Source organism: Lygodium microphyllum, chromosome 23 (genome assembly GCF_053477565.2).
Source record: "Lygodium microphyllum isolate KBCC chromosome 23, Lygodium_microphyllum_v1.1.10, whole genome shotgun sequence".
NCBI classification, from domain to species: Eukaryota; Viridiplantae; Streptophyta; class Polypodiopsida; order Schizaeales; family Lygodiaceae; genus Lygodium; species Lygodium microphyllum.
Window position 1 is genome coordinate 64,708,210 of NC_141157.1, and position 72,089 is coordinate 64,780,298.

Consider the following 72,089-nt stretch of genomic DNA (forward strand, 5'->3'; position numbering starts at 1 on the left):
GGTCTGATAGGCAAATTTCATTGTGCATACTTGGTGATGTACATTTTGAGGCCTTTCTCATTCACCACAAGGCCAGAGAGTTAATACTCGATGTAGTACGATTGCATTGTATTTTCATTCTTTAATAGTTCACTCTTAGATTTTAACATTACTTGTTGTAATAATGTATTGAAGAAGAAACATATAGTTTGGTGGCTCAAATGGAAATCGCTTAATTGTACTAGTCTTCTACATTGTTGGACGATATTCCCATAAGCATCTTTCCATAAAGTGGCTTCGAGATCAAATCTAGATGTGGCTTTGGTGGTGTTATTTCATTTATGTGTGGACTCCCAAAGAGTAGTAATGTTGGGTGATAGGGCATACAGAACAGTAATAGATGCATTGTTGGGTGATAGGGCATACAGAACAATAATAGATGCATTGTTGGGTTTCAAGGACTCTTGTTAGTTCTAGGACTCTTGTTAGTTCTAGATTGTTAGTTTCTAGGACAGTAATAGATGCATTGTTGGGTTTCAAGGACTCTTGTTAGTTCTAGATTGTTATATGCAACAAATGAAAATTCATACTTCTATTTTCTATGGTCACTGATATTGGTCATATGGCAAGCGTAACGACATGTATTGCCAAGACAAAGGCTCTTGGTTTTTGGATCAAACTACATATCTCATCATTGGATAGAATATGTGTGTAGATCTCATTTGCCATATTTTTTATATCCACCTCATGCAGCCATAAGATGGCATATGCTTGTAATGAGCCCCTATGTTGAATCTTGTACCTAATCACATGATATTGGATGTGTCCTATGTGAATTTCCCAACGATTAACTAATTAAAGAAGAGGTAAAACCTAGTGTGACAGAGGCTTGTGCACTTAATAAGACAATATTTTGATGAGAATTCTCAATTGAACTCCTTTGCAATAGCTTCTAGCATATAGATCTTGAACAACCTTGTACTAGTCACCTCATCTACAATGAATAAAAGAATTGAGGCATGTCTCACATGTCGACCATTGTGATAAGGTCCTTCAAGTTACAACAATGCTACGATGGGGAGCCCTGCATTGATACAAGTACATTGTATTGAAGTGTATACCTGTCCATTTTCTCATTTGAACTATTCTTGTTTGCTCACTTGTAGGTATCGATATCTCTTTGCAAAAAGTTGTGCTCGTATTGTTCACCATCAAAACAACTTGCTTTAGTTAATATAAAATTAGGATGTAAGCCTTGTACATGTTGTAAATAGGTAATAAGATTGACTTGCATATCTTGATATATTCATTGAGATACATAATGTCCTCATATGCACCATGACCAAGTGGAAAGTGAAATAGGAAACAATACAATCTCCAAGGTGATATCTGAACAAGATGAGACTGGTTTGCAAGCAAGCCGTTTTTTGTCGACATTGTTGTCCTTTCTAGAAGCTAATTACTATTCCACAAGATGATACATGCATGCAAATTCTTGATTAGTTATTTGGAATGCCTATCTTCAAGGCTAGACTTGGCTCTACATTGTCAAGCTAACTACAACCTACTTCATTTTCTACTTCAAGCGTTGTGTTGAACTAGAAGCTTTTACCATAGACTTCTAGAATTCTTTCAATTGATTTCTTACCAAGGACACAAAGACCTATCTTTAGATGTGGATGTTCTACTATTGTATTGTATGTTTGTATCATTGGATTATGCAACACGTTAAAAGCAAACACATCAACAATGTATTGAGGTATTGTTAAGCAAACACATCAACAATGTACTGAGGTATTGTTGAGCAAACAATGCATTATTCCACGATACAAAGGGATTATCAAGAATCAATCATCAGTCCAATGTTCTATTTCTGATCGTTGTTGTTTTGGACACCAATTGTTGTTTTGGACACCAAGATCGATATATTGATGATACTCAAAAGTTGTAACTATAGTGGATTAGCATGGAGAATCCTTTTTGTATAATCTAGAAACAAGGTGACTGCATGCTTGTTCTAGTCTTTGTTTGCATGATACAATCCATATTTTGTTGTTATAATATTGATCTTATGCTATTGGCATGTAAGGATAAGAATTGCACTTGACTTAAAACTTACATTTCTTCCATGCATCAATCACTCATTTGTGAGACAATAATCTAATACTACATGATGATTACCTCATAAGATATGCATGTTACACATTCGATTACCCAAGATATTTCAAACTTGTACATATTATGCCAACTCACGATATATAATTTTTTTGTTTTTCTCTAAAGTCATAGTTTTCCTTTTCCTAGAAGACCTTAACAAAACCCTGCAATTTAACATCCACATAAAGCACATTGTTGTGTAGTTTCTGAGTATTATATATATATATATATATATATATATATATATATATATATATATATATATATATATATATATATATATATATATATTTGTAATACAATTCTATTATTTAATGTATTTTTATATTTTAATCTCTATATTTTTAAAACCTACAATGCATTTTTAACCATATCTAAGCAAAATGAAACATCTCTTTTAAACTATGCTAAATGAAAAATGCTTGCAAGATTTTGTAGCTAATTAGATTTATGCTTCGCCTAAGTCGTTGAAGATGTATCTTTCACATTTCACTTGTTTTTTTGGTTAACATGAACTTACAACTTCGTAAAAACATAACAATAACACAATTAAACACACAAACATGCTTCAAAAGCAACATATCTAAGAGTCAATACATGTCTTTTCATTGTTTTATCATTATGAAAAAGCGTGTCGTTCCCCCATCTTTCAAAAAGATATACATTTTGTTTTGCTTTCCTTTACTTTTGATTATGAGAAAAAGAAAAAAATGTAAATTCTAACCTAGAATAGATTGTATATACAAACATTGTAGTTGCCTTTGCTAAGGTGAAGGTTGCAATGAGAAGACAAAACCAAATAAATTAAAAATACAACAATTATTAGATTCATATCAAAGATAACAAAAACTAATAATGAATTATTTAATGATAAATAGTTAATGAAATAATTACATATCTATCACTTTGACTCACATACACACACACACACACAGTGCAATAGGTTGTGCAAGCATCTCAAGCTGGAGAGGGAAATGGTCCGACGAGGCATATTGCTGCAAGACTTTCATTTCCAGCATCTCGGGAAGAAAATCATCCCCCTGCATGATATACATTCGGTCCAACCGCGACCAGGTAGTTGCATATTGTGCGGAATGAAAAGTAAACCCTGAAGAAGAAGGGTGGAGCCACGACCAGAGATCTTGCTTAAGTATGTGAAGAGCAAAGGCATTCCACACCCGACTTTCCGAAGCATCCATTACCGAATGCCTTGAAGTGGACTGAGAAAATCCCCCATCAAAAAACCCCTTCTGCCAAGTGACATGGAGCTCTGCAAAGTCTTCTAAAGATCCCGTCGGGATGCAGGGTCATTCGGAGCATAGAGGCCCAGCAACCATAAAATCTCTCCTTCAAATAAAACTTCGATTACCACAAAGCGGCCCTGTACATCATTTTTAATAAGAACAGGCTGGTATTTCTCATGGACAATCATAAGCGCGCCCGAATAGTGCATAACATGTGTCCCTGCATAAAACAGACGAAACCCATGGCAATCCACAACTTTTCCTGCTTCACCGTGACTCTTGTGCTCAACCGCACACAAGACATCCCACTGGTTCTCATGCAAGACAGTCCACATGGCATGTTGCTTATGACGAGAACAAATGCCTCGCACATTCCATGTGGCTATCTTCGTATATCTTCAAGAAAAGAGAATCAGGAACGAGGCACCTGTTGCCTCGATTTCACCTTTTCCGCGAGAGCATCCAGGACACCTTCATCCAGAAAATCAGCTAACACTGCAAAAGAATTCTGGCGGCCCAATTTAGAGGTAGATGGAATATCCACTGCCTTGGGAGTGGAACGGGGATAACGACGATCCCAGGGTGTAATCACATTACCTCTAATATCAAACACCAGCTTAGCAGGTGGGCCCCTTGGACCATCTGTATAGACTTTCCTTGTAGATTGATTACGGGGGGCAGAAGGAACCATATACGTGCGCACGGAATCCTGTGAAACATTAGGCCCAAAATCTGCCAAGCCTGCATCCAACTTTTTACCTTTTTTGGGACGTGCCTCGAGCTAGTCATTGCTACGAGAATCCAAACCCAGGACCTGTTGTTTACCTTTATCCACAACATTAGGTGGCTAGGGGGCCTCCTGTGCCGGAGCATCAAGCACCATGTCATCCTTAGGCAGCACAACATGCGCATCATCTAAAGACGGTTCTCTCTCTGGGCATTCGGCCATACCCCAATTTTCCACACGAAAAGCAATGTCCTGCAAAGTTGCCCCATTTCAAACGAAAGTGCAAAGGATGCATGCCAGAGCAATTGAGGCGAAGCCACGCAGGCCTTTTCTTGGCCGTGTCCCATAACATGCATAAACGATTTCGATTCATAGCCCTTAGGCTTGGGGAAACCAGCGTCGTTCCCACAACTGCCATCGCATCCTTTAACAATGGCCAATAGACCGCCGGACAATTTTCCACTTCAACCCACACCGGGCATTCACGTTGAAGCAGGCGCTGAAAGTCTGCCATAGGGCGCCATGGCACAACATGGACCAAGCGGCGATCAAAGAACAATGGTAACTTGGACAGGAGCTCAGCCTGATGTGTCTCTGATTTCAGCAGCACCTCATAAAAGCCGCGGGGTCCAAGAAAGATCTCCTCAACACACTCCCCTTGTAATAAATGGTACAGCCACTGGCGTATATGGGAAAGCACTGGGATCCTGCCAGTGAAGAAGAGTATAACTGCACCGTCATAAAACACCGAAAAAGACCGCAAGACTGATTTCGAGTCCACCATGGCTTCCAACACTTCATCAGTTCCCGAGTCAGAAAAAGCTTCATGATTATGCTGGACATAATCGCCAAGCAGAGTATTGGCAAATTCCAGCAAATGCTCCCAATCAATCTCCTGGGAATCCACAGAATCAGAGGCAACCTGCGCATAGGAACGTTCCTGAGGACCCATTATCTCGTCGGAAGTATGCTTGGAGCGTTTGCCCGCAGGCGGCAGGTCAGAACCAGAAGGCATCTCCTCCGTGCAAGGAACCATATCCTCCGGCTCCTCTGTATCAAAATCAAAACCAAGGGCTGCCACCGTCTGGTCGATAAAGCCATATCCGAGCCAGCCATACTACTGTCCTCTCTCTGTCAGGGCACGCAGCAAAGGGCGACGTCGCAGGTCCGCGGGGCAGGTCAGCCAGGTCACAAGTCAGCCGACGTCACAGGTCAGCCGACGTCTCAAGTCCGCATGGCAGGTCCGCAGGGCAGGTCAATCAACGTCACAGGGTCAGCAGGGCAGGTTCAGCAGGGCGGGTCAGACGAGGGGCCAGGCGGGCACACCGAGACAGGGAATCGCGGGGCAGGTCGTCGTGCAGACGCAAGGACCACTGGACAGGGAAAACGGCACAGTCATGCGCGCGGGGGCTTGCAGATGGTCAAGTCGACGTCGAGCAGGGTTCAGACGGGGCGCGAACCAGGGCGAACGGGCGCGAACAGGCGTGAACGGTCGCGGACCAGGGCAGACAAAAAAGACGCAAACCAGGGCAGACCGGTCCAAACGGGCACGGACGGGTCAGGCGACGGAGGCAACGGGCCAGACGGGCCAGACGACCAATGACAGGTCGTGCGACGGGCGCAGAAACGACGGGCCGACAGTAGGGTTCAGAGCTCTCTCCCCGCCATCGCTTTCTCTCTCTCTCTCTCTCTCTCTCTCTCTCTCTCTCTCTCTCTCTCTCTCTCTCTCTCTTTCGTAAAAGGTAATTGTATTAATTACGAAAAAAATACAAGATTACTTGATTACAAGATACATGACAACAATGCAAGTCATCATGCGACGAGGTGCTAAGTACTACAAGTTACAATTTCATGGCAAGGATGCGGAGGAAATTGCCATATGCCAAGGACGGAAGTCCTCCGTAGAGAGCAAATCAGAACGATGGAGAAGAGCTAACTGCCAATACAAGAGGCCCTTAAGCCTCGCAATATATCGCGGAACATTATGGGCTGAGTCAAACAGAAAAGCATTCCGAATGGTCCAGTTATGCCAACAGCCCCAGTATCGAAGAAAGTGATACATGAGCTTCATATGTGGCTGTGCGGGAGAAGGGTATTTGGGCTGGCCCAAAACCCAATCAAAGGGGCGCAGTGTGATACCAACCACCCCTCGCCACACGGCCGACAAAAATAACCAGACCTTCTTAGCAACGGGGCAGGAAATAAATCGGTGGCGAGCGGTTTCCATAGTAGTGGTGCAAAAGAAACAGGTGCCATTGGAGATTCGTCGCTTGGAAATAGCCGAAGCAAGCGGAAGACCCCCAATGATCACTCTCCAAAGAAAGACTTTATATTTAAAGGGTGTCTTGTTGACCCAGCCCTCCATCACAGTGACCCTCCACCAGGAGCGGGATTTACGCAATCCCCATAAAGCATTCGCTTTAGTAACCAGCCATTGATTATCTTTAATCAGGAGATGATACACTTGATTAGCAGAAGCTTTGCTCAAAGGCAGCCGGCCTTGTAGGTCTCAATCCTGCCAGGGATGATCCAAAGCAAGAGCAGGAAAGGGTCGTCTGTTCTGGAGCACCGTCACGAGCTGTTTCCATAAAGGCCTATACCCACGAGGGATCCGGAAAATCCTCCTGGCAGTACAAAAGGAGATAAGCACATTGCGACTGGCAAGGGTGGCATCCGCAACTGAAGACAAGCCCAACCGTGCCATCCGGTTGAATTGTGGTCTAAGCTCATGTTTACCTTCCCACGAAAGTAGACGCGAGACTGCCAGTAATTCCAATTGAAAAGAGTTAGTAGCCAGGCGATCCTCCGTTGGGTGCCACTGAGCCTTTCGAAGGACGTGTTTCCAGGAACACACCATATGAGTAAGCAGCGATGAAGAAGAACTGGAAAACCGCGAATCCGCATTAAGAACGTGCCACCAAGAACTCCGGAGTCGGGTATTGCCATGCCGAAGCCCATGATCCTCAAGGAAAGAACGGGCGATAGCGACCCACGGATGATGATCATCCGAGCACATGGCGCGGAAAAGGGACCAATGGAGTGCCTGCATGTGAGTTTGGGCATCTAAAATAGCTCCGCCACCCATGCTTTTGGGGGTGCACGCATGCGACCACGAGATCCAGGAAATACCTGCCTTCAATGAGTCCTTCTTCCAGAGCATGAAGCGAATAGACTGAGTGAGAGCATTCAGGGTCGTAGGAGTCCAGGGCAACAATGGCAAGAAATATGTGATCATTGGCAACATAATTATCTAGGCTACTTTGAGGCGGACATGAAAAGGCCAGGCCTGAGACTTCCAGTACATAAACTTGGCCATCATCTTCTGAGAAATCCACTGCAGAAGCTGCTTTGGGGGAACATCAACCCCCAATGGGTATCCAAGATGCCTGACAATGGAACCTCGAGGAACAACCAGACCTTGCCAGTCCAAGGACTGCAAGTCCGACTCCGTGCAGCTTAGAATGGCTGATTTGAGCGGATTGATACGAAGGCCTGACGCCTGGCCAAAGAGACCCCAAACATCCAATGCTTTTCGAAGGTTATCCTTGTCCGCACGCAAAATCATAAAAGTATCATCTGCCAGGGATTGGCTAATGAAATGTTGCCCTGTAGAAAGCGACAGTCCGGCCAACTGGGAAGAGGCGGCCATATGTGATAACATGGAAAGAACTGGATGTGTCGCAAGGGCAAAGAATAAAGGGCTCAAAGGGCACCCCTGTCTGACAGAACGGGCAAGGACAAATGGCTCAGTAACACCTCCGTTCAGCATGACTCGCGAAGACGCCGCAGCACTAATGGTGTAGATCAGACGAGACATCCGAGCACCAAAGCCCATAGCAGACATAAGGTCAGCAACAAAAGACCAATCCAGATAGTCAAAAGCCTTTTCCAGGTCCAGTTGAATCAACACCACCTCCTGATTAGAATGCCGGGCATAATCAATGGCCAATTGGGCATTCAAAACATTGTGTAGAATATTTCGGCCCTTAATGAAACCGTACTGGAGAGGGTGCACAAGGGCAGGGAGATGCTTATGGAGCCGATTCGCCATTACTTTGGAAAAGATTTTGTACATGGAACCCATCAAAGAAATGGGGCGCCAGTGTGTCAACTTAGACGGCGAAGGAACTTTTGGAAGTAGTTTAATAAGTCCTTGTTTCCATGAGGGAGGCATGATCCCCGTTTCCCACACCTGCTGAAACAGAGCCTGCAATGGTTTCGCCAGTTGGGTAGCGAAAGCTTCAAAGAACTCATTGGTGAGACCATCCCAACCCGGACTTTTATCTTTGGGCAAGTGTAACAAGACATCCATAACCTCTGTTTCACCAATATCTGACTCCAGCGTAGCTTGCATGTCCTGGGGTAACTGATTGCGGACCAGGTCATAAAAGACCGAACGGGCCTGAGTAATTTGGGCTGAAGGAGGAGAAGCGGAACCGAGAAGGTCACGGAAATAATTCCTGCACATATGCACAATAGTCTGTGGATCCAGGATAAGGTGGCCTTGTGCATCCTCGAGTCTGGTCAAATTCTCTCGAGCAGGAGAGGCATGGAGGGCTCGAAAGAACTTGTGGGTCTGACATGCACTATCTTGCATAGTCTCTGTTAGATGTTGCAATTTGGCCTGCTGATACGATTTTAACTGGAATTCTTTAACAAGATCGGCCACCCGCAGGGCCAGTGCAAGCAGAAATGCATCATCCGGAGTGTCCATCAGCAGAGAGCGAACCAAAAGCAGCAGGTCCTCCGCTGCCTGTCGACGGCGCCGACAAAGAGAGGCATGATAGATCCCATATTGCCGAGCAACCCGCTGCACATTAGAGAGCAATCGGTCAAATGAGGCAGTGCCCTGAGAGGAAAAGTCCAAGGAGAATCTGTCAAGCATTTGCTACATATAGCCCTGAAAAATTGTATGCTTTAAGTAGGAGTTGAAACGCAAAGGGAGTCTCTCCAGAAATTGCTTGAAGGGGGCAATGGGTTGTGCAAGCAACTCGAACTGCAGAGGGAAATGGTCCGACAAGACATATTGCTGCAACACTTTTATTTCAAGCATCTCAGGCAGAAAATCATCATTCTGCATGATATATATGCGGTCCAACCGCGACCATGTTGTGGCATACTGGGCCGAATGGAAAGTAAAGCCTGGAGAAGACGGGTGGAGCCAGGACCAAAGATCTTGCTTAAGAACAGCAAGAGCCAAGTCGTGCCACATACGACTTTCTGGCGCATCCATGACCGAGTGCTCCGATGTCGACTGGGAAGAATTAACACACATATTGAAATCCCCCATGAAGAAGCCGCGTCTGCCAAGTGACAAGGAAGTCTGCAAAGTCTGCCAAAACTCCCGGCGAGATAACGAATCATTCGGAGCATAGAGGCCAAGTAACCATAGGATTTCCCCTTCAAATAAGATTTCGACCACCAAAAAGCGGCCATGAACATCATTTTTAATAAGAACCGGCTGATATTTGGCATGTACAATCATGAGCACACCCGAATAATGCATGGCCTGTGTTCCTGCATAGAACAAACGAAAGCCATGGCAATCCACAACTTTACCGGCGTCACTGTGACTCTTGTGCTCAACAGCACACAGGACATCCCACTGATTCTCATACAATGCAGTCCACATGGCATCTATATACACACTAAGTAATTTAAGTACACACTCTCTCGAAGTGATTAGTTAACTACACCAAGGTACAAGAGCTTTGCTTCTCCATTCCTGCTCTGTATATACAAGTGCAAGTTTGGGACTCCGTGCTTTTTTCCAATTTGTTAAGCATCTTTTTGCTTTCTTTACAAAGTTTTTCAAATGTTTGATATTGTGCATTTCAAGAAACAATTGTGTGATTAATGATATTTGCTTGAATAAGATCTCATGCATTGGCAATATGGGCTTCAAATAAATCAGGTAAAATACAGTCCCAGGCTAAGCCAAGTAAAATGGATCTTTTCTTTCTAAGTGTGGCGAGGTAATAAGATTGCCAGGAAAAGCGCTCTCAAAATTCAGAGACATGCCTTGTTCATAGTTTCCACTAAGCTGCATCTCAAACAGACCACTTTTCCATGAGCATGTAATAATTTCGGAGATGAAGTGGACATCAACACTGAAACAAGAATAACCATATTTGGCTCTAGAGCTCATGTATTCATAATTCTGTTGCCGATATTTGTAATCACTTAAAATCAGTTGAATTACAAATATGGTGCTTACATTTTTAGTTGGATGCAATTTGTTGAACATCATGATCAAGGAGAACTTCATGCCTTGTCATGTTATGGATATGAATGCAGTCACAGCTTCCTGTGGAATTCACACACCACCACAGTCCAAAAACAATTCATTTATCTGCAGTGTTCAACCCATCAAAACCTGCTACTCGTGCAAGCTCTGACAGCTCCTGCTCACCAGATAACACCTGGAAAAGGATGCAAATGATATAAGCTGATATGAAACAGTTCCTTGTATCACACATTCAAAAATGAAGCTCTTACTTCTCCTTTAATTATCCATGTTGGAAATCCTTGCACATGCGCTTCATCACAAGCCTTAGCTATTTTCACGCCTCTCCTGTATCCTTCTGGATAGCATTCTACATATTCAATGTATTTCATTGCCTCACGTCCAAACATCTGGAAAAAATGCATGGCGCACATAATCAGAAGTCAAGCAGATCACACACACGTCACCAACTGATCAGATTCCATATCGAAGGATAAACCAAGGCTCAAAGGAGCCCATGTAAAAGCAGCTCCCTAGTCACTCAATGGGATTAAACTGCAATTCTTTGGCGTCATTTGCTGCATAATGTGTGCAATGTTAAGCATTGGTCTTGGACGTAGCATACACATAAGAGCAATTAAAGGTGGGCCGGCAAGGAGGAGCAGAGAGTACTTTGGGTATGTAGCACTACCAGGGTCACAAGTAACAGGGTAAAAAGACTGCTGCAAAAATTAAAAGATCAATAACGACTCACGAGGCTGCTCCTACACAGGGTAATGAGCCACCCACTTTTTCCTCAAAACCCAGTTAAGCCCTACATCTAGCCACCAGCGTATTCTACAGATTCAACCATCCATGTCATTTGGATCATGCCAGGATCAAATCTCAGAGAACTAGTGAATCTGATTCCAGGTGTCTTTTTCTCACATTTCACCTGCTAGTCAACTTAAGTAGAAAAGAAGAGCCCATAAAAACTAATGGCAAGGTCTGTCATAATCCAAGCATACATGAAAGTCAAAAGAGGCACAGGTTCACATGTTCCAGAGTAACAGAAATAGAACCAACCTGCTTCTGCTCATAACAATGAGAACACCAAAATGCGCCATACATCTTGGCTCCTATGGATTGCAGATGCTTTGCGAGAGAGAGAGTTGTGGTAGTTGAACTCATTGTAACCAGTGGTTCCACAGGTGGAAGATCAATATCTGTTGAACTGCTCAGTAAAATAGGCAGCTATTCAACAAAAAGTAAAGGTTGCTTAAATTTAACATTATATATAAGATCACTATGCCTACCCTGTAACAGAACTTTACATATTAGTCATTATACCAGCAGATATCAAGGGCCACAACATGTATCATGCTAAGTTTGGCATTTGAGGTAGTCCACAAACCTAGTCAAAGCAGGAGTATAGCCTGCATATGCAGATGATAAAGCAACTATCACTGATGCCGTTACAGCCAGCTGCAATCCAGCAACTTGTTTGATTTCACTTGAGCTGAAATTCTGCTCATCACAGAAGGTGCACATATGTAAGGAAAAGGTACAAATTAGCTGTCAGAGACACCTACTCAGATCATAAAATCTTCTACCTTTAACATACATTTGCAATCCATGATCCAAGGACCTCGCACCGGTAAAGTAAGAAGAAGCAAGCTGACTGAGAGCAGAGCTGATGCCACACAGTAAGCGCAAGAAGCTCCTTCCAGCTTCGTTGACAGTATGTACATGAAGTAGGCACTTGCGCTTGCCATTGCACCAGTAGTTCCCAACAGACCCCACCGCCCAATATCAATACCAGCAACTTTCAAACGTGTTTTTGTGATGCCAAGCACTCCTAATATGGCCACAGTTCCATATGCTAATAACCCAATTGCAGACAGTGGAAACCCTGCAGAAATTAATGATAACTTAAAAGGCCAGATCAGAATTTTCTACCAGACAGTATGTTTCAAATCTAATGACAGCACTTTTTGGTTTTAAGATTCTCATTTAGAAGAGTGAATTGGAAGTGCTCTAACAGCAAAAACCACTGCAGCAATTTAAGGAAAAAAAGTTGAGTCACATTCAACAGAATTCATCTAGGCTTGCATATGCTTGCAAAGTTGCACCTCTCGGTCCCACTGTCTAGCATTACAAAACTGCAGAAGTTTTGTCACCTGTGACAGCTGCACAAGAGTCTCATTGGAGTGATTGCCCGGCACCAGTGTGCATTCATAAGCTATGTAAACTATTTACCCTTGCTTAGTATGCATTCATGTTCTTTAACCACTGAAAGAGAGGTTTGCAATGGAAGCATTGAGTTGTGCATTAGTTACTCCACCTAAGCACGGGTACCATATTCATGTAGGCATGCTTTTTTTTTAAAATAGGCCTTGTGAGGATGAGAGCTAACAAAATCCACAAAGAATACAACTTCTCGATTAACAATTTGATGCTTACAAAAAAAGAACGAAAATGGGAGAAAAAAGACTACCTCAACGCAAGAAATGTATGAGATACAACAAAGCACGTGGAACAATATGACCGTTGCCAACTGCTAAAGAGGGTAAAAGCAGGGAGAAGGCTCAATGCCGAGAAGCAAAGCAAAAGGGTTCACTCGATGACATGGTCCCAACTCTACAAAGCTGAATGTAGAGCCATAGACCCCATAGACAGCAGGGTTGAAAGAGTGTGTTATTGAACAAGTCCCAGAAGGCTGCATTTTGTAGTAGGACAGCAGTATGGCAGCAAGGACTCCAGTCATGGCACCCTTGCCACTTTAATCCTGCATCAGTGTGAGCTCTCCTACCACTCCTTGTCATCTTTCTCATCATCAGCTCTTTTTCACATCATCACATCATCATCATCACCATCATCATCTCTCTCCTCATTGTGATGTCACCCTGCTGCCCTTGAAACTGGACTTCAGAGACCCAAAGGTCACTAAGCCACATTTTAGTAAAACTTAATTCAGCATAACAGTAAATTCAGCAAGAGAATCCACATACAGCTGGAGTTGGAGGGCTCCTGCACCACACAACACTTGTTGGCCCCAAAGCTTGGTGCCCCTTCTAATACTTCTCAAGATTACCGATATATGCTCGAAACTAGTTACAAATGGTTGTCTTTCAGCAATTTCTCATGGTACAGCTGATCCATTGGTGCACAATGATCTTATCACCTTCAATGTTAGACTCCAAACCAAATCTAGAGTGTTTAAAAATGCATGAGAACTCTTCCACCTATCAAATCCTCAAGATGACAGCCAACATTGAACCCAATTTAGTAAAGTGTTTGCCTTGACAATTGTCACGCATACTTTGCATGCAATCCCACATCATTCCTTCACAAATTAAGGGATAACTCACTATGAAACTCTGAGAATATTAGTTTTGCAACAAAAGTTGTCCAAAAGTTACGCAGTGGCCTTTTCAAAGCGTAACTCAATCACCCTCTTCAAATGCCAAAGATCTATAGTGACGATCGATTGCTTTCTTTTGCTTTGCTTGAGTCTCTTAAAGAGCTATTCCTACTTTAGCATAAGTTTCATCCATACTCTCAACATACTTATCAGCCTCAAAGATATTATCTTCTGTAAAGAAAATGGGTGGGACTTTCTTTTCCCTTCCACAATCACAAACGGTACCTTGCCAGTGGAACTATGCACTATGCCATTATAAGTATATTCCACAATCAGCAAAAGCTATTCTCATTTGATCTTATACTCCAGCACACAGCACTTCAAAAGATGTAAGACAATAGCATTTGCTTCTTCAGGCCACCCATGTGTCTATGGATGAAAGGCAAATGAGAACTTTAGGGTCATACACATGTTCTCAAATATGCCTCCCCAAAACACTCATGCAAGAATCCCAATCAGAGTAGACTATGATATGCAATAATAAGTGAAGACGTTCAATATGAACAACCTTGCCATGTGATCCACATTTATCTTTTTCTTCACTGAAAGGAAATGAGCCTATTTACTAGGCCCACAAATAATCATCCATATACCATAGGTGACCTGAGAAGATCAAAGATGAAGTCTATAGCTATGTTGTCCCCCAGTCTATCACAAATGTCCAGAAGAGGACTAAGAGAAGAGAGAAGACTGTAGGTGAACGAGAGCCTATACAAGGACAGAGAAAGACTAGAAATGGAGGGAGAAAGAGAGAGAATTTAGAAGAGATGAAAGAGACCGTCTTTGTTATTACTGAATGATGAAAATAATGAGACTCTTACATCTTATATCTATCTAGTGTAACTAGTATTTTATTTTTCCCAAATTATTAATATCTTCCTAATCTTTTACAATCCATCCCCAACCAAAGGTTTTTGCTCTCAAAAACAAAATAGAAACTTATTATATTAGCTGGAATGATAGAAATAACAGCACTACTCTGTTTCATCATTACAAAGATACAAAGATTTGGCGAAATCTCCAAAAAAAAAAAAAAACTTTTGAAAACTAAAGAGCGAGTCGCATTTATGTGCAACATCTGGATGTCTTCAAAGTGAGTTCTTACTGCCAAATCTACTTGCAAAGATGCCTACAAGCAGTATACAACTTGTTATCTAATACAGACCCTACTGAACAAAATCTGAAATAACTTTTCATAGGCTGGTCCAAATAAGGCATACTACACATCAAAATGCAGCTCTTTTTGAAGTATTTTCAACCTATGTAGGGTGCACTTTATTGTCATGCAAAGCAAAGTCTGTTTTAAAATAGAATACCATTTGGGGGCTATCTACATGCCTCCAAGAAGCTTTCTCAAATGGTAAATCCTTCCATTTAATCAAATACTCAATGATCGACCGAGATCAAAGCTTCTTTTCTCACTAACCTATGATTTCCTTGGGGATGTATTGTATAATCCCTTCTTCATCTATGGGTGGCAACTCTTCCACATAATCAACTTGGGTGCCAACAAAAGGCTTAAGCTTGCTTACATGGAAGAGATTATGAATCTCCGTGGAGGAAGGAAGTTCAAGACGATAATCTAAGTTTCCTATATGCTTGAGAATCCTATATGGCCCATAAAACCTGTGTGCAAGCTTATTACTTGAGTCATCCTTCAAAGTAGAGTATCGAGACTTCAGCACTTTCAAAAATATAGACTCTCCTTGAAACTCCATGGGACGTCTTTTCTCATCAACGACAAACTTCAATAGTTCCTAGGCTTTCTTAAGATTCAACTTACCATGCTGAAAAAAGACTTGTATGCAATCCAACTCCTCTTTCCCTTGAGGATTAATCTTTTCACTAAATACGACTGTAAAAAGTAGCACCTTATACTCATACAAGGTCTAAAAGAAAAAACCACTAATGCTGGCATGGGTAGAATTATTATACGTAAACTCAAACAAATAGAGCCATGAGACCCACGCATGCTACACATCATGACAAAAACGTCTAAGATAAGTTTCCAGCCACTTATTAACTCTTTCTATCTGGCTATCAATCTAAGGATAGCATATTGTAGATGGACCTAACCCGATGCCCATTAAGTTGAAAACTGCCTACTAAAAATTACTCATAAATTTGGTGTCCGTGTCATAAATAATGACCTACAATAATCCATACAATTTATAGATATGCTCCATGAACTAATTGGCAATTTGTAATGCACTAAATTGAGTTTTATTAAGTTTTAGTGAGAATAAAATGGGCTATCTTGGTGACTCTATCCACCACCACATATACACTATTCCACCCCTTCCTGGTTGTAGGTAAGGCAATAATGAAATCCATGGTTATATGCATCCATTTTCCTTCAGAGATAGGTAATGGCTGCAATAAACCACCTAGCTTATGAGTGCTATCATTATTTTGCTAACATGGCATACATCTAAAAACATAATCTTTTACATCCTTCCATAAGCCCTTCTAGTGAAAGCTCTTGGAAATCTTGTCATAGGTCTTGAAAACACCTAATTGGCCAATTGTGAGCAAAGAGTGCATCTCCTCCATAATCTTTTGCTTGAAATAAGAAGTATAAGGGATAACAATCATGCCATTGAACCAAATGAAAACATTTCAAAACTGAAAACAAAAGTTTTCCTCCATGATTCCTTGCTGCAATTTCTGAAATACATGGCTAATTTATGCATCCAACAGATAGGCTTCCTATAACTCTCTTATCCAATCATGATGAAGCATAGTGATAGCCTCACTATGTTAGAGCTAGACAGCTAGTCATTCCCTGGACAGGGAGGAGCAGCAGGAGCAGTCAGTGCAGATGACATGTGGCAAGTCGAACAAAAGCAGGTGACATGTGGCAGCCTCGTCGGACAGGCTGGTTGGACAGCACTGCTGTCAGCAGCTGACCTAGTCTTTTTCACTTTTTCTTACTGGCCTATTTATTGGCCTTGATTTCAGCAGTCTTCCATGATTATTCTCACAGATTTCAAACTGCAAACCGTGGAGAATGCCCTCAGGGCTAACGGATACTGAGATCTTCGAGGTGGAGACATACGCAACCATTCTCTCTGCACCCATGTATATTTCTGCATCCTTATACAACATTCTTCACTACAAATTTTGTGTTTCAATGTCTCTCTCTCTCTCTCTCTTCACTCTTTGTCTTGGTCATTTGCTTCCTCATTGCTTCACTCTGACATGGTATCAGAGCATTGAAGGACTGGACCCATCTGAAGGGGAGGTTTCACTGCAACACAAAGCTGCATTTTCAGCGTTCAAGTGTGAGTAGGAGGGCTGCACATCAAAACAAGGCTGAGGCAAACATAGGCATGCGAGAAAGCAGAAGATTTATTGAAGTTGTTGCTGGTTTTTGTTGTTAGAGAAGGAAGAAAGCTGCGGTTTGGGCCTTCAAGTGCAGATTTTACCTTTTCATCACCTCTAACAGGTGAAGAAGAAGTGGGACAAGCAAACAAGAGCCCTAGCAAGTTGTATTCTCACAGTCAGAGTGGGCTGTTTTTTGTGTTTTGTGCAGGAATTGTAGGTGAAGATGTTTTCTAAGGCTGAGATAGAGTTTTAGGTGATCATGGACCGGAAGGTGCCCGTCTTACCAGCTCTTCCATCAGATCAAAAGCTCAATGGCGAGAAATACCGCATCTAGCGGGTCATGATGCTTGCCATTTTGAAGTCCTATGATTTGGTGGAGCTTGTTACAAAGGCTATCCATCATCCTTCTTTGCGAGACGAGTCCAAAATCTCTTCCACTAATAAGGTGGAGTTGGCAAAGGCTCGGGCACATTGGGATAAACTCAATGCTCACATTCTCTCCTTTTTATTTATCTCATGTACTACAGCTGTTATCTCTCATATTGAGCATTTGACGATGGCCCGGGAGATATGGCTAGACTCTGGAGCTTGATCAGATGTACAATCGGATAGCCATAATGAAGCAAGTTTCTTTGGAAGTGCAGATGTGGACCATGAGTGTCAACAAGTCATCTTCTATGCGGAAGCATATCAACAAGTTGAGGCAGCTTCACATGCAGGTACAAAACGAAGGGAAGGTAGTCACTTTTGAAGACATGGTGATCACTTTTGAAGACATGGCAATAACTCTTCTTTCACAGTTACCGCCCCATTTCAGTGGTTTTTATTCCGCCTTGATTGCTTCAAGGTGGTCTAAGACACTTCGATGGGAAGAGTTGGTTTCTATGGTCTTGGACCAAGAGGAGCAATTGAAAGGAACCAATGCTTCTAAATCTGAAGCCTTGGTTGGTCAATCCTCTCAAAAGAAAGAGGAGGACCAAAAGAAGGAGGACAAATCTAAGAACGACAAAGAAAAGGAGTCTACTTGTCACATTTGTGGCAAAACAAGTCACTGGAAAAAGGATTGCCCTGACAAGGAGAAGAAGGATTTCAAAGGATTCCGGAGCGATGGTTGCTCCCTTATCAACTACTTTTCTCCACTTAGAGTTGGTTGAGGATTCAACCTTGACAGCTTTTTATGCTGCATTGCTGGCCCCATATACTCGAGAGTGGATTGTTGACAGTGGTGCCTTACGGCATATGACTCCTTCTTCAGCAGGTGTTGCAAATTTGCGGCCTTCGCATGGCCAGATTCTCATTAGTGACAGTTCGTCTATTCCTATAGAGGGACGCGACAACCTGCATCCTATTCTAGATGGACAAGGTGGTGCACATACATTCGAGGTGCTTTGTGCCGGTCTTGGGATACCATCTACTTTCGGTGCACAAGATTTGTGCCCTCAGTCTTTTGGTTGAATTTGATGTGGATTCTTTTTCAAATTCTTGATCGTGGATCGAGACAGGTTTTTTCTTCAGGTAATGAGGAGAGTGAAGTCTGCAAATTGCGGTTTTCTTCTGCCTTGACTTCTATTCTTTTCATCTCACAAACTCAGTCCGAGCTTTGGCATACTCTGTTTGGCCACTTCAATTATGATTACCTTCGGAAGGCGTCCAAGGGACAGCTTGTTCGAGGTTTGCCGGATATTGTGGTGAGCTAGTAGCCTTGTGTATCCTGCATCCGTGGGAAGAAAACTCGTGATGTTGTTCCCAACAAGGCTATGCAGTCTTTAGCACCCTTGGAGCTTGTTTCTACCGATCTTTGTGGACTGATGAAGACAGAGTCCCTTAGAGGGAGCTTGTATTTCATGCTAATTATGGATGACTACAACAGGATGACATGGGCTTATTTCTTAAAGCTGAAGTCAGTGGCTTTCTCCAACTTTAAGGATTGGTTGTGCTTTGAGCAAAACCGATCGAACTGGAAGCTAAAGACCTTACAATCGGATAAGGGCGAAGAATTTGTTTCTAATGAGCTTGCTCATTTTCGTGCAAATCGTGGTATTCACCAAGAGTTTGCCAATACAAACACCCCTCAAGAGAATGGCATCTTGGAGCATGGAGCACCGTCAAACACCTCAATGTCTATGGGCTGAGGCTGTGGCTACTGCAGTTCACATCCTTGATCATTCCCCTACTTCTACTATTGTTGGTATAACTCCATATGAGGCGTACTTTGGGTCTAAGTTTATTTCACAGTTTTTGGATACGATGCCTATATTCACATCATCCTCAAGACACAACGTGATGTTGTGCAAGCTGTGCGTGAGCTGAGAGTGAAGGGGGCTGAGAGTTTAGAGCAGTAGAGAGAGAGAGAGTGAGTGAGCACGACACAATGGGTATACAATACAATGACTAGTATACCGCATTTTAGCTTTTGAATATAAATAAAGTACAAAGTGTAAGGATGCGTTCACACCCGAACACAATAAAAGGAACAGTGACCCTTTATTCTCAACAATCTCCCACCTAAAGGCAACATGCCTGAAGGTAGAGGAAAGAATCAACTAAGTCTATGTATGTACAAATTTGAAAGACACATATACTATCCAATCCCCATCATCTAGCAACAATGAGCAAACCGCTCGGCTGGGAGACCTTTCGTGAGAAGGTCTACAGGATTATCATCTGTATGTACCTTGACAAGCTCAATGCCTTTGTTGTCAAGTACATCCCTGATGAAGTGATACTTCACCTATATGTGCTTTGTCTTTGCATGAAAGACAGGATTCTGTGCTAGCATGATAGCTATTGGGAATAAAGACCCTCGTGCCTTTAAATGAGCTCGGGTGTGAACACACCCTTAGCACTTGTACTTACACATATATATCTATCTAAAAACCTATAGATACACACTCGTCATTGTACCTAAAAACGTGCTCACTCTCTACTATTGCTCTCTCTCTCAGACTCTCTCTCTCCGCGACTAAGGAACACCCACTCTCGATCTTCGTGCCCTTGACCCGTCTCTACAAACTGGTATCAGAGCCATCAGGTTATGCGCACTTCCCGAGGTCTAACGAGACAAACAAACAACTGGAGTTCTTGGCGACTTGTGTGTCGAGCTAAGGCACAAGACCACGCCCACAGAGGGTGAGTTGAGGAGTAGACGTCAGGTTGTAGAAGACCACGCCCACAAAGGGCCGTCGGCAAACAGCAACTGACAGGCGACAACAAGCGTTGTCCTGGCAGACAGTGGACAACAGCAGTCGTAACATGCAGCAACGGACAGTCGCAACCAGGCACCAAAAGACACATGCAACCAAGAGACGACTTAGCTTCTATTGAAGCTCCTTCTGTAAACGAATAATACTTTCCTGATCCTGCAGTATAATGAAATACCAAGCCTTTGAAAAAGAGAAGGCTTGGTATTTCACGAAATTGAGACGTAACAACGTGACAGGGTGCCAAACTGCATACGCCCTGACGAGTTCAACAGCGAGTGGGCCGCACAATGCAGTTGTTGAGGGCCTCCACACGTGACACAACAATAGGGAACAAGCATCGACCTGCATGACGGGTCCGTTGACCCATCATTCAACCTTTTTTTTCTTTGAAATCTTCTTTTTTCCTTCAAGTTTCCCTACCGAGGGTTCACGCGTGGAGACACCACACAAATTTCCGTGCAATTCAAGCCCAAAAATTTGGGCCTTTTCTCGAATTTGGGGATCTTAACGCAGAACTGGACAATCTGACTAAAAAATTACAAAGTCGGTGCACATTTGCGCGGAAATTTTGGGGTTTTTTCACATTTTAGTGAAAGTCTTTCAATTTCACTGAAATTGGTGCACATGGGACTTAGGAAATTTGGGGATTTGTCAAGATTTGGTGCGAGCAAGATCCAACAGTGATATCTGTCTCAAAAATTGCAAGAATTCGTGACATTTTGCCTTTGACATTTGGGGCTTTTCATGTACATGCACAAATTGGGCTGAAATTTACCCGATTTCTCGACATTGATGCGCACCCCGTGAAATTTGGGGCTTTTGCAGTTTGGGCAAAATCTATGCAGCATTTGGTCATTTTATGTACGTGCAAGTTGAATTCCACGCAATTTGGACATCAACAATTGGTAAAATTTAGGTATTTTGCTGAAATTGCTCTATTTTGGCAAAATTGGCATGTTCTATGCATGACAGAGAAAATGCACATGTATGGTTGATGCTTTGAGCACAAAAATCTGGGGGCTTTTGACCGTTCATGTCAAATTTTACACCCATGGGTACATGTACAACAGAAATTGCAGCTAAATTTTGGGATTTCTCATGTAATGTGATGCATATGCCCTTGGAACAGTTGTAATCAGTTGTGGAATGCTGTAGCACATGGTTTGGTGCTTCTGAAAATTTAATTACAAATCTGAAATCTGTGCTTCTAAGTGGGCATTTACTGCTGGTTGGTTCTTATTTGTACCTTGTTCACTTGGGTGACAATTTGGGCCTGCATTTGCTGTTTTTTTGTCACATTTGGGCTGAAAATCATGGCTGGCAGCAATGACAACAGTAATCTCATGCACATAAAGAATCTTGAAGGAGCACATAACTTTGCAGTTTGGCAAAAACAATGCTACCATATCCTGTTGCAAAAGAAGCACGCAAAGCCGATTAAAAGCAAAGGAGCAAAGCCCGCAGACATGGAACAAGAAGATTGGGATGAGTTAAATGAGCTTGCATGCTCAACCATCGAGGTATCGATTTCGGATGCCTTGTTGTTTAATATTGAAGGTTTGGATTCTGCATATGCTATATGGACTAGATTGGAAGAACTGTATGCATAGAAAAGTGCTGCAAGCAAAGTGTATTGGCTGAAAAAGCTTATGGATTTACATATGAAAGAGGGTACAGCAATGTCTACTCACTTGATTGAGTTTAACTCTATTTTCAGCCAGCTGGTTGCCTTGAAGTTCTTGATTGATGAAGAATTTAACGCTACTTTCTCGCTTTGCACTCTACCAGAGAGTTGGGATACATTCAGGACTATTATGAGCAATTCTAATGTGATCCTTTTGTATATGCTGATATAGAGAGTGCTCTACTCATGGAAGAAATGAATCGGCAAAACAATGCATCCAGTAAGTCTTCCAATGGTTTGCATACTAGGGGCAGATCACAACAGAAAGGTAAATATGATAGCAAGGGACACAGTAAATCATGTGGCAAAGATGTTGAATGCCATCATTGTGGCAAGAAGGGTCACTTTAAACGTGACTGCTACAAATGGAAGAAAGAGAAAGGAAAGGGCAAGAAGACAGATGATAGCAAGAAAGAGAAGGACAGTCAGCCTAAGAAGAGCAGTGTAAAAATTGAAGAGGTGAATGTAGTCACTCATGACAGTGATAGTGGGAGTGACGTACTCTTTGTCTCTTCACACTTTGGTGCACATACTTGACTTGCAAATATAGATGATGACATGCATACTTGCATTCTCGATTCAGGAGCTTCCTTTCATGTCACCCCTCATCATGAGTGGTTCTCTACCTATACAGGAGGTCAACATGGTATTGTCCATCTTGGGAACAACTATGCATGTGAGATTGCAGGTATTGGCAATGTGCAGTTACAGTTTCAGCATGACTCTTCTTTACACTTCAGCATATACGGCATGTACCTCAACTCAAGAATAGCTTGATTAGTACAAGGCAGCTAGATGATGATGGTTTTCATATCACCTTTGGTGATGGAAAACGGAAGATCTGTAAGGGATCTAGAGTGATTGCCATAAGTTGTCAAAGTGATACTCTGTATCCTCTCCATATATCTAGTGTGAGTGATCATGTTGTTGTGACCGAGCAGCCAAGCGTTTCTTTGTGGCATGGCCGGTAGGGACACATGAGTCAAATAGAAATGAAAGTTCTTTCTCGGTTGGGTTACTTGCCTTGTCTTCGTTATGCTGATTTTGAGCATTGTGATCATTGTATTTATGGTAAACATGCACAGACATCTCATAAAAAGTCTCTTTCTTTGAAATCTTCTCCTCTAGAGTTAATACATTCGGATGTATATCAAATGCTAGGATTATCTTTAGGGAAAAAGAAATATTTTGTCACCTTTGTCAATGATGCTACATGAAAGGTATGGGTTTATCCTATTCGTAGCAAGAATGAAGTGCTTGACAAGTTTAAAAAATTCTTGGCATTGGCTGAAAATCAAACAGATAAGACACTCAAGTGTCTTCGCTCTGACAATGATGGGGAATATGTATCCAAGGCCTTTCACGCATTTTGTGACTACAAAGGGATAAAGAGGGAGCTCACTGCCCCTCATAATCCACCCCAAAATGGAGTTGCAGAGCGTATGAATCGAACCATATAGGATAAGGTCCGTACGGTGCTATCTCATGCTGCATTACCCCATGGTTTTTGGGCAAAGGCTGTTATGACAGCCATACACTTGATTAATCGGTCACCAAACAGGTCTTTGGGGAGAGGAGTTCCCCAAGAAGCGTGGTCGGGCAAGCCACCTTCATATGCTCATTTAAAAGTGTTTGGCTTCGAGGCTTTTGTGCACATTCCTAAAGAAAAACGTAGTAAACTTGAGCCAAAGTCCTGTAAATGCATTTTCCTAGGATATGGTGACGAGGGTGAAATGGGATATAAATCATGGGATCTTGAGAAAAGAAAAGTAGTACGCAACAATGATGTTATCTTCCGGAAAAATCACATGCACAAACAGCCCGAAAAGACTAAGGAGGTCCGTAGGGTTATATTCCGAGAAGAAATACCTTTTGGACAGCAAAATGTGCCCACTGTACAGCAGCAAATACCTGCTGTAAATGAACCTGTAAATGCAGAAAATGATGCTGGAAATGATCAGCCAACTATTACCCATTATAATGAGCCACTACGTATGCAGGAACAGCCAAGACAGCAAGTTGTTAATGCTGATTTGCAGGCTGAAATGCCAGGACAGAATGCTGAAAATGGAAATTTGCAAGACCAGCCAGCAAACAATGACCATTGGGTTAGGAGATCGTCTAGTGCTACTAGACAACCCGATAGATTTGTTCTTGATGCAAACAATGTGGCTGGTCATGTTGACAGACTGTGGTGAACCGTCTTACTTCAAGGAAGCAATGGACAGACAGGACAGCAAGAAATGGTATAAAGCTATGTTGTCAAAAATGGAGTCTCTTGAGAAAAATGGCACTTGGGACTTGGTGTAGTTGCCTAAAGGGCAGAAAAACACTTCCATGCAAATGGGTTTACAAGATGAAGGTCATTTCTGGTTTCTCACCAAAGTAAAAAGCAAGATTGGTTGCAAAGGGGTACAAGCAAAAGCATGGAATTGAGTTTGATGAGATTTTCTCTCCTGTAGTCAAGATGACTACATTGAAAACCATTTTGGGCTTGGTTGCAGCTGAAGATATGGAGCTCATATAGATGGATATAAAGACTGCATTCTTACATGGTGATCTGCATGAAGACATATATATGCAACAGCCTGAAGGGTTTGTTGAAAAAGGGAAAGAGAAGATGGTATGTAAACTCAAAAGGAGTTTGTATGGGCTGAAACAAGCACCAAGAGAATGGTATCATAAGTTTGATACATTCATTCAGTCTCAAGGCTTTCATAGAAGTCAAGTGGATCACTGCTTATACACCAAGAAGGCAGCAGATAGCAGCCTGATTATCTTGGTTTTGTATGTTGATGACATGCTGATTGCTCACAGGGATACTCGTGCCTTGAACTCACTGAAGCAAAGTCTTCATAGCAGCTTTGACATGAAGGATCTTGGTGATGCAAATCACATTCTTGGCATGCGAATACTCAGAGATAAATGAAAAGGCCTACTCTATCTATCTCAATAGGAGTATATCTCCAAGGTTATGCAACGTTTCAATATGGAGGGGAGGAAACAATTGGGGCTCCATTGCCTCCATATGTGAAACTCAGTGCAGAGGACAGCCCTACATCTGATGATGAGAAGGCTGAAATGGCCAAGATACCATATGCTTCAGTTGTTGGCAGTTTGATATATGCTATGGTTGCTACATGTCCTAACATTGCCTTTGCAGTGGGAGTGGTTAGCAGATACATGGCAACCCCTGGCAAGAAGCATTGGGATGTGAAAGATATTATGAGATACCTCAAAGGCACAAAGGAGTTGTGCATCTGCTTTGGGAAGCAGAAGGCATCTGTTGTTGGCTTTACGGATGCAGACTATGCTGGTCATGCGGATTGCAGGAAGTTCCACTTCTGAGTATGTATTTACTTTCACAGGAGGAGCGGTCTCTTGGATCTCCAGGCTACAAAAGTGTGTTGCATTGTCTACTACAGAGGCAGAATATGTGGCTGCCACTGAGGCATGCAAGGAGGCTTTATGGCTTTCACGTCCGGTGGGAGAACTTGGCATCACAAAGTTACCTGTTCTCCATTGTGATAGTCAGAGTGCTATCATGCTAGCACGGAATCATGTCTTTCATGCAAACACAAAGCATATACAGGTGAAGTACCACTTCATTAGAGATGTACTTGACAGCAAGAGCATTGAGATTGTCAAAGTGCACACAGATGATTATCCTGCAGACCTTCTCACGAAGGGTCTTCCAACAGAGCGGTTTGCTCATTGCGAACAGATGATGGGAGTTGGATAGATATATGTATTTCAACTTTGTACATACCTAGACTTAGCTAATTCTTTTCTCCTCTTAAGGCACATTGCCTTTAGGTGGGAGGTTGTTGGAAATAAAGGCTCTCGTGCCTTTAAATGTGCTCGGGTGTGAACACACCCTTAGCACTTATACTTACACATATATATCTATCTAAAAACCTAAAGGTACATACTCGTCATTGTACCTACAAACGTGCTCACTCTCTGCTATTGGTCTCTCTCTCACACTCTCTGTCTCTCCGCGACTAAGGAACACCCACTGTCTCGATCTTCAGGCCCCTCCCGGTCTCTACAATAGCACTCTGACTATCACAGTGTGGAGGATATGAACCTCTGTAATCCCAAGCTCTCTCACCAGACGTGAAAGCCACAAAGCCTTTTTGTATGCCTCTGTGTGGCAGCCACATACTCTACCTCTGTAGTAGACAATGCAATACACTTTTGCAGCCGAGATATCCAAGAGATTGCTCCTCCTGGAACATAAACACATATCCTGAAGTAAATTTCCTGCAATTAAGATGGCCAACATAGTCTGCATCCGTGAAACCAACAATAGATGACTTCTACTTACCAAAGTAAATACACAAATCCTTTGTGCCCTTAAGGTATCTCATGATACCCTTCACTGCTTCCCAATGTTTTTTGCTAGGATATGCCATGTATCTGCTAACTACTCCCACCGCAAATGCAATATCATGATATATAGCAACCATAGCAAACATCAAGCTACCAACAACCCAAGCATAAGGTATCTAGGCCATTTCAGCCTTACCATCATCTGATGTAGGGTTGTCATCTGCTCTAAGTTTCACATATGGAGGTAATGGTACACTGATAGCTTTCCCCCCTTCCATATTGAAATGTTGCAGAACTTTGGTAATATACTCCTGATGTGACAGATAAAGAAGACCCTTTGATCTATCTCTGAATATATGCACACCAAGAATGTGATTTGCTTCACCAAGATTTTTCATATCAAAGCTATTGTGTAGACTCTGCTTCGAGGAGTCTAAGGCATGAACATCCTTGCTTGCAATTAGCATGTCATCCACATACAATACTAAGAGAAGAAGACTACCATCTGCTGCCATCTTGGTACATAAGCAGTGATCAAATTAAGAACGATGAAATCCCTGAGATTGCATAAATGTATCAAATTTATGATACTATTCGCATGGTGCCTGCTTCAGCCCATACAGACTTTTGTTGAGTTTACATACCCTATGTTCTTTTTCCTTAGCAACAAAACCATCAAGCTGCTGCTTATAGATTTTCTCATACAGATCACCATGTAAGAAGACCGTTTTTACATCCATCTATATGAGTTCCATGTCCTTAGATGCAACCAAGGCCAAGATGGTTCATAGAGTAGTCATTTTGACTACAGGAGAAAAGATTTCATCAAAATCAATTCCATGTTCTTGCTTGTACCCTTTAGCAATCAAGCGTGCCTTGTACTTGGGCAAAGAACCAAAAGTGACTTTCATTTTGTAAACCCATTTGCAAGGTAGCACTTTTTGCCCTTTTGGCAAAAGTACCAAATCCCAAGTGTCATTCTTCATGAGAGATTCCATCTCTGATAGCATTGCTTTTTGCCATTTTTTACTATCTTGTCTATCCATTGCTTCTTGGAAGCATGACGCTTCACCACAATATGTTAACATGACATAATCAACCACATAATTTATTGAGCTCAAAGGCGCGACAACCGAGACACAATGCTTACTAGCAACAGAGAGACAAAGAGAGAGAGTGCAGAGTTAAGAGAGAGAGAGAGCACGACTTCTTTAGGTTTTTAGATAGATATATATATGAAAGTACAATGTGCTAAGGGTGTGTTCACACCCGTAAACATATAAAAGAGCACAATGGCCCTTTATTTCCAACAACCTCCCACCTAAAGGCAATGTGCCCTAAGAGAAGAAAAGAATCAGCTAATTCTAGGTACATACAAAGCTGAAATATATATATCTATCCAACTCCCATCATCTGTCCGCAATGAGCAAACCGCTCTTAAAGACTCTTCGTGAGAAGGTCTGCAGGATTATCATCCGTATACACTTTGACAAGCTCAATGCTCTTGATGTCAAGTACATCTCTAATGAAGTGGTACTTCACCTGTATGTGCTTTGTCTTTGCAAGCTTTCAGATCAAAGGCCTAGGTTTCTCAGAGAGTACCATGCTCTGAAACCATGTAAAGAAATACTCTGACACAGAAATACAAATAACAATCGTATGACAAAGCACAGATTGATAAAAGAACTCAGTTAGGGTTAGGGTAACTCAAAAACAATGAACACAGAAAATAACTGAAGTGACATAACTGCTGAATATACAATGCTCATGTAACAAATACACTATGCAATGAATGAATATTGTACCTTCAACTTCTGTATCTCAAGGATCAAGGCAGGGGTAATGAGCCGGAGAGTGTCGTACTCTGAACGGATCCCGAATTCCAGCAAGGGAGCCTCCGGATATCGAACACCAGCAAACGCAGCAGTGAGAAGCTGGATCTGATACAGATGGCAGTGAGGAGAGAGAAAGACTAAAAAAGCAAGCAACAGGAGAGAGAAAGACTGAAAACACTGGCAGGACAGCCTGTAGGAGAGAGAAAACTGCCAAACGCATGGACAGCTTGGCAACAACTGGAGGAGAGTGAAAACTCCAAGAAAACGCAAGGCTGTGATGACGTGGCAGGCTATACGGCAGCAGATCTACACAGGAACGACAGTCGCCTAGTTGAGAACAGCTCCAAACTGCGATGTGGGCAGCAAGCTGAAACACTTGAAATCTGTGAAAACGGGATCGTTTCTTAAATGGAGGGCAGTATACATATTTATAGAAAGTTGGGGCCCTCCCAAGTGGGTTTGTGCTTATGGGACACAAAAACTCTCTAGGATTGCATTTCTTTTAAATAAACTAGGTTTTTTCATTAATTAAGCAAGTTTTGGGGCTATTTAAGTAAAGCTAATGCATTTTTCGATAATAGCCTCTTGAGAACAAATGATTTCCAATACTTGCAATCTTGAAGATTTCCTCTTCAATGTTCTCTTGAGTCATGTTCTTTGCCACTATTTGCAAGTCTATCCTGATAATTCTTCAAATATTTATGAAATTTTGAACAATATCTTCCTGTCTACAGAACATTTGAAGAATAGTAGAGCTCAAAGAAAGAAGAAATGGCTCAATCTTTCTATGAATGTAGACCAAATGAGTAGTAGATCAATCATAAAGCATTTAGAGTGCTACATCCCTTCCAAATCTCCAAGATTCAAACCATGAAATAGTGTTGTCCATGATTGTCAATAGCTAGGGTACATAAGAGAGGACGAAATCCAAATTTAAAGCAAAAGAAGGCTCCCATGCTTGCCACGGATGGCTCCAATAGCAAGGCCAAAGATTAGAAGCTATCTTACACCACAAGTATGAAAATTTTTTAAGGCTTTTTTTAGACATTTATTGCTACCTAGGACAACAGGGCAACGCAAATTTCGGGCCCTTCTACTAATCACATGACTATCCAAGATGCATCACATAGGTGCTTGCCATGGAGCTAATGAAGCAAAGAAGCAAGGACTAACAAGTTTTGTGCTCAGAGTTGATAGCTTGTGAGATATGGAAGATTTTCCACCATGGAAGCTTCAAGAAAGCTTGAAAGGGGAAGAAGAAAGACTAAGCTTGAAAGGGGAAGAAGAAAGACTCTTCTACATAAAGTAATTGTAACTTTTATTTCTACTAACTCTTGAGACTCCTCTTTTTGACCAAATACCCTCAAAATAGCATGAAATGTGATGATGAGCTGCTATTTTAACCGCTCTACCTCCAAATTTGCCACCATCTCCTACAAGAATCTTTAATAAAGCATATCTCTAGAGGTCCATTGGTCACTACAATGCTCCCTAAAGACTTATACATGTTATCCTAAGTGGCCATGGATTTTCTAGCTGAAAAGTGCAAGAAATATGGTTGAAATGTGACTACAAATGGACTAAAGACCTATGGCTCTAATCCCGCTTGTCATGAAGGAGACTAAGAGAAGGTCTATATAAGGAGAGAAGATGACAAAATGGAGAGAGAAAAGAGAGAGAAGACATGAAAGCTACAAGAGAAGATAATATGAAAGAGACTACCTTTGTTATTACTAAATGATAGAAAAATGAAGTCTCTTACATCTTACACTTAGCCAATATAGCTAGTATTTTAGTTTCCCCAAATTATTAATGTCTTCTTAATCATTTACAACCAATGGGCAAGGACTATAACAAACCTAGTGCTTTCTATCAATTAAACTTGAGCTTTTGAAAATTGACATACAATGCATATGCATACAAGTCATCCACATCATTTATCAAAGCTAGCCAATAAAAGACAATCTCAATTGCTTTTACTATCGTATCAATACCACAATATCCTACATATGCAAGTGCATGACTTTCAATCATAACCTTGGCCCTTAGCTACTTTGTACATAACCAAGCATGCATCAAAAGAAAGCCCTCTTCAAGAGTATAGTGGTCATGGTCCGACCCATCTGATAGACTCTAGTACATCTTTCATCATTCTAAAACAAAGCTCAAGTAAGTGAATAATTCCCCCATGAAGATATTGTTCGAGTGGCACCTTGCTACATGAGCATGCCCTATTGCATCACGCCTTTGCATTAAATTTGCATGTATATGTTGGGGCCCTTGGATGAGATGAAACCTTACACAAGTAAGCAACCCTCTGAGGTGAAAACCCATGCATTGTGTAGTGTGATTCCCTGTTCTCTCATCAAGCAGAGACAATGATGAGGTCAAATTCTAACTTTTTAAATCGCACTTGCTCTATTTTCACACACTAATAAAGGTAATTTTCAATACTCTTATTCATGGCTGCTGAGAGAACTAGCGACAGTATTCTGAGAAGATCACAGGAGCCTATACTTCGTATCTTCTTTCTCCAAAGCTCCACCAGACATTGTTAAGGGTACTCTTATCAGCTTACGGAACAGGCTAGAATATACCATACAAGGTAAACTTAGAAGCAAATCTAATATCCCAGATCAGTGTGAGAGTAAACGCTAACGGTCCAACTTGTAAGGATGTGAAAGAGGCAGTTAACTATAACTAGAAAAATAAAAAGTGAGAAATGCTTAACGTTCAAGTAGGCATTCTAAGCTCCAAACTTTAAACTTAGTTGATATAGTTTACCAAAGACAGTAGCATAGTCGCTGTTCAGGACGTCATTGCAGCTGGCTCCGCCTATAGGGCAAGATACAGGGCCTCCCAACAGCTTCATGTACGTCAGATAAGCAGTTTCTGAGAACCCTAACGACGCAATGCTTGTAATCAATCCATATGTGAGGCTTGGACTGAAGAAGCCATCTCTGCCGTCTCGTGATGGGGCCGCACTCGCTGTCTCCTCGTCTGCTGTAACGGCACTTCGCAGTTCAGACTGCTCCACATCCTGTCTTTCGACATTCTGCGAGCTGTCGTTTTCTTCTGAACTAAGGGAGCAGCAAACGGCCTGGTAGTACAGTCTTCCATTCCCTCCACCGATTCTGCAGCACCTTCTCTACACAAAAAGAGGCTGAAATCAGCCACCGAGCCTCAATCAGAGTACCACTTGGATTAAGCCTTAATCAAGCTCACCACGCCCTGTTTCGAGAAAGCTCCGAGAAAGGACGATCTATGGAGGATCAGAGACTTGCAAGAGGGGATCAAGGACGACGAGGCACAAGGGACCGAGCAGAACTGCGCCTGCAGAACAGCCATACTTGCATATGTGATAGGACCTCCGCAAAGACGCCCAGACAGACAGAGAGAGAGAGAGGGGGGGGGAGGTGGGGGGGCGTAGTTTGGTCAGGCAGGTCGTGTCGTTGCCATAAGAGTACAGACACACGCAGGTCCACCGAGTGCAAGTCCAGCGTGTATGGACAGGAACAATCTTCACAGAAAACATTCTTGATAGCCGGATCTTTGAATGAAATTACATGTATTTTTTATTCATATAACTCAACTTTTTTAACATTCGAAGTCTTACGCTTCCTTTTATAAATTTTGAAGTTTTAGAAATCTTTGCAATTCATTTTACATTAAACCTTGATCCTTGTGAACATTAGATGAGGATCATGAAGTCAATAAGATAGTCCTCAATAGACCCATGAAAGCAAGGCAAGATAGTTGTTTGCCATCTTAGATTTAATCTTTATCTACAAATATCCTTGATCAGCCTCAAGAATGGTCTCTTGAGCATAAATCCATCTGCTGGATTTAGGGTTGTAGGAGCACATACAGCTTGGAGAAGCACACAACACAAAGTGAGAAGAAGCATCGATCTAAGGGTGCTCATAGGCTTCCCAAAGGCCTACAAGGACTTGCAAAAGCAATGGAACCGCTTTGAGCCTTTTTAATTCATTTTTCTTTTTTGTGGAGTGAAATATGCCCGTGGCAAAAATAAAGGGGTGATAAGATCCAGCATCTCAACACACAAGGCTATTCCAACCACTCGTCTAGGGTGTTGATGATGAACTAAAGGGGTGAAGAAGTATGAAAGTGTGGTGGTAATAGAACTGCTAGTGGAAACATCTCATCAAGGATGCTCTCCACAATAAGATGCATAAATGAATGCCACATGATAAGAATGCATGCAGTAAGGTGCCACTTGGATAGTGTCCCTAATGGGATAAATCTTTCACTTATCCAAGTGCCATTTTACAAAGATGATGATGATCTTGCAATGGAAAGGATAAGTACAACGAGGAAGGGAGATCAGTGTCGAAGACAAATGCTAAAATCTATAAGTATCAAATGCAAATATGGGGGAGGTGCATAGTGTGTGGGTGGCATTCCTAGTAACAAAGCACGAGGGTGCAAGTGATACACCTTGGAGTGTCTAATGATGACCTAAAACCTAAGTGTGCATCAAAGATAATGTGAGCTAAAGCTAATAACTATTATAGTCTAAATACTCATAAGGTTGGGTTGGCAACCAGCCATTTGTTAGGCTAATTTGCCACCCTCCCAAACTATATTTGTGAGGACACATCTAAAGTAGGGTTCTAGATGGAATATCACAGTAGAAAGTGATAGGAGGGAAGGGTAGGAAATGTAAAGATGAATGTGAAGCACCAAACTCAAACTCAAATGAAACAAAATATAAAAGATTCCCTTGTGGAACACCTCTAATCATAGAGTTTTCTTCTACTCCATATTGGTACCAAATTGGGTTTCCATGGTGACTTACAATCAATCCCTATATACGTGAAGGACCAATATAGACATAGTTAAGATCACACAAAAATGGATTGTACAAACTTGCCATTAGGATTGTTTGTGAAGAACTTGAACTTTCAATTGTGTCCCGAGTGGAGAGTCTTTCCTCGATTAAAAGGTGGTTAGTCTCATCAGCAAAGTACTCTAAATGCACATGCAATGTTTGATGATTAGTCTACAATATAAAATTGGCCCCCCCAAAGGATAGTGTTTCCATGTGAAAAGTGTATGAATTATAGCAAGTAGTTTCTTTTCATAAACCTACAAAATCTTCTATGCACTGTGGAGAACATGACTCTCACAGGCTACTGCCGTTTGACATCAAAACAACCCCTATGCTGTTACCGCATGCATCACATTGTACCACAAATGAATTCTTGAGGTTTGGCAATACAAGCACTTGATCCAAAGTCATCATCTTCTTCAATTTTTCAAATGTTGGAATATTCCATTGCTATTCAAGTAAAAGGCATCACCTTCTTTTGCAAGGCATGTAGTGGAGAAGTAATGTTAGCAAAGTTGCAAATGTACTATCTGTATCAAGAACATAAGCCCTCATAAACGATGCTCAATACTTTAACTAACTCAATTGAAAGTGGATGATATGGAGATAACACAAACAATTGATTGAAATGAACTCACAATCAAGTAGACTGTAGTGGAAGCAAACAATGCAATAGAAATAAAGTGATTGGATAAGCTCAAAGAGAATATATCAATTCAAGATAAATAATCAAATGAATAGAGATAAATCAAGTCAGCTCACACTCCCTCACTTTTTGCATTGTTCTCATACAATTCCTCGTATAATAGTTACTAAGACTTTCTCAACATATAACAGTGAATGTGGTAGATTGCTATTTTGATTAATAATTGCAAAATAGGAAAAAAAATATTGACAATTCAAAGGATCAAGATGTAGATCATGGATGTGGAGGAACAACTTTGTAAAAGACACTAACTTGATCCAATGGTTATATCTTTCTAGATTTGTGCTCCGAGTTAGGTGTATCCTACAATCCCTAAAATGCAGGAAAAGTAGGTAGCTAAGATTGGAGTGTTTATGGTATGCAAAAAGGATGCTATATGCGTACGTAGCGAGCGCCGGAAGGTCCCCAAGCACAAATAACTCTACTTCAAGCTCAAAATCCAAGAGAATAGACTTGCATGACATGAAGCAAAAAGACCAATTGGGTACAATCTCCCCCCATGCCTTGTGTGAGCGCTCCACAAAGCATGTATTTAATATTTTATTCATCTCCAAGCTCAAAAATAGCCCAAATTTACAATTAGCATGGTTTAGCTTTTGTGTTTGCTTTTGTCCAAATAAAGAATAAAGCGATTGGGCATCCCAAGAGTCGGGTTGTGCCAAAATACAATGACCAATAATGAATATTTAAATCGTGCACCCATGTGCATACAAAATAATAAATATATGTCAAGCACTTCAATAAATAAGCGCATCAAAATAAATATTGGCACCACGCCTAAGATGCGCGCCCCTTAAAAAATGATAATTTCTTCTAAATAACTTGAATATACACTATTGCCCAATGCTTCCTAGCGCCACCGCCGCCTGCTCTACACATCAACTGAAGCATTCACAATTGTTAGAAAATAATAAAATTAAACCGATAAAAGTGAATACCTAGCAGTCTTCAGCTACAAAATAAATAAATAGGTTGGAACTCTGTCCTAACCTTAATTTAATACGAGTGCGCACTCTAAACTCAAGAACGTCCATTAATTTAAATATGTATTTTGCAGAATCACCCGCTATGGAATCACCCACTTGCACATTAAATTAACGTGATGCCAGAAAAGGATAGGCGTCCGCATCAACTTTTCGCACAAGGAATCCACCTTGTGTATGAGCCTCAGCAAATAAATATAATTTTACGAAATCCACCACAAAACCTCATAGATCCACCGTGGAATATGCCTCCTGGCATCATATCCTCGGGGTGGGATAGCAATTGTCTCAATTGCTATTAGCTCAATGCGGAGCGAGCAGTGAGCGGTAAGCACTTAGGTCACAAGCGTGCATCCATTGGGTCTCTTCAACATGATGATTTTTAAATTTCACCAAATATCTAGAATATCTACGGCTAGTTCTAATGGTGATAAACTCAGTATCTAGAATAGTCTCAGGTTCAAGGATTTCAGTTTCTTCTTCTAACGAAGGAGGATTTTCATAGACAGGGTGGATAGGTAATTGGCCTTTAAAAGGTCGTAACAAATTGATATAAAAAATATTCTGGATTTTCCAGTGTTGGTGTAGTTCTAACTTAAATGCATTGTCATTGATTTTGTGAATGATTTTGAAAGGTCCATAAAATCTAGGAGCTAACTTTACAACAGGGTGTTTCTCAACACTTTGTAGTCTTTGCTTTTCAATTCGTAACCAAACATAATCATCAACTGTGAAATTCATAGCTTTTCTTTTCTTATTAGCTTGTTTAGTATATGATTGCTGGGCTTTCACAATCATATCTTTAACTTCATAAAAAATAGTAGCATGCATATTGGCAATATCATCATTAGCTTTAACTTTGTTTGACAATGAAGTAATAGGTGTAGGCAATCTATATCCATAAATAATTTCAAAAGGTGCTTTCCGTGTAGCTGTATGTGGAGTGTTATTGTATGCAAACTGAAGTAAATGCAAGTGTGTATCCCATGTTTGTGGTTTTGAAATTGTGTATGCACGTAAAAGATCCAAGATTGTACTATTTGTAGCTTCTGTTTGTCCATTTGTTTTAGGATGACATGCAGATAAGAAATCAATCTTTGTTCTTAGATTAGCAAACAAAGTAGTCCAAAAATTATTACAGAATCTAGAATCACGATTAGAAATAATAACTTGTGGTAAACCATGATTAGTGAAAACAATTTTCAGAAACAATTGAGCAGCTTGAGTTGTAGTTAACGTTTTCTTGCATGCAATGAAATATGCATGTTTGCTAAACTGATCTACAATAGTCCAAATTATATCGTGATTAAGTTAAGTGTTAGGCAAACCAGTAATAAAATCCATTGAAATATGTTCCCATGGTCTTTCAGGAATTGGTAAAGGCATTAACAAACCATACTGCTTACCATGGTGTCACTTAACTCTTTGACAAATTAAAGACTTAGATACAAAGTTAGAAACATCAAATTCCATTTGTGGCTAGTAAAAATCTTCAACCAATGTATGTAAAGTGGAAATAATACCTCCATGGCCTTGATATGGGGGACAATGAATTTCGTGCAACACAAATTATCTAAATGGAACAGTTACACATAACCTTTTCTCATAAAACATAAATCCATCAGCATAAGACAATGAATCAATTGGAATCCAGTTATTGGCAATTAATTTATTTCAATCAGCTTGAAAACTATGGTCTTGTTCATAAGTATCTTTCATAGGAATAAGGGAATCAAAAGAGATCACAAAAATATTATGAATAGTTGGTCTTCTACTCAAGGCATTGGCAACAACATTTTCTTTTCCGGATTGATATTGAATAAGTGGACGAAAACTTTGAATAAAAGCAGCCCATTTAATATGATGGTCAGAGATTTGTGGATGACTAAGGAGATGTTTGATACTTTGTTGGTTAGTTTTGATAATGAATTCAGATCCCATTAAATAGTGTTTTCATTGACGTAAAGCTTCTACTACTGTTAGCAATTCCTTATCATAGGTAGAATACTTAACTTCAGAGGGTTTGAGTTTGCAGCTAGAGTAGGCTATGGGATGGGAATCTTGCATAAGGACAGTTCCTATTCCAGATCCACTAGCGTTAGTGACTACTAGGAAAAATGGTCTATTAAAGTCAGGTAGTTGCAATACAAGAGCATGGGTTAATGCATGTTTTAGTAAATCAAAAGACTTTTGTTGATTTTCACACCAATGATACACAATACCTTTCTTTAATAATTTTATCAAAGGTAATGCAAGCGATGAAAAATTTCTCACAAATTTTATGTAAAAGCTAGCAAGACCTAAGAAAGAACGTAATTCATGCACATTTTTAGGTATCGACCAATTCAAAATTGCTTCTTATCTTTTTAGGATCAACTTTAATACCTTCATATAAAACAATATGTCCTAAGTATTCAATATGGGTTTGGAAAAATTCACTATTTTTAGGATTAGCATATAATTGATTCTCTTTTAGTAATTTGAAAACCAAAGATAAATCTTCATAGTGCTCGTTCTCATTCTTACTGAAAACCAATATGTCATCAAAGAAAACAATGACACAATGCTGATGCTTCAAAAATATGCGATTCATCATACGACTGAATGTGGCTGGTGCATTAGTTAAACCAAAAGGCATTACACGGAATTCATAATGTCCAAATTGAGTCCTAAATGCACTTTTGAAAATATCATATGTGTCCAGTTGTACTTGATGGTATCCAAACTTAGGATCTATTTTGCTAAATATTACAGCCCCTTGTAGTTTATCCATGAGGTCGTCTACCTTAGGAATCAGATATCTATTCTTGACAGTGATCTTATTTAGGGCATGATAATTAATGCACATCCTATAGGTGTTATTTTTCTTTTTAACTAATAGGACAAGTGCACCAAATGGAGAACTACTGGGCCTAATGAGTCCTCGGGTTAACAATTCTTCAACTTGAGTTTGAATTTCTTTCTGTTCAAATTGTCAAGGCTTAAGCAAAGCTTAAGCTTTGTAAATCTTAAAGACAATATTAATGAAAATTTTGCTTACTGTTCTCTCTGATAAGAAAACCTCTTCCAAAGAAACTTCCCGGGTGGTCCTTCGTTAACAGAGGCTGGTCCTTCACAATCCGACAGCGTAGCAGGGGGTTCTTCACTGCCAGGAACATGATGGTATTGACGGATTGTCGTGAGACTGACTGTAGATCTCGATCATTCCAAGAGCTTCGCCTTCACACGAGATTGTAAGCGATTGGAAGTCCTCGATCTCAGCTTTGCTCTGATACTACTAATGCGCAAATCAGATATCGTATGTGTAGGTAGCGAGCGCCGAAAGGTCCCCAAGAACAAAGAACTCTGCTTTAAGCTCAAAATCTAAGAGAATAGACTTGCATGACATGAAGCAAAAAGACCAATTGGGTACAATCTCCCCCCATGCCTTGTGTGAGCGCTCTACAAAGCATGTATTTAATATTTTATTCATCTCCGAGCTAAAAAATAGCCCAAATTTACAATTAGCATGCTTTAGCTTTTGTGTTTGCTTTTGTCCAAATAAAGAATAAAGCGGTTGGGCATCCCAAGAGTCAGGTTATGCCCAAATACAATGACCAATAATGAATATTTAAACCGTGCGCCCATGCACATACAAAATAATAAATATATGTCAAGCGCTTCAATAAATAAGCGCGTCTAAATAAATATTGGCACCACGCCTAAGATGCGCGCCCCTTAAAAAATGATAATTTCTTCTAAATAACTTGAATATACACTATTGCCCAATGCTTCCTAGCGCCACCGCCGCCTACTCTACACATCAACTGAAGCATTCAAAATTGTTAGAAAATAATAAAAATAAACCGAAAAAAGTGAATACCTAGCAGTCTTTAGCTACAAAATAAATAAATAGGTTGGAACTCTGTCCTAACCTTAATTTAATATGAGTGCACATTCTAAACTCATAAACTTCCATTAATTTAAATATGTATTTTGCGGAATCACTCGTTATGGAATCACCCACTTGTACATTAAATTAACGTGACGCCCAAAAAGGACAGGCGTCCCCATCAACTTTTCGCACAAGGAATCCACCTTGTGTACGAGCCCTAGCAAATAAATATAATTTTACGGAATCCACCGCAAAACCTCACGGAATCCACCGTGGAATATGCCTCCTAGCATCAGTTTATATCTCAGCATGGAATAAGAATTAGCTTAAACTTGGTGGTCAAATGGTGGAGAGTGATCTTAGGAGCATTTTCCATTTTTACATGAGCAAAAAGTAACAACTGGATCTAAGGTTATTAGCTTTGGAAGTTTGCACTATTGGAGGGAGCTGAGTAGTTGAGAATAATTAGGCTTGAAATGTAGAAGTACTTTTGACCAATTATATGGATGTGTAAAGTAGTATATCCATGATCAAATGTATTTATTGAGATGTGTACTAATATGCCGTTAGTATCCCATGTTAATTATGTTTCCATCCAAGGCCAGATTGTGCTACTTAACAATTGCCAATATGCTAGATGCAATTGCATGTATGCTATTTAGCAACTAGGGTGCAATTGTATATATGCGAGTTGAGTAGTTGAGAGAAATCAAGCTTGAAATATAGAAGTAATTTTGACCAACCATATGGATATGTAAAGTGATATATCAATTATTTATTGAGATGTGTACTAATATGTCATTATTATCCTATGTTGATCATGCTTCCATCTAAGGCCACTTTGTGCTAGTTAACAATTGTTGGTATGGTAGTTGCAATTACCAATTGCCTATGTACTAGTTAATGGGTGAGTTTTATCACCCCTTAGAAGTAAAGAACTGCACTTGCATACACCAAGCTTATTCCTAAGGATGGTGAACTTATCTAGTCTAAGAGGCTTTGTGAAGATATTTGCAACTTGAGCATATGTGGAGCAATCAATCAAACTAATTTCTTGATTCAAAAATTTATCTTGAGTGAAATGGTAGTGTATCTCAATGTGTTCTGTCCTAGCCTACAAGATAGGATTATTAACAAGGTAGATACTTGAGAGATTATCACAAAAGACTTCACTTAGTCTTTCAATTGGTACACCAATATTTGCAAGCAGTCTTCTCAACCATGCAAGTTAATAAGTGATGTTATCTGCTTCTTTATATTCAACTTCAATAGATGATAATGCAATTATAGGTTGCTTCTTACTCAGCCAACTGATTTTATGACTTTCCAATAAGTAGCAATATCTTGGAGTAAACTTTCTATCCACAATATTCCCAACCTAATCAACATTCGTTTATCCAAATAAATTCGAGGCTGGAGTATAATCATAAAGTAACCCAAATTCTGAAGTGCATTTAACATATCTGAGATTTGGCTTGATTGCAATCCAATGATTTTACTAAGGTTTATGTGCATAAAATTATTGCCACTTATAACAAAAGCAAGATCAAGCCATGCTTTGGTTAGGCAGATTAGGCAACCAATTAATTGCCTATATAGATTGTCATCTAGAAGTTCGTATCCATCATATTTCACAAGCTCGAGTTTAACCTTCATTAGAGTAAAGAATAGTTTATAACATACTAGTGTTGGTAGGGTAAAATATGATTTGCATCCCTTAAGACCACGAAAAAATTTCAAGTCCGAAAATCTTATAATTTACCAAAAAATTTCATATCATATCCCATTTCCAAATAGTGTTTGATAGCATCTATGCTTGCAAGACTCCTTACAAGTAAGTATGAGTTTATCAATATAGAGAATGATTAGTGTGGTGTTCTTACCTTCATACTTTATATAGAGATTAGAATAAACATTGCTATTCCAAAATTCATGAGCCTGTAAGGAGGATTTTATCTTTGTGGACCAAGATCTAGGCATATAGAAACTTCTTTGACCTACATACCTTGTATGGATGGTTGGCACCTACATATCCATATGGTTATTGTGTATAAACTTCTTCATGCAAGTCTCCATTCAAAAAAACATTTTCACCATCCATTTGGTGTATGGCGAAAACAAACAAGAGGGGAGAGAGGTGAAGCACCCAAGAGCACACACACAAAAGCAATGGAAACTTGACCACACAGAGAGATAGGGTTGAAATCTTCTTCTTATTCTTTCTTCTTCTTCCACACAAAAGAACTAAGTATTCAACATGATAAAAAACTAATATGAAAGTACCAAAACATATGTACACATGGTCATTAAGTGTGAACTTGCTACTAGGGAAGAAGAGGTGGCACAATAAATGTGCCACAACCAAGGATGGATTGCATGGGTGTGGTCCAGCTATAAAATCAATGGCGTATCCTCACGTCGGTCACCTAACACACTAGTGAATAATATCATGCCACATCACAAGGTACGTAGTGGATGCCAGCTCATGTAGAGCTCGATATCTCAACATATGGGCCATCCATAATGGCTAGCAAGAGCAATTCGAAGCCTAACACATCATTTTTGCGAGTGAAGAAAAGGTTTCAAACCATATGTTTGAGCAAACCCTTTAGCACATAGCCTAGCTTTGTATCCATTGATTATACCATCAAATTTCCATTAAACCTTATAGATCCACTTACATCAAATGGCCTTCTTAGCCTATTGTTAGATGAGCAAGTTCCCATGTGTTGGCCGAATTGCATTCTTCCTTTATGTATGCTTCATTGTATGATTGAGATTCAATACTGGAAGAGAACTTTTGAATTAAATGCTACCTGTATAACCACAAGATTAGAACTATAGGTAAGCCTCTCTAGAGCATGAGTGGATGTTGTAGGTCTTCTATGAGTTGGTTGTGCAAACTTTTTGACTGCATTCTCTAGCTCTTCTTTTGACCACACATCAAGATTAGGATGAGTTTAAGTAGGGGTTGTCTTTTTTGAAATATGGTTGCCATATGAGTCATCTTCATGTTAGGAACTTGGTGGGTTTGAATACCACCCACCATTTTGATCAAAGGAAATATCTCTTAGAATCAGGATCATATAGTCTGTACCCTCTAGATTAAATGGATACCAATAAGAATGCATCTTTGAGACTTAGGATCAATATGAGATACATTTGGTTTTCTATCTATATATGCCTCTTTTGGAGTAAGATTGGTAAGTGCTTCTATGGGACTTCTATTCACGAGATACATTGAAGTATTCACATATTTAGCCCAATAAGAATTTGGAAGGTTAGAATAATTTAATAGAGACCTACCATGCTTGACAATAACTCTATACTTTCTCTCTACAACCCCAATTTGTTGAGGGGTGTACTTACAAATGTATTGCCTTCTTATGCTATTTTTCCAACAAAAGTCTTCAAATTCATTTGAGATAAACTCCTCCCCTCCATCTGATCTTAAAGCCTTGATATATGCATTACATTATTTCTCTATCATTGCTTTGAACTCTTGAAACTTAGATAACTCTTCAGATTTTTGTTTGATGGGATAAATGCATACCTTCCTTAACAAGGCATCAACAAAATAATGAAGTACTTACATCCTCCTAAAGAGGTTGTTTGGGATGGTCCCCAAATGTCCATATGGTTCATTTCAAGTCTTTGCTTTGCTCTATAGGTGCTCTTCTTGGATCTTGTTCTTTGTTGCTTCCCAAAGTAGCATAAGGAACATGTATAGTTGCCTTCATTGAAAATGAGTATGGGAGGACCTTCAACTAGGTTCTCCCTCTGTAAATGCATGATGCTTTTATTATTCATGTGTCTCAATCTTCTATGCCATAATGTCATTGAGGTAGAGGAAGTCTTGCTTGAGGAGTTTGCTTGATGAGGGGTGAATGTATTCGTTTTGAACAATCTTTCAATCATCTCTCCTCGTGCAACTAGTTTGCTTTTCTCTTTGAACTCTTATACAAGACATCCATTTGGATTGAATTTAATGTTATGTCCTTTCCCAACAAGTTGACACCCTAAAAGTAGATTCTTAGTAATACCAGGAATCAAAAGAACATCGGATAAACCTTTTACCTCGCTTGAGGGAATTTGAATGGAAATAATGCTTCTCCTTCAATAATATATTGTGAATCATCTCATATGTTGACTATTTGTGTGGTATTGAGGGGCTAAACTAAATTGAACCATTCCAAGTGATGAATCATGTGATTAGAGGCTCTAGAGTCCATTTACCATTCAGCTTGAAGTTGCTAATGGTGTTCTTACTCTCTAATTATTTGTTAAGGTGTCCCATGCCTCTTTTGCACTTGTTGCATTCCAAATGTAGCTAGCCATACTATCACTTACATGTTGGGGGTAAAGGTACCTGTGGGTACGCTGCCTTGTATTTACTTCACACACCCTAACCACACACACTTGTACACTGTAGGTGGTGGGTGCCCATCACTGTCACTTTATTCTTTATTATTTTAGTGACTATTGACTAAGGGAAGGATGGTCACACATTATGACTATTGGAGTTCCCACTTCTTGTGTGTCTCTCTCTTGCTCTCTTGCTCCATCCTCCATAGCTCACATCTCTCTTGCTTTTGCTTTCTTGTGCTTTCACTCAGGCTTCTTTCTTCAACTGGTATCAAAGCCAACCATTCAAGGAGCTTCTTCATCATTCACTTCAACCCGTGACAAAGCTTGAGCTTGAAGGTTCCATGGCAGTTCTCAGCCCTCTTCTTCTTGAGGTATGCATCTTGATCCTAGTTCTTCCCTGCTTGTTCCCACCCATTGAGGCTTACTCAAGGGGTTGAAGACACCTTATTTACCATTGCTTGGGGCCCAGTAGTGAGTAGCAACACCAAGACACAACACTAGCAGATCTATGAGATTTGCACCATTTTTCTAGCTTTTGTCCCTAGCACTGCTATAGGCATTGGTAGCTCCTATGGAACTTATAGCACTTGGCAAAAGCTTTGGCAACTCTCCCAACATTATTTGGGGCCCATTTGAGCTCTCATTGCAAGTGCATACTTTAACCATCGAGTATATACTTAGGACAATTTGTTGTAATACAAACACTGATATCCATTACTTCATTGTTTGAGCTCCATTGATGCTCATACATCTATGTATTGATGATGGAATGCTTGATACATGCCTTGAGATGATCCTTGGTTTGGTTTGAGCTTGCTTAGCTCAGTTTATGCAAGGTTTTATTGATGTACACTGTTTGGACAATAAGGTTTCAAACTAGGAAAGTTATGCCTATTGAGGCTTGATATTTTTCAGGTTACCACTTGCATGTATTGATGTCTAGCATTGATACTTGGACCTGGATATAATTATGGGTTGCTTTACCACTCATTTTGAGCTACATTAGATGCTTTGGAACTTTGGATTTATGCTTCAGTTACTTTATTCATTGACATTATGGGCTTGAAGATTCATTGACATTACGAGCTTGAAGATTCATTAAGGTTTTATGCTCTTGGCTATATGCTTGATGTATCTTGGATTTTGGATAGTCAAGTACTTGATGCATTGAGCTTGCATTGCTCATTTGGCATTTGGATTTGCTTCAGTGGCAGAGCTATTTGCTATTGGCATTAGAGCTTTGGATTCTTTGCATAGTTGAGCTTGATCTCTTGAGACAATGGGACTCTGGACTTATGTACATGCTCTCTTGATGCTCATTGGATGTAGTTACTCTACTAGTGGGTTGATTTGATTACATGCTTTGGACTCAACACATGTTTCTGTTAGCATGATGTTAATGATCTATACATGCATATTGGTTATGTATTGAGCTTCATTACTCTCTCCTCATTCCATTGTGTATTTAGTAGCTCTCTTTTGTTACTCCTTGAGATCTATTACATGCATGGCATTTATGCCTATTGGAGGTATGGTTTATTGACACAATGAGGTTGTGACAAATCTTAGTTACTAGTTGTATGCCTATTCACCATTGTTTTCTTTTACATATCTTGGCTATTCCCAGATATTCTTGGCAGTGGGATCTTGGCGTTTCTTGATTGATTACTTATAGTTGGTTCTTGCTATATTGCTGCATTTATTATAACATTGCTGTAATTATAGTTTTCAGCATTCTTTATGAGAGCAAACACTTAGATTTGATAGTTTATTACTTGTAGTTAGTGGAAAATTCTCTATTTTGATTATCCCTCATGTTTTGCCCTTATTTTGGCTCAATTTCGGAGAAGTTTTGCTATCATTTATAGTAGCATATACTCTTGACTTTTGCATTGGTCTCTTGTCATTGACTGGTTCTTCAAATGATAGTGTTGTTTTCAATATGGAAAAACTTGATGACACTAATTTCAGCTATTTGAAGACATGAGTATGGCATGTTCTAATTCAAAAGAAGCAGGTTAGTCCTTTCAAATACTTAGGATGAGTTGGATGAGCTATCTAAATCCATTTTTAAATTGTCATTGTCTAACTAGGTTTATTTCAATATTGTAGCACTTGAGAATAATACTCAACAATTATGGGAAAAGATATGCAATCTAAATGACAAGCAAAGTTTTGCTTCACAAATGTATTGGTTGAAATAGATCATGGACCTTTGTATGAAGAAAATGACTAGTTTGCCCATGCATTTGAACGAGTTTCACTCAATTTTCAGCTAGTTGACTTTGTAGGGCATTGAGTTTAAGCATAATCTCCCTCCCTTGTTCTTGCTCTTGTGACTCCTTCTTAAGTCATGGGACACTTTTCGTAGTGCCATGTGTATGCCCAAGGATGGCTTGAAAATTTAGGATGTTGAGGGTGCCTTACTCGTAGAGGATATAAACAAGAATGTGGATCCAACCTATACTTTTCATGTATTGACTAGTAGGGACCAACATGATGGTAAGAGCGGTAATGGCTGTCATGGTAGAGACTCATGTAGGTCTCAATCTCGCATGCAGTCTCATAGTAAGTCCCTTGGTTGTAAGGCCTCTCTTACATATCATCATTATGGGAAGTAGGGTCATATTTGGCCAAAGTGCCATAAGATGTGTGATGATAAGCACAAAAAGAGAGGCAAGGGAAAAATGCACAAAAGGTTTGATGATCATAAGATGCATAAGCAGCATGAGTAGGTAGTTTAGGTTCGCAGCATGATCTTTCACGAGAAGCCTCTTGTTAGTCTAAAGCCATCTAGACAACCTATAGTTAATGCTCCAATGACCCATGACCATGATGTTAGACAATATATATAGGTCCCACAGCTAGTTTTACAATGGTCTACTTGAGACTAATCGATTTGTGCCCTCCATGCACTATATTATGGTGACATATTCTAGTGAGCCTCTTACTTATGAGAAGGCTATATGCAAAGGTGATAATCATTGTTGGGAGAGGGCCGTGTAGTCAGATTTTGATTTATTGTAGAAAAACCATACATAGAATTTGGTTTCTTTGCCTAGTGGAAAGCATGAGTTGCCATGTAAGTGGGTGTACAAGTTGAAGAGTACCCCTGGATGTCCAAGCCAGTATACAAGGCCAAATTAGTTGCTAAGGATTTTAAGAGATGACTATCCTATGATTGGTTTTGGCCTTGGTTGCCCAGTTAGATTTAGACCTTTATCAGATGGATGTGCAAACAACTTTTTTGCATGGGGACTTGCATGAGAATATCTATATGCAGCACCCTAATGGCTTATGAAAAAGGGTAGGGAACACCTAGTGTGTAAGTTGAGAAAGAGCCTTTATGGCCTTGAGCAAGCACCTAGGGAATGACATCATAAGTTTGATACTTTTATGTATTCACAAGGATATATCTACAGTAATATGGATCCATGTTTATACACAAAGAAGATCCATGATGGTAATCTTATTATCTTGGTACTTTATGTTGATCATATGTTGATTTTTGGGAGAGCTCGTGATAAGCTAGATGCTTTGAAGACTCAGCCCAAGAAGAGCTTTGAGATGAAGGACATGGGTTATGTCTCACATATTCTTGGTATGCGTATCATGCCAATCATTGTAAGGGGATCCTTTACCTAGCTTAGCAAGTGCACATATAGACAGTGCTTGAGCGATTCCATATGTAAGATGTTAAGCCATCTTTGGGTATGCCTTCATTTTTGCTAGAGGTGCTATTTCTTGGATGTCTAGGGTGTAGAAATGCACATCCTTATCTACCACTGAGATAGAGTATGTTGCAGCCACTACGGCTTGTAAGGAGACCCTAGAGTTAGGCTATTTAGTGGCATACTTGGGTATCATTGTTACTTCTACATTGCATTTGGATTCTATGGGTGCCATTCGGTTGGCCAAGAATCTAGTCTTTCATGCAAAGATAAAGCACATCAAGGTATGCTATCACGTCATGAGGGAGATGGTAGAAGACAAGTTTGTTAAGCTTGTCAAGATCTTGATTGATGAGAATCCTACAGATTTACTCACTAAAAGTCTCTCAGTGGAACGCTTTGCCTTCCTTATTAGGAAGATGATGAGCATAGGATGAGATGACGCATTTCCTTATCTTGTTGTAGTTCATATACATTTGTACTTTGTTACTTTTTTCTTATTCTCTTCTTACTAGAGGCACATTCACCTTTAAGTGGGAGGTTGTTGGGGATAAAGGCACTTGTGCCTACACCGCCCCATATTTACTTCACACATTATGATTGCATACCTATACACTGCAAGTGGCGAGCACCATCACTATCACTTTATTCATTATTCTTTTAGTGACTATTGAATAATAGAAAGCTGATCATACATTGTGATTGTTGGAGTTCCCACATCTTGTATCTCTCTCTCTCTCTCTCTCTCTCTCTCTCTCTCTCTCTCTCTCTCTCTCTCTTGCTTTCTTATTCCATCCTCCATAGCTTGCATCTCTCTTGCTTTCACTTAGGCTTCTTCCTTCATTACATTGTGTTGGGGGTAAAGGTGCCTATGCCTATGTTGCCCTATAATTACTTCACATACTATGATCCCATACATATATACTGCAAGTGTGGCAGGTGCCCATCAAATTTACTTTATTATTTATTTTTTTAGTGACTACTGAATAAGAGAAGGCTGGGTCACACATTGTGACTATTGAAATTCCCATTTACGGTGTCTCATATACGGTGAAATTCCCATATATTGTGTCTCTCTCTCTTTCTCTCTTATTCTATTTTCCATAGCTCTTGCTTTCACTTGTGTGCTTTTAGTCGAGCTTTACCTTTCAACTGGTATCAGAGCCAACCATTCCAGGAGCTTCTTTATCTTTTGCTTTAGCCCGGATTCAAAGCTTCAGCTCAAGGTTTCATAATAGTCATTGTTTCTTCCTCTCGAGGTATGCTTTGAGTCTTCCCTTCTCTCGACCTATTCCACTTGCTCTCGGCTTGTCAAAGAGCTCTCTAGGGCTTAGCTATGCCTTGTCTTTATGCTTCAATTGCTTTAGTCATTGACATTATGGGTTTGAAGACTTACTTGGATTTCATGCTCATAGATGTATTTTTGACTTTGAATGGTCATGTACTTGATGTCTTGAGCTTGTATTGCCCATTGGCATTCGAATTTGCTTCAGTGGGAGCTACTTGCTATTGATATTAGAGCTTTGGATTCTTTATGCAGTTGAGCTTGGTTCTTTGAGATAGTGGGACTCTTGGTTCATGTATATGCTCTCTTGTATGCTATTTGATGCAATTACCTCTACTTGTGGTTTGATTTCATTTTGACGCTTTGGACACATGCACTTACCTTTGTTAGTGATGTATATGCTTATGGGATGTATGTATTATCTTCTTAGAGAGCAGACATTGTACATTGGCAGTATATTACTTGTAGTTGGTGGATAGCTCTATAATTTGGTATTATATCCTATTTATTCCTTGTTTTGGCTAAGTTTTGGGAGTTGATTTACAATCATTTACAATAGCCCATTCTCTTGGATTTTACATTGGTATATTGCCTTTATGGTTAGTTCTTCAAATGATAGTGCTATTCTCAATATCGAAAAGCTTGATGGCACAACTTTCACCTATTGGAAGATGCAAATATGGTAGGTACCAGTTCAAAAGAAGTAGGTTAGGCCTTTGAAAACTAAGAGTGTAAAGCTCGAAGGCATTGATTAGGATACTTGGGATGAGTTAAATGAGCTATGTAAATCCAATCTTATATTGTCATTGTCGAAACATGTTTATTTCAATGTTATGGCACTTCAGAATAATGCTTGGCACTTATGCGAAAAGATATGTAATCTTTATGACAAGCAAAGTCCCGCTTCACAGATGTAATGGTTCAAATAGCTCACAGACTTCACATGAAGGAAGGGACTAGTGTATATGTATATTTTAACAAATTTCATTCTATTTTTAGCTAGCTGACTTTGCAAGGCATTGAGTTCAAGAAGAACCTACCTCCCTTGTTCTTGCTTGTGACACTTCTTGAGTCATAGGACACTTTTTGTACATCCAAATGTGCTAATATGCATATGGATGGCTTGAAACTCCAAGATGTTGAGGGTGATTTACCCATAGAGGAGATAAATACAAAGAATGTGGATATAGTCCATATGTCTTATGGATTGATTGTTAGGGACAAAAATTATGATAAGAATAGTAATGATCGTTGTGGTAGAGACTCATAGAGGTCTCAGTCTCATTGGCGATCTCACAATAAGTCATGTGGTTATAAGGCGTCTCTTACATGTTACTTTTGTGGGAAGCAAGGTCATATTAGGCCATAGCACCATAAGATACATGATGATAAGTGCAATGAGAAAGGAAAGGCAAAGTGCGGGATAAGTCGGATGCTCACATCATTGTTCCTAGTAAGTTCAGTGTGAAAATTGAGGAGATAAATGACTTGAAGCCTGAGTTTGATGATGATTACAACTTGGCAACTTCTTCTCTTGATGCTAGTCAGTTGGATGATACCTCGTCCACTTTTTCTCAATGTTGGTTGCTTGATTCGGGGCTTTTTTTTGTATTACCCTGCATAGGGATTGATTTCATTCCTATCATAGCATGACAAGTTTTGTGAGACTTGGTATTGGTGCTATTAGCTGCAGTTTTCTACAAGCAACATTTTTGTTTTGTATGATGTATGCCATGTTCTGGCTTTGAACAGAAGCCTACTCTCTATTGGATAGTTGGATGATGTAGGATATCATGTATCCTTTGGTGATTTCACATGGAAGATTACCCGTGGAAATCTTATTTCTACTCGAGGTGCCAAGGCTGGCAGCCTCTATCCTTTATTTGTATCTAGATCCCTTAACCATGTTTTGGCTGTTATGGTTGACATATCACATGTATATTTAGAGCATCATCACCTTGGGAACATGTCCTTAAAGAAAATAAAAATGTTTAATCATTTGTAATACCTTCCACCTCTTGATTACAAATAGTTTGATTATTGTGGCCATTGTCTTTATGACAGGTAGACATGCAGTTCTCATAAGAAGTCTAGCATCATGCACATGGGTAAGCCTCTAACTCTTATTCATTTTGATATATGTGGTTCTATGCCCTATCGGTCACTAGGTAGCACAAAATACTTTGTGACTTTCATTGATGATTATTTGCATAAGGTCTAGGCATATCCCATAAAGTAGAAATTAGATGTATTGGCTATCTTTCAATGTTGGCTTACTCTTGTTGAGAACTAGTTTGGTTATAGGATGAAATACCTAAGGTTAGATAATGGGGGCGAATATGTCTCTAAATTATTTGAGTAGTATTGTGATGAATGGGGTATTAAGCATTAGTTGACCACCCCTTATGCCCACCCTAGAATGATATTGCAGAGGGCATGAAGGACAATTCAACAGAGAGTCTATAGTATGATTAGCCAAGCCGGCTTACCGCAACATTTTTGGGCCAAGGTAGTTACTCTTACTGTACACTTGATAAAAAAATCCCCATGCATTGCTATTAGTTGTCAGGTTACAGAGGAGGTATGGTCAATAAAACCTTCATCATATGCTCATTTGTGTGCCTTTGGATGTGAGGCTTTTTGCTATGTTCTCAAGGACAAACACAATAAGTTGGATCTTAAATCAGTGAAATGTATCTTTCTTGGCTATGGGGATGTAGGTGAGATGGGCTATCATCTATGGGATCCATAAGCCAGGAAGGTCATTCATAGCCATGATGTTGTTTTCCATGAGGAGAAGATGTATGTATAAGTAGTTTGAGCAAGTAGTTGTGGTATGTAGAGTGATATTTCAAGAGGAGACTCTTATTACTATACAGTCAACTAGACAACCTATAGTTGAAAGTCTAGTAGCCCATGATCATGATGTTGGATAAGATGTATAGGCCCCACAACTTGTTTTGAGACAATCTACTAGAGATAGACATTAGCCTAATCAATTTGAGCCCTCCATGGATTATGGTGATAGATTCTAGTGAGCCTCTTACTTAAGGAGGCCATGTGCAGAGGTGATAGTCACTCTTGGGAGAGGGCCATGTAGTCTACGTAGGTCACTAGAGATGGTTCAGAGAATGGGATTGGCTGACAGTACATAAATAAGGAGCTGCATGAAATTTTCATACATATGTCTCTAGATCAAGTGGCATGCATAAGGGACATAATAGATGTGGAGTTGTCTCAATTAATGTCTGGATGTGTTGGGCATTCTACCTTGGCATGCTCTAACATATTGATCTCTAGAATGGAGAGTCGACACTCTAGGTTGGCGATAGAGGAAGGCAGCTCGGGTATGCTTGCTCAACTATTGGAGCTGGTGGCTGTGATGGATGCTTTGAGAAGTCATGGACTTCCTCTCCTCCTTGTTTTGGTGGTGGTTCTGGGGGACTCCCACACATCCTTTTTGGCCTTAGTTCTATTGCTAGAGCTACGTGACCTATCCCAAGCTTCATTAATCATATTCTAGTCTCTAAAGGAACTCCAACTTTTGGCCTAAATTATTTCTTATCTAGCTCTACTACTTTGCCTACATGTGCGAGGAGTTAAGGGCATATATAGAAACACAATTCAAAACCTCACCATTAATTTTAATCCTAATTCCAAGCATAGTCCCATCCATGCCATTAATCAATAGAAGGGAATGATTCATATTATATTTGACCACCATCAATAATCCACCTTTGCCTCTTTGTAATGTACCAATCACTTAATTGTGAAAGGTAACACTTGGTAGTCATCTAGGGTCTATCCCACTTGTCAATGTTTGCACTCCATAGGAATAATCAAACATTGGTTTGGTTGGGCGGCTATCTCGTAATGAAGTGCTTGGGTTTGATCCACAAGGATCGACCTAAGGGTTCTTCAGACCTAATAATCTCTAATAGCATTCTAAGGCTCAAAGAGGACAATCACTTAATAATCCATTGAGACTAAGAATGGGTCAATTACCACACTTGATTCATAGTGAGTGTGAGATGAGGGGGAGTTGAACTCAACCCCTCTAGCCATAAGGCCAAATCTCATCTTCGTTTTCCTAAAACGGAGTGTGACCAGGTTCGAAGACCAAACCTTAGGAAAAGTTAGTGATGACCTGCTCTTGTCCTAATTTTTCTATATTAGGAAAGCAAATGACTTATTGGATCTACCTAGCCATTGAACATTTTCCATTGAGAAAAGATGATCGCCCACTTTCCATTTGAACGTGGTTTTCTTTAGTTTGACATTCAAAAGTAGCTTTCTTAATTATCATTATCATTAAGTTTTTTTCACATTTATTTAAACCACAACATGAAAATAGCAAAGATATTCCTTTCAAAGCATTTGTATTAATATTTAAAAAAATTTACATGATTTTTTCTCATAGAGCCAAGTACAAAAGTACGCTTTCTTCTTCATAAGAGTGATATCTAGCCCATAATTTTCGGGCTCTCGATGCTCACTGCATCATACATGTATGGATTTTTTCACCATCATAGGACCAACTATGCAATTACCCCTTTTGACTAGAGCCCCTTGGTTTCATGTTGCCATAGGAGGGAACCTTGTATACATGACCTTCCTGCCTAGATGTTGGTCAGGTGCTTTTAAGCAAAACAAAATCGAGCCCTAGTAGTTGCCCTTGGGAGCAAATTGCTCAATCCTACCCATTATCTAAGCATGAATAAAAGTTTTTATAAATTCCTAGATGTATTCCACAATCAAACTTTAAACCCAAGGCAATAACCAAGCATTCCTTTCCAAACACTATTTTATTTGTCTAATGATAAAAGTATATTTATACCTTTTGTAAGATCACTTTTCTAATTTAGTGGTTGTAGTAGACCAAGTAGAAATTTCACTACTCAATTCTTTGATAAAATTAATGTGTCCCATAGGCTAGACTTACATGCTTTTATTGTTGTACGCACTTTATCGTGTGCAAATACTCTTGACTTTTTGTCAGTTATGCCTATTATAAGGGTTTTGATAATAACTTTAGATTGTTTAAACCTCATTTTGTTTAACTAAATGATGGATGCATGCAATTATTCTTTTTGCCTGATATGATTCTAGTCATGAAAATGAGGTAGACTTCTATCTATACTCCAAGGTTCCATTTGCAACGGTCATTCATGATTATAGATATAATGCAAAATTAAGGCGTCCATAAAGTTTCGACTTATAGGACAAGAGGTTATGAGGTTGAGAATAATAATGATATGGTCTAGCATACATATCAATCTTAAAATAAGAGCATGACCAAGACCACATATGATAGCTATTTAGATTATAACATAAATTTAGTAATGCTATCCTTATGGGTGGCCTTTCTTCAATTCGCCACCCACTTGTAATTAAACATATTAATATATCTATTTATAAATTCACAAGAACAAAAGAACTAATATTTGTTCTAGTCATCATTCATCATTGAAGTTAATGCATGCTATTTTTAACGGGGACTTAGATAAGTAACTCGAGTATGTGTGGATCCCATGGCTTTTGCCTAATCGAATGATCAATAAATTTTTATAGTATACTTATTAAAAATTTCCTAAAAGATTGATGCCAGGAGGCATATTTCACGGTGGATTCCGTGCCACGGTAGATTCCGTGAGGTTTTACGGTGGATTCCATAAACTTTGATGACCGGGGCTCATACACAAAGTGGATTCTTTGTGCGAGAAGTTGATGGGGACGCCTGTCCTTTTCGGGCGTTTCATTAATTTAGTGTGTACATGGGTGATTCCGCAAAATGCATATTAAATTAATAAACGTTTATGAGTTTAGAGTGTGCACTCTTAAAAAATTAAGGTTAGGATTGATTTCTAACCAGTTGATTTATTTATGTAGCTGAAGACTGCTAGGTATTCACTTTTGTCGGTTTAATTGTATTATTTTACTAACGATTGTGAATGCTTCAGTTGATGTGTAGAGATAGCAGTAGTGGCGGAGGAAAGCATTGGAGGATAGCGAGTATTCGATTTATCATTTATATTTTGATGGGCGCATACCTTAGGCATGGCACCTATATTTTGTCGCGCCTATTTATTGAGGCGTTGGATATTTATTTATTATTTTGTATGCGCTTGGGTGCACGATTATGTTATTTGTACTTGGACATTGTATTGGGTATGCTAGACTCTTTGGGCACCGCCCGTTAGCTTTATTTCTATTTTGTGCTAAAGCAAACTCAAAAGCTAAAAGCTTGCTATTTTGTAATTTGGGCTATTATTTGAGCTTGAAGATGATTAATACATAAAATACATGCTTTGTGGAGCGCTCACACAAGGCATGGGGGGAGATTGCACCCAATTGGTCTCTTGTTCATGTCGTTCATGCTTTTTACCTTGAGTTTTGTACAAAAAGTAGAGTTCTATTGTTCTTGGGGACCTTCCGACATTCACTACGCAAGCATACAACATCCGATCTGTGCAGCAGTGGTATCAGAGCGAAGGTGAGATCAAGAGCTTCCAATCGCTACCCATCTTGTGCGAAGGCGGAGCTCCTGGAACGATCGAGCTCTACGATCAATCTCGTCGCGAACGATCGATACGGGTGGATTCCTGGCGATCAAGAACCTCTGTTTCCATCATCAGATCGCGAAGGACCAGGCTGTAGCAGTGGAGGACCACTCCTACATCCTCTTATTCAAGTCATGGAGTTTCAGAGAGATAATTTTTATAATCCATAAGTTTAAAAGCTTAATTAAGCTTCAAAAGCTTAATAAGCTTAGCTTAAGCTTAAAAAGCTTAAATCTTCCAATTCGTAAAAAAAACGGCATCAGGAGAGGCCTCCGAAAATTTCGCTGGCTGAAAAACGGCCCTCCCTCCCCCCCCCCCCCCCCCCACGATTTCACGTTTTTTTACTAACTAAGCTTAAAAGCTTAGTTACTAAAGCTCCAAGTCACTTAAGCCTTACAATTCAGCAAGTACTCCAAGTTCTCCAAGTTCAAGTTCTGCAAGTCTCTCAAGTCTAAATCCTGCAAGTCAGATAAAACAACTAAGTTCTGCAAGTTTGGAACTCTGCAAGTCACATAAGTCTACAACTCTGCAAGTCAGACAAGTCATCTGAAGTCAAAACTGACTTCTGTTCAAAACTCATAGAAGGGCTGTTCCTGCGCAGAAACTCCGAACTGCAAAGTTGTTCATTGGAAGGAACTCTTCGCATACGCAGGTTTGTTGAAGCATTTTCAGCATACGAAGAAGAATAAAACGCAGATTTTTCAAAGATTACAAATCCCGCAATAGTCAAAGACGAAGATTGTGAAGCCGCACCCAAAAATATATAAGCCTTGTATACCCGAACTTGAGCTACTCTCATCCCGCTAACTTGATTTTGAGAGTGAGAGGTCTTTTGAGTTTTACAGGATGACGAAACCACATATGGATGATTTAATGGCAGAAGGTGACCTACCTGAACCTACGATGGAGCAAAAGCTGGACTTAATTATGATGCACTTGGATGAAGAACGACGAGCTAGACAAGCATTGCAAGTTCAATTGGCTAATTTACAGAGATCGACTACCGACAAAGAGGAACCTCAATTTGAAGACCTTATTCGACGTACCATCGACGTGACTCTCGAAGCTCAATCCATCTGCAAGGAAACAAAGATAAGTAAAAGAAATTTCAAATTCCGTACTTTCAATGGCACTCGAGAGGGAAAAATTGTTCTTGCATTCATTAGTCAGTTTGATGACTATTTTCATGAGGAAACATATGCAGAAAAAGATAAAATCAAGTGTGTCACTAATCATTTAGTGGATAGAGCATCTCTTTGGTGGACCATGGTTCGTAAAAGTATAGATTGTTCCACTACCTGGGAGAATTTCAAGAAGAAGTTTATGCAGAATTTCCTTCCTCCACAATTCCATGAAAAAGCCATAAAGCAATGGGATCTTCTTTAGCAACGGGATCGTGAACCTATTCCTCAGTACACCGAATGCTTTTGGAATGCATTACTCCAGTTATGCATGCTTGAAGACGTACCTGAAGCGACACACAAGCGCAAGTATATGTCTAGACTACTTGGGCATTACTACGCTGAAGTTAATATGTTCAAGCCTGCAACTCTTGAAGATGCAATTTCATTAGCTCGTGACACTGAAGACAAGCTGCGAGGAAGAGACAAGCATCCACAGTAATTCCAAGCCAATGGTAACTATGGATCTAAGCAATCCAACTCAAATTTTAGAAGATTTAATCAAGGTCGTTTTCCTTCATCATCTTTCCGTAAAAATTGGGCAAAACCACCTGCTTTACCATCTAATACCAACCAAAACCCTAAGCCTATTCCACAACCAAATCCTAATGTCCCTAGACTTCCCGCCATTGCAAATAATGTAACCAAAGCCAAATCTATAGTATGTTATAAATGCCACCAACCTGGACATCTAGCAGCAAATTGCCATTTGAAGAAGCCACCTGTCCATATCAACTACCTTGGAGCAATGGAAGATGACGAACATGAAGAAATGCCTGATTTCATGGAAGATGAAGACGACATTACTACTCCTTCGGATACTTTACCAGGTATGCCAACTCTACATTCTTTATTGACAATGAAATGTTTAGTTCATGGAAAGGAAAAGATTATTTTGCATGATGATGGTAGTACTCATGATTTTATTTCTGCAAAGCTAGTAAAAGAATTGAAGTTACAGACTGTACCTACGCATTATCGTATTAAAGCAGCATTCTTAGGCACTAGGTATAATGGTACACAGGAAGTGCATGACTTAGAAATTCAAATTGGTGAATACACTGAAAGAAGAAATTTTCTAGTTGTACCATTACAGTCCAGTGACATTATTTTAGGTATGCCTTGGCGTCATCAGCATAATCCAGATATAGATTATTCTGCACATTCAATTAATATTAAATTTCAAGGAAAACATATTACATTGTATGGTATGCATGCATCTAATGCTTTTGCATTGCTTTCGCATACTCAAGCTAAACGTGCATTATGCAAAAGTAGTAAATCTTATCTCATTTGGGTGAATGAACTGCAAGTTAAAGAAAACCATATGCACCCTAGGCATAAAGAATTTCTTGCACACTTTAAAGACTGTTTTGCAGAAGATCTACCACCTGGTTTACCTCCTTCACGTCTAGAAGACCATAAAATAGATTTGATTCCTGGTACACAACCACCTTGTAAAGCACCATATAGGCATAACCAGATAGAGCAAAAATAAATTCAGAGTCAAGTTGAGGAATTACTAAATAGAGGATTGATTAGACCTAGTAGTTCTCCATTTGGTGCACCTGTTCTGTTAGTAAAGAAGAAAAATAATACCTATCGTATGTGCATTGACTATCGAGCTTTAAATAAGATCACTGTAAAGAATAGGTACCCAATTCTTAGAGTCGATGACCTTATGGATAAACTACAAGGTTCTGCCATATTTAGTAAAATAGACCTTAAATCTGGTTATCATCAGGTGAGACTAGATAAGTTTGACATATTCAAGACTGCATTTAGGACACAGTTTGGTCATTATGAATTTTTAGTGATGCATTTCGGATTGACTAATGCACCTGCTACATTTAGTAGAATGATGAATCGTATATTTTTGAAATATCAGTATTGTGTTATTGTCTTCTTTGATGATATTTTGGTGTTTAGTCAAAATGAGAAAGAACATTATGAGCATTTGTCATTGGTTTTCCAGTTATTAAAAGATAATCAACTGTATGCCAATCCAGAAAAGAGTGAGTTCTTTAAAATAGAAATTGAATATTTAGGTCATATAGTATCATCTGATGGAATTAAGGTTGACCCTAAGAAAATAGAAGCAATATTGAACTGGCATGTACCTAAAAATGTGCATGAGTTACGATCTTTCCTAGGTCTTGCTAGTTTCTATAGGAAGTTTGTGCGTAATTTTTCATTACTTGCTTTACCATTAACCAAACTTCTGAAGAAAGGTATTGTTTATCATTGGTCCGATAATCAACAGAAATCCTTTGACTTATTGAAACATACATTAACCCATGCTCCTGTATTACAGTTGCCTGATTTTAATAGACCATTCTTTTTAGTAGTGACTAATGCTAGCGGATCAGGAATATGAGCCGTACTTATGCAGGACAATCATCCTATAGCCTATTCTAGTTGTAAACTGAAACCCTCCGAACTTAAATATTCCACATATGATAAAGAATTATTAGCTGTGGTACAAGCCTTAAGACAGTGGAAACACTACTTAATGGGTTCTGAATTTATGATTAAGACCGATCAACAAAGTATTAGACATTTACTTAGCCAACCTCAAATATCTGACCGACATATCAAATGGGCATCCTTTATTCAGAGTTTTCATCCTATCATACAATATCAATCCGGTAAAGAAAATGTAGTGGCCGATGCATTAAGTAGAAGACGTGCCATTCATAATATTTCTGTTATATCATTTGATTCTTTGATTGCTATGAAAGATACTTATCATCAGGATATTACTTTTCATGCTGATTGGAATAAATTAGTTCAAAATAACTTGATTCCTATTGATTCACTATCTTATAATGATGGATTCATGTTTTATGAAAAGAGATTATGTGTTACAGTTCCATTCAGATCTTTTGTTTTGAATGAGATTCATTGTCCTCCATACCAAGGTCATAGAGGTATCATATCTACTTTACGTACATTAACTGAAGATTTTTATTGGCCGCATATGGACACTGATGTATCTAATTTTGTTTCTGAATGTTTGATTTGTCAAAGAGTTAAGAGACATCATGGTAAACAGTATGGATTACTTATGCCTTTATCTATTCCATCGAGACCATGGGAACAAATTTCTATGGATTTTATTACTGGTTTACCTAATACCAAATCTAACCATGATATGATTTGGACAGTAGTAGATAGATTTAGTAAACAAGCATATTTCATTCCATGTAAGAAAACTTTAACAGCATCATAGGCAGCACAATTGTTTTTGAAAACTGTTTTCACTAACCATGGATTACCAAAAGTTATTATTTCTGATCGTGATTCTAGATTTTGTAACAACTTTTGGATTACTTTGTTTGCTAACCTAGGCACAAAAATTGATTTCTCATCTGCATTTCATCCTGAAACTAATGGACAAACAGAAGCCACTAACAGTACTATTCTAGATCTTTTACGTGCTTACACTATTTCTAAACCACAGAGATACACATTTGCATTTATTACAATTTGCATATAATAATACACCACACACATCTACAAAGAAAGCACCGTTTGAAGTGATTTATGGTTATAGATTGTCTACACCTGTTGCATCTTTATCAAATAGAATTCAGAGTGCTGATGATATTGCTAGTATGCACAATACTATTTTTGATGAGGTTAAAGACATGATTGCCAAAGCCCAGCAATCATATACCAAACAAGCCAATAAGAAAAGACAAGCAATGAATTTCAAAGTTGATAACTATGTTTGGTTGAGAATAGAAAAACGTAGACTACAAAGTGTAGATAGACACCCAGTTGTGAAATTAGCCCCTAGATTTTATGGACCATTTAGGATCATTCATAAAATTAATGATAATGCATTCAAGTTAGAATTACCACCTCACTGGAAAATTCACAACACATTTCACATTAGTTTATTACGACCATTTAGAGGCAATTACCTGTACACCCTGTTTATGAAAACCCACCTTTGTTAGAGGAAGAGATTGAAATACTTGAACCTGAAGCTATCATAGATACTGATTTTATGACCACTAGAACTGGCCAAAGATATTCTAGATATCTAGTCAAATTTAAGAACCATCCTATAGAGGAAGCACAACGGATGCATGCTAGAGACTTAAATGCTTTCCCCACTCTGTTAGCTCCACATTGAGCTAATAGCAATTGAGGTCAATTGCTATCCCACCCCGGGGGTATGATGCCAGGAGGCATATTTCATGGTGGATTCCGTAAGGTTTTACGGTGGATTCCGTAAACTTTGATGACCGGGGCTCATACACAAAGTGGATTCTTTGTGCGAGAAGTTGATGGGGACGCCTGTCCTTTTCGGGCATTTCATTAATTTAGTGTGTACATGGGTGATTCCATAGCGGGTGATTCTGCAAAATGCATATTAAATTAATAAACGTTTATGAGTTTAGAGTGCGCACTCCTAATAAATTAAGGTTAGGATTGATTTCTAACCAGTTGATTTATTTATGTAGCTGAAGACTGCTAGGTATTCACTTTTGTCGGTTTAATTGTATTATTTTACTAACGATTGTGAATGCTTCAGTTGATGTGTAGAGATAGCAGTAGTGGCGGAGGAAAGCATTGGAGGATAGCGAGTATTCGATTTATCATTTATATTTTGATGGGCGCATACCTTAGGCATGGCGCCTATATTTTGTCGCGCCTATTTATTGAGGCGTTGGATATTTATTTATTATTTTGTATGCGCTTGGGCGCAGATTATGTTATTTGTAATTGGACATTGTATTAGGTATGCCAGACTCTTTGGGCACCGCCCGTTAGCTTTATTTCTATTTTGTGCTAAAGCAAACTCAAAAGCTAAAAGCTTGCGATTTTGTAATTTGGGCTATTATTTGAGCTTAAAGATGATTAATACATAAAATACATGCTTTGTGGAGTGCTCACACAAGGCATGGGGGAAGATTGCACCCAATTGGTCTCTTGTTCATGTCGTTCATGCTTTTTACCTTGAGTTTTGTGCAAAAAGTAGAGTTCTATTGTTCTTGGGGACCTTCGGGCATTCACTACGCAAACGTACAACATCCGATCTGCGCACCAAAGATACTCTAGAATTTATTTCTAGAGATGTAGCTATTCTTCTCATGCAATAGTTTAAAGAACTATTCATTTCTCTTCTTCTTAAATTGAGATTGTGTCAGGTAGATAATAAAAGGGAAATACGTGGTTATGAGCATTTGAGGCATTAGTGTTGTTGGTAGTGTTCATCCCCATGTTAAGACTCATTGAAGATGGGCCTGCCACATGGGAAGGCCCTACTTCATTTGATAGACTAGCCACATTCGGAGGTCCTACTTCATTGGACGATCCCGCCATGTGGAGCTTCTTTCGTGGGGGAATCGTGGGTAGAGAAAAGAGAAGGGGATGGGATAAGATAAGGGAATGGATTTAGAAGGGGGTTGTGGTCATTCACCTTAGGCATGTGCTAGGTTGCAAGGGGCTTTGTTTTTGCCGTCTTCATGCTCTCACTCTTGCACACACATTTATTTTTTTGCTCCTCGCTAACTGGCATAACCCTACTAACACTTGCCTCTCATGCCTTACTCTTCACATTTCCCCCCCTATTTATAGTTGAAGGGGGAGGAAGGGATCTCCTATGTCATGGGATATTGAGGTTGAGCAACATGCTTAGCATTGTCAAAAGCCTATATTGTTTGTAACACCTTCTACTTGTGATTCCTCTTTAGTCCATTGCAACTCTTATCAAGTCTCATGTACATCTTATCATGACAATGTTTAATCTCTTCCTACCATAGCTCAGTTAGGACTATTGTGATTAATGACTCCCTATAGCATGGATCTATAACTTAAATCTAGGAGAGAATATCTCAAAGCATCCACTTGCATCTTGAATCTCATTTTTTCATTAATAGCCAACTACCCACCCAACTTGGAGGCCTCAATTCTCTCCAACCACAAAGATATTTGCAGCAAGACTTTAGACCCACCTCACCCACATCATCATACTCCTCTTTATCATAGAAAATAACACTGTTGATCCACATAGAGGGAAGCATTGAAGTTTCCCTTGAACAAGTGTATTTTTGGTATGTTAGATGTTGTAATGATCTTACTATTGGCAAGGGGGGAGAGGCGATTTTTTGGGAAGGGGGGATTGATGTGTCAACTTACTAGAAAAAATTTAATTTTTGTGTTAATTAGGAAATTCCAAGTCTTGCAAATATCCTAGATATTTTTAGGGGTGTGAAATGTGTTGGCACAAGGGAAATTAGTTTATTTTAGAATCCGAGGGGTGGGAGAGGAAGAGTCATTTGGATTTTTAAAATTTTTGTTTACAAAATTGGGAAAGGGTGTTACCATGTCAATTAAGGGGGAGGAGAATACCAAAAACATTTAAGATATTTGTTGGAAAATAAGAGAAGGAGAGGGCACATTTAAACACCTTTTTTTTTCAAAAAATAGGGGTATAATTATTAGGAGGGGGAGGGTGGAGGAAATGTCGGTTTTTTTGCAAGAGAGAGTGGGGGGGGGGGGGGGGATCGTATTAATATCTACACACACAATGTGTGTGTGTGTGTGTGTGCATATAACTATTTTAAAAATGGGGGGAGGAGGATAAGGTCATTGTAGATTGAAGGGATGGGGGGGAGGGGGGTGGAGACTACTTACTAAAATAATTATCATAAGAAAATGGGGAGGGGGGTTACTAATAATATAATCCTTATTAAAAAATTAAAAATGGAGGGGAGGTGGGATGGCAATGGCCTATTTATAGAGGGATTAGGGGGATTAATAAAATTTTTTAGTTTTTGAAAAAATATTAAACAAAAGGAGGGGGCACCATCAAAAGGGAGGCCTGAAGCCTTGCCATTCTTCCTTCTCTTCAATTCCATGTTCTTTTCCTTCTTTTAGGTTTTTAAACCTTATGTTAATTATTCCCCTCATTTCCTTTGTTTCTACCTATTGTTTTGTCCATGAAGAATAGTGGCTTCAGGTTCATCAAAATCAACCATACAAATGCAATAGTGCGAAGCCTTGATTTGAAGACACTGTGTAAATTTGGAAATGCTACCAAACTAGACATTCTAATTGTCAAGAGGACGTAAAATTTTAGTGCTTTGCTTCATTTGATTAATTTATTAATCAAATATGTGAATGTGAGGTGCACGTGTGCTCTGCAAGATAGTTAAGTCAAAATGATAGGCCAAGGACCTCAAGATGTTAGTGGGTGTCAAATGCAAAAGTTATAATAGGTTGTGCTTGACAAGCACTAGGTGGTATTTGGTGACAAAAATTGACTCAGGTTACTTTATTAACCATAAATGTATGTGGTGACACTGGGGACTTGGCATTAATCAATTAACTAGTCTAAGGAAAGGTGGAGCAAGAGGTGGGAGCACAAGTTGAAGCAAGAGGATGCAAGAGCTATGGAGGTTCAAGAAAGAGAGAGCAATGGCATGTGGGAACTCCAACATTCACAATGTGTGATCTACCTTCCTTTATTATGTTGTCATAGAAAAAATAAAGAATAAAGTGACAATGATGAGCATCTGCCACCTACATTGTACAAGTGTGTGGGCAGTAAGTATAAGTAAATGTAGGTGGCTAGGCACATGTAACCATTAAAACCTAACATCCTCCCACGTAAAGGCAAATGTGCTCAAGTGTGGAGGAAATAAGAAAAAAGTGACAAAGTACAAAGTGTACATAGAAGTACAACATGATGAGGAATAGAGATTATCTCATTATGCCCATCATCTTCCTAAGGAAGTTTAATGTTCCATTGGGATACTTTTAGTGAATAGATTTATAAGATTCTCATTAATTGAGATCTTAACAAGCTCTTCTGACTTGCTCTCAACTACCTCTCTGATAACCAAACCTCAATATGCTTGGTCTTTGCATGAAAGATCGGATTATGTGCTAATTGGATGGCACTCAAACAGTTCGAATGCAATGTAGGAGTCACAATCATACCAATGTTTGTGGCCTAACAATAGGGCCTCCTTGCAAACCTTATTGGTTGGAATGTACTCGGCATCAGTAGAGTAGACAAGGCCATGCATTTTTGCACCTTGGACATCTAAGAAATGGCACCTCCAATAAAAGTAAAGACATAGCTAGAAGTGGACTTCCTATTGTCTACAAGTCTTGCATAATTAAAGTCTGTGTAGCCTATGACTCTAGTATCCTGGCCACCATGACAAATGTACATATTTTGGGTGTCCTTGAGGTATCTCATGATCTCCTTCATAGCATCCCAATGTCGTTTGTCAGGTATTTCCATATAATGAGCTAGAACTCCCACTATAAATGCTTTGTAAGGTCTAGTGGCTATCATGACATACATCAAACTACTTGATGCAGATACATACGGGACCTTGGCCATCTCAACCCTCTCATTATTTGATTGGGGACAATCTCCTTGATTGACCTTAAAATGAGAAGGTAATGGGAAACCGATAGGCTTACCACCCTACTTTAAAGGACTTTATAAATGTATATAAACATTCTCATGTAGGTCCCCATGTAAGAAAACTGTCTCAGTATCCATTTGGTATAAGTGCCATATCCATTTGTGCAACCAAGGCCAAAACCAAGAGAAGGATAATCATCTTGACCACAAGGGAGAATATCTCATCAAAGTCAACTCCTTTTTCCTATTTAGAATTCTTAGCAACCAAAGATGCCTTGTATACTAGCTTAGGATCCGAGGTGCTCTTCAACTTATACATCCACTTGTATAGTAGTGCATGTTTACCATTTGGCAAGAAAACCAAATCCCATGTACTATTTTTTTGCAATGAGGCAAACTTAGTCTACATAGCCCTCTCCCAAGAGTGACTATCACCTCTGCACATAGCCTCCTCATAAGTAAGGGACACCAAAATTTAACACCATCATTTAATGCATAGAGAGCTCAAAATAATCAAGAGGTCATGAGGCTCTAGTAGAGTGTCTCCAAGCTAGCTATGGGACTTGTACTGCCTATGCTCTCTATTTAGCATCACGATCTTGCATGACATAGGGATCATGGACTACTACGTCATTAGCTAATATTGTAGGCTATCTAACCGGGTTGGCTATACTATAATAGGAGGCTCCTTCTAAAAGATCCCAGCTTCAGCCATGGTTTATGTTGAAAATATGCTTTACTATGGTTCTAAAGTCAAAATAGTTGAGAAACATGAGTTATGGATGCATCCAATGGGTTTCTAGCAACAGTTCTACGTACTTGAACTACCTGCTCTCGTCTCATATATGCATCTTTTTCTCATGGAACACAACATCATGGTTGTGGATATCCTTCCAAGCTTATGGATCTTGAAGGTGATTATCCCATCTCACTTGCGTCACCATATCTAAGAAAGATACATTTGACGGACTTCGAATCCAATCTGTTGTATTTGCCTTTGGGAATATGGCAAAAAGCCTCACATCTAAAGACTTACAAGTGTGTATATGAGGGAACAAATGGCTTATCCTTATTCTCTTTTGCTTGTGGATTGTAAGGTTGGCAATGCAACCCTAGAAAAACCAATTTCAATGAATTATCACATGAGTATAGTGATATCTACAATATGTACATATGGAAATTATTACGATACGTACGTTGCTTTTGTCTCATAGACGAAGAGCCTCCAAGTATGTTGCTATCCAATCATCCTTGGAAAGTTTACTTGCAAGCAGTGATACCATTGACTTTTAAAGCACTCTAAGATCATGAGGTTGTAGTCCAATAGAGGAGAAAATACGTGCATGTCATATTTGGTATGACAATGTTTGCACTTCTTTTACAATCATGAAGAACCTGAAGGTGGCACGATCCAATGGAGAGGCACTTTTCATATGAAATTGCTCTTTTGTTAGGCTCATATTGGCAACATGTCGACATGTTCCAACATCAAACAAATCATCCTTCTAGCAATCAATAACACATGGATGCACTGGTAAATGATAAAAATCAGCTCATGAACCTAGTACATGGTTCTCATGTAGAGCATGTACTTGTAGAATAACTTTCTCGTGATCATCTTTGTACTCAACTTGCACTTTGAATGAGCAACCACATTTTTTGGAGGTTCTCAATCTAGGAATTTGAGAGCCCTTTTGAGCTATGCTACCACCACGATGGCATGCAAATTCCACTATCATCTTGGAACCACCATGATTTTTGGTTGAATGAAGCATGCCCAATCTAACTTTGTGTTCAATCATTAATCTCTTGAAGCTTGCACTCCACAAGAGAACTATCTGACACAAGCTCCAAGATGGGTGCTCTTCTTTCCACCCCTTTGCTACGAAATAGAAAGGAACCATCAGAGGCAAATGACTTTGTAGACACCTTGCAAGCACAAGAATTGATGAACTCTTTTACATAAGAAAGAGGAATGCCATGTTTCCTCATGTCGATACACCACTTGGATTTTATGGAGTCGATTGTCACATTTACACTGTCATGAGGACTTGTAATCCTATTTATATGGTTTGTGAGAACAATGCTCTCCCAATCCTCCAAACATGCAATATGCAACGATGGCTTCGATTTCATGGCCAACATCATTTTTTTCAACGCAAAGACTTTCTTTGAAGCTTCTCCACTTCTTTAAGTCGAGCAACTCCCTTTTGTTGTGTTGTTTGAGTACCTTCAGTGTGATGGATTTCTCCCCTTTCAAATCACTTAGCATCAAGAAATAGCTCTCTCTATCAAAAGAGAAGTACTTTGAAGAGGTAAAACTGAGTGGGTTTGGTGCAATACCACTACATTCTTGTGATGCCATACCATTCTCTTCAACAAAGTATTCATCCATCTCAACCTCATCACTTGATGATCCATTTGACAAATCTTCATTTGTGTCGAGGTCCTAAATCTCAAGTGCGCACTTGGTAGTCCATACCCATTGACTATACAAGCGTATATCCCCCAAAAATCATGACTGGCACATTGCATTTGTTGAAAAACATGAGAGAGAGAGAGAGAGAGAGAGAGAGAGAGAGAGAGAGAGAGAGAGAGAGAGAGAGAGAGAGAGAGAGAGAGAGAGAGAGAGAGAGAGAGAGAGAGAGAGAGAGAGAGAGAGAGAGAGAGAGAGAGAGAGAGAGAGAGAGAGAGAGAGAGAGAGAGAGAGAGAGAGAGAGAGAGAGAGAGAGAGAGAGAGAGAGAGAGAGAGAGAGAAGCACCTTAATACAAAAGCCATAGCAGTTGAACCGTGGCAACTCTCACCCTAATAGTTTTGGTGTGGGTGAAATAAGAATCTTGGAGCTTCAATTGAGACGTTCACCCAACATGGCTAATATGCAGAGATTTTCACTTGGCAATACCGAGAGAATTTTTGGTGCAAACAGTTTCTCACGACTTTCAATTCCTAGTTGATCAAGTTTACATTCTTTGGCAATGTTTATTTCATCTTGTCGGGTTTACTTTTGTTCTAAGGCTATCCACAATACAAGATTCTCAAGAGTCCATGGTGGTAGATTTAATGTGGATGTGGACCCCACAGAATTTAGAACCACCACTTGAGAGTGTGTAGGTCTTCAGATTGCCTCTTGGAGCTTGGCTAGTTCTAGTTTCAGGTGTGCTATTTCCTACGATTGGTCAATACTCCTTCCTTTACCTTGAGCATCAAGGATAGATTGTTCACTGTGAACAATCACCATAACTAGAAATGGCACTTACTGGTTGAGTGGCTTTTGCACTTCTTTCCTTTAATAAGTCATCCACACATATTGCTTCTCCAAAGACACTTGCTAGCGTGTCCCTTTGTAGATTTAAGTTACTTAGGGCTTTATAGAGCTCCTCATTCTGTATTCCATTTATAAACACAATGAAAAATGCATTCTTATTCGGATGCTCAGTCGTCTTAGGTGTCAACCCATGGAAGACCAAGACAAAAATAACCCTTGGAAGACCAAGATGGAAAATCTAGAAAATATGAAGCAGAAGGCAACCCCAACCCCAAGGCAAGAGGAAGACGGAGGACAAGGTGCACTAAGGAAAATTCAAAGACAAGAAGTGCATGAAAAAATTCTAAATATAAGAGGGAGGCGCACAAATACAAGTGCACCTTCTCCTAATAGTCGATTTTGGGTCCCTCATGGGTTTTGATAGGTGATTTGATGGGTGATGAGCCCAAGCAATCAAAGTGAGTCTCTATTAGGGGTAAGCAGCCAGTGGTCGGTAATTTCAGTCACTCCTAGACTATTAAGTTAAAGCTTTAGTAACAATAAGCTCTATGGTCTCATCTATAGGTCAGACTTCCAACGTGGATTGCTGGGTAGCTAGAAGTTGACCTTAGTAGGTCATGGAGTGGTCAGAATGGTCAAAAATTGTGTCCTGGCCAATCTGTATAAGTCCCAAATTTTCTCATCCAAGTACCAAACTCAACTGTTTGAGTGGGCTCTGTGACCATCTAAGTGGTCAAACTCGGACTTAGATGAGGGGTGGCCATCTGAGTATCCGAGTCGGCTATTTGAGGCCTACGGGTCGGTTGTCCGAGGCTCAAAAATGGTTCGAGTTCAAGTGGGACTGGTCCAAGTGTCCAAGTGAGTGCGACTGCGATGACTCAGACATTGGAGTCCAAGTGGACTTGATTGTTCGAGTCAAAGTGTTCAAGTGGACTCAATTTACTTGAATGTTTGAGTGCTGGGGAGGATTTGGTTGTCCAAGTCCTGGGGATGCCGTTCGAGCAGTGGATGAAAACACATCAAATAACAAACAATTGATTGAAATGATTCAATGCCCTACTTTATTGCTGCACTTAAGGTTTTGACTTCATGTAATAAACATCAAGGAAGACTCATAGCATACTTGGAACACACGAATGTGATGACATCACAGATTGCTGCTGCTACTACCCTCTTGACCTGTGGCTCTCTCTCTTCTCTCAATAGCTTTCTCACTCTCAATCTCTTAATGTGCAAATGAGCTCTTTCATCCTCCTTTCTCACCTTTTGTTTCTCTCTTTCTTCCCTTACTATCTATTTTCCTTTCCATGCATTAAAAATCATTTTTCCTTTCTATGTTCCCTTGTTTCCTGGTTATTACAAAGACTTATCTTTTCCTTCTTTTCTCCTTATTTCGCAAACTTTAATGCATCCTACTAATGTAAAACCACATACCACTGATCTAACTAATGCTCCGAAATCTTCCAACATCTAAATTATCAAAAAAAGGTGATCAAACACCCTCTAACTCCCTCGCTTCCTACCTAAACCAAGCGCCATTTCAGAGACAAACTCCTACTCGGTCACTTGATTTGGAGCACGCTAGCACTCAAGCTTGAATCCATTGGTCTCATCAATGGAACCATATTGTTGTGGCTCTCACGAGCACACCACCAAGACCTATGGATTGCTTATTGCTTCAAGCATTTCAAGTTGAGAGCTGTGGCTACCTCTTACATAACCTTGTGCACTCTCACACACACATGTAGTAAGCTTACCTTTGAATTCGATCGAATTGCCTCCTCCCATGAGTTTTTCGATAGCTTCATGATCCAAGATATGCTTTTAAGCAAGCACCATCTCCAAGCTCCAAGCTTCAAGCTCCATAGCCATGCACGCGAGGAAAGAGAAGAGAAGAAGGAGAAGATGCTAGATAATGTTAAACCCAATAATTTCAATGATCTAAAGGATCTCTTCATCAAGAGATTCTGGAAGGTAGGATACTCTGACAACCTCATCGTTAAGTTGATGAATGTCAACCACCAAAAAGACAAAGAGGACATATGAGACTACGTCACTCATGTGAGAAGTCTCCACAAGAGGATACCTGCAAGAGCGACTCAATGAGAGAGCGGTCTCCATCGTATTCATCAACGGGATTTGCAATGAAGAATCTATACGGCCTTAGCAAGGAATTCGAACTTGCAAAGGGATGTGCTAGCAAGAGTCTTTGAGGAGGCTATACGAGTGGATGACTTGCTCAAAGAGAGAAGCTTTAAGGTTATAGAGTAATAGAATAACACATTTGGAAATGCCGAGAGAATTGCAACACTTAACAAATTGTTGAGTGTTGAAATGACTTGTTTTTTTGGCTGATTTTTGTTGTTTTTGAAAGCTGAATGGTTGATTTTATGAAATGATTGATTGATTTGGAAGTGGTTTGAGAGTGTTTTGGATGATATTGATTGTGTTTTGGAAGTTCATGATGTTTATCAGTGGAGATATGTGGTTCTGTGATGTTCTGATAGGTTCTGATTGGTTCTGTATACCTTCTGTTTTGTTCTGTTTTGGTCTGTTTTGTTCTGATTGTCTTCTGTAAGGAGGGATGGAGTATTGATTGATGAAGATTGAGATATTGAGAAAGCTTATTGAATGGTTTGTGAGAGTTTGGAATGGTTTGAGTATGAGTTATGTGGTTTTGATGACCTTCTGTAACCTTCTGTAGGCCTTCTGTAGAGCCTCTGCCTCTGTCTCTGTTCTGTTCTGTGCTGTAGCTGTTCTGGTATTGTTCTGTGACTGTTCTGTATACTTCTGTATGTGTTCTGATGAATGAGACTGTAGCTTGGGAAAGTTTTCTAGCCTTGGAAAGAGGTGAATACAAGTGCAAAAGAGCTGAAAGAAGTAGCTGCTGAAGACTCAAGTGAAGACTAGAGTGAAGTGACAGTAGTGAGCTATGAAAAGACACTGTAGTGGCTCTAGTGACTCTTCATATCAGACATACCTCTTGGGAGGGGTATCTACGACCTAAGAAGGATTATTGAGGGTAATTTTTGAGAGATTGTAGTGAGGATATGATGTATTATTGATGGAGAGAGAGAGAGAGTCAGAGATAGCAAATTTTACTCAAACAGAGTGATTGTATATGAGAGATTGAGAGAGAAGACTATGGAGATATTGAAGATGAATACTATGTGATGTATTTCCATTCAAAGATGGTGTATTCCTTTTCTTTCTTTGTTCTATTGATGGATTTTGTGAAGATATTGAAGAATATGCTTGATTCTATCAAAACCGTGGGAGATCTACATGATGCTGCATGAAGATTTGTTGTGCTTGGTGTTCTTTTCTTCATTGTGATCATATAAAACATGATAAACAAGCTTGTTGATGTTACAAGATAGATTTTCTTGCAAGAGAATTCCATTTTCCTTGGTGTTCCTCTTGGGGCTCCATGTTTTTGGTGCGCAGCCGGGGAAACTTGCCATCAACAAGCACCAGAAGAGGTGGGAAATGAAGGAAATGGCATTGCCAAGAAGAGAAGAATTCAATGGATGTTTCTAAAGTTCCTTCTTCCACTGAAGAGTTGGAATTCCTCATAATCAAAGCCACTTTCCACAATAAGTTCATCCCACAATGGCGGAAACACATCACCATCATGATGCATGCTCTATGTGGTGGACAGTTTCCTCTTTCTATTGAAGCAGCAGAAACTTGCATCTTGGTGGCAAACTGTTTGGGAATAAACTGAAGAGCAGAAACAGAGAGAATGACCATCAATGGAAGATTTGGCATTCATTGAGAAGTTTCCAGACAACATCAAGTGGGAGATTGTGAAGAAGCTTCAGGAGTCTTGGTCTATAGAGGTTCACAAAGACAAGAAGGAAAAGAGTTGGAATTTGTTCGTGGATGCTCAACAACAAGATGCATGGGATGCTTGGTGTACTGATAATCTTCTGTTTGTTCAATTGGCAACCCACTGGAAGTTGGTAGACAGAGTGTTCTTTACAACATACACTGTTGAAACTATCAGAAGCTGGCATTACTATGATGATGGCACCACCACAATGCTCAGACGTATGCATTTTGACACCTTTAGAACCGAATACCTTCCTCTGTGCAGTGGAATGAAAGCAGAATTCAGGGACATTGAAAAGAAAGAAGTAGCAGAAATGTTGGCAAGAGAGTCCTCCAGAGACTGAAGCCTTCTGTTAACCCTCTGTGGAGCACTAACAACATAGTGGAGCCAACCCCCTGATGAATGACGCAATAAAGAGGCAAGCGTTAGAACGAGTCCAGAGGTACGTGAGAAGAGAGAAAGCAAAAATCAGAGCCGAGAGCCAGCTCGCAGCAGAAGCTGCCTTTGACGCCCTTGCGGAACTCTTTACAGAAGCCCGAATGGCACATTATGCCCTTCCTCCTCCTGCTGGAGGTCCACTAGCCAGATCCATCCTGGAAATATTGATGACAGGCCAGTGAATGTAGTTCCATTGCCAGTTTTTAAGGGAGAGTACAATGAAGACCCCGATCTTCATGTAGCAGAGTTTATGGTAGCACGTGTGGCTAACAATGCCAGAACCCCTGAGCATTGGTTGGCAATATTCCCCGCCACTTTCAAGGGCGCGGCGTTTCAGTGGTATGAGAGACAAGCAGCAGGAACTTTTGGCACATGGGACGACCTGAAGTTGGCCTTCCTCACTAAATTCAGGCGTGAAGGTTTTGAAGAGCGGATGAGAGAGGAATTTATGAACCTAAGTCAGTCCTCTGGAGAAAGAGTAGAAGCTTATGTCTCACGAATGGAATCCATCCTGAAGAGATGGACTAACCATAATCTAGATGATGGCATTCA

General features: G+C 39.8%; 1 protein-coding gene across 1 annotated transcript; it reads right to left on the reverse strand.

Moving 5' to 3' along the window:
- Positions 1–10,218: 10,218 nt before the first annotated feature.
- LTO1 (NAD(P)H dehydrogenase (quinone)s) lies at positions 10,219–31,548 on the reverse strand. Its single transcript, XM_087663667.1, is given in 8 exon segments — positions 10,219–10,529; positions 10,606–10,743; positions 11,399–11,546; positions 11,727–11,839; positions 11,937–11,955; positions 11,957–12,224; positions 30,905–31,268; positions 31,346–31,548. Coding segments are annotated over 8 exon segments (1,251 nt in total). The 5' UTR covers positions 31,469–31,548; the 3' UTR covers positions 10,219–10,451.
- Positions 31,549–72,089: the final 40,541 nt, after the last annotated feature.